We start from the raw sequence: 69,114 nt of genomic DNA on the forward strand, positions 1-69,114 counted from the left end.
CCCCTGCTCATGGCAGTGAGTAAACAACTTCTTTTATTAAAAATAGATCACAAACCTAGTAAGGGAGGCAGGTTGCCCCAAGGGAGGGCAGCTTCCTCCGTGAAACTCTGATAGTAATAGCTAATGCACACTCTGTTTGGTGCTTTATGAGTCTTTTCTTTTTTATTTCTTCTTTCTTTTTTTTTTTTTTTTTTTGAGACAGAGTCTCACTCTGTCACCCTGCCTAGAGTGCAGTAGTGTCATCACAGCTCACAGCACCCTCCAACTCCTGGGCTCAAGTGATCCTCCTGCCTCAGCCTCCCGAGTAGCTGGGACTACAGGCCCATGCCACCACGCCCAGCTAAGTTTTCTATTTTTAGTAGAGACAGGGTCTTGCTCTTGTCAGGCTGGTCTTGAACTCCTGAGCTCAAGCGATCCTCCTGCCTTGGCCTCCCAGAGTGCTAGGATTCCAGGCACGAGCCACTGTGACCAGTTGAGTATTTTCTTATTTAATCCTATAACAACCTTATGAGGTGGGTCCTATTCCTATCCCCACTTTATACAAAAGAAACTGAGGATCAGAGAGGTTAAATAACTTGCCCAAGGTCACGCAGGAAGAACACAAGAAAAGTCAGATTTCCAGAGCAAAGTGGGTGGGTGCCCTACAATTCCAGCAGAGATTTGTCAGGAGCCCAGACGACCACATTCTTGCTGCTCCATCCCCAGGCTTCCCTGCTCCTGGCATGCCGGGCTGTCTCTGCCTGATGCCTCCTGTGCCCCCGGTCTCCCAGCCCTTCCAGAACAAATGGCCCCACTGCCTCTGTCCCCCTCGTCCATGCCTCGCAGGCCGTTCGGGCTCTCCACTGAGATTGTTCTTTGTCCTGGAGGGCAGGAACTGGGCCTTAGTCATCTTGGTACCCGAAGCGCCTGGCACAGCTTCACGCCCCTGCAACTGTGAACCCCGGACCCCACACGCCCAGCAGCCGCCCCCTCTCTGCTCCGTCTGAGTTGTTTCTTCCCCCGGATGCCAGGCCCTGCCCAGCCCTGAATCTCACCAATCCGCCCCACTTTCTTGGTTTGTTTTTACTTTTTGTTATGCTGAATTTGGAACATATGCCGAAGTAGACAGAACAGTGCAACGCACCTCTGTAAACCATAACCCAGACCCAGTAACCCTCGACTCACAGCCAGGCCCCTGTCCCAGCTGCGGCCACATCTGCTGTCCCTTTCCATACCATTTTGAATAAAATCCCAGATGTCAGATGATTTTACCCATAAAATTTTCAGTGTGTATCTAAAAGATAAGGACTCTTTAATTAAATACACACACAAATGCATATTTGTGTGTATACACACACAAATGCATACACATTTATCATAGTAATATTGTTTTATGTGTTATAGTACATGTGTATGTACACTTGAAATAATATTACTGTTATCATCATACCCCAAGAGACACTCAGCAATAATTCTCCAATATAATTAAATATCCAGAAAGCGTTCAAAGTGCTAATTCCTCATAATGTCATAATTTTTACCAATCAAGATCCACATAGGGTCCACCCATTCCAATGAGCTGTCACAGTAGCTCAAAGTGCTAATTCCTCATAATGTCATAATTTTTACCAATCAAGATCCACATAGGGTCCACCCATTCCAATGAGCTGTCACAGTAGCCCACTTTGCACCCACAGGTCCACCCTCGTTCTTTCTGTTTTCCCATCCCATACAGTTGACCAGGACACTGGGTGGCAGTCCTGTAGGTCCCCTGGCAGTGCTGCCTCGGGATTTCCTGGAGGTTAGATCTAGATGCTCGATCAGATTCATCCGAATGCCACTCCTTCCTGGACGTCTTTCCTGGTTTGGAAGAGGGAGCCTCCCTTTCTGGTGTGACTGCAGTGCCCAGCCTCCTCTGTGTGCCCTGGGCATGTGTGCCTCCTGGCCAGTCCCAGCCCTGCCACCTGTTGCACACACAGTATGACCTCAGAAGGCGTGTGCAATGGACACATGTCACACCCCAAGACCACCCCTCAGCTGCCTGTGCCTTCAGTTTCCAGAGGAGAGTCTGGGCCCAAGCAACGGGGACAGGCCCTCCACCACCCCACCCTTGCATGTGGTACAGGTACCATCAGAGCTGCATCTGCCAAGGAAGGAGGGGCTAGAATGCCCACACCCCCAAAACAGTTTCCACTCATCTTCTGGGTTTTTACCTCCCCCATCCCCCTCCACCTTGACCTTGACCTCTCACAGTCTGCCAGCTTTTCTGTCTGAAGTCTCTCACCTACACCTGCAGGCATCACCTGAGCTGAGCCCAGGCCTCCTGGTCTCATTTACACAAATCTCCCACATCCAATTCAGAACCTATCCCGGAGGTCCCAGCAGCACCTCTTCCTGCCCTGCCACCCAGCGATACCTTCAGGTCATCACCAGGTAGATGTCCCACCTTCACTTCCAACTCAACACACAGTCTCTGAAACCACACCCTTATCCCATGGAAGCCACCCCAAACTCATCGGGGCAGCCATCCAAGACCCTCCCAGGCAACGTTTCCCGCCACTTCTTCCCTGCACAGACCCAGTCTGGGTTGGGACCCAGGCCCACCAGGTACTGGCTGTGTGACCCAGAGTAGGGGTCTGTGCTGCGTCAGCTGGGCTAAGCTGAGCTCCAGGCCCAGAATCCTGTCGCCTGCACGGTCTGGGCTGTAGGTCCCAATGGTGGCAGGAGAGGACACAGCAGCCGTGTTTGGGTCCTGAGGTCGGCGCAGGGCTCCAGCCCTGTGAGGCTCGTGCATGCTGATGGCGGTCTGTGGATTCTCCACCGATCTCCTTCCTTTTCAGCTTGTCCAGCTCCTGCACCAGGTGTGTGTTTACCTGCAGGATGAAGGGCACAGGCTTCTTCTGTAGGTCACCAGTGTCATCAAAGTTGGTGGCTTGGAGGTGGCTGCCTGTCTGTCCTCCGGAGTCCCCACACTTCCCCACTGGCTCAGTCCATCCCTGCTCTCCCCACTTCACAGGTGGCCTCCCGTCCCCACTGCCCGCAGTGTTTACTGTAGACCACAGCACTCACCGCCGCCCCCCCCATCATATAAGGTCAAATCCTGTATTCTGTGTCAGTCCTGGTTGTTCTGATTCTCTGTAACACCTTGGGCCACTAATCGAGCTTCACTTTCCTCATCTGTGAAATGGGGATAATTATAGTGTCAACCTCCTGTGGTTATGACGATTAATTGCGATAATAACAAGTATGAGGGCTTAGAGTAAGGCCTGGTACAGAGTGGCTCTCTGTGGGCCTGGGCTGCTAGCATTCTTATTCCTGAGAGAAGCCCCTTGCTATGGCTCCTCCCTGCCTTGACCAGTCACTTTCCTTTGCCTAGAGTGTCTCCACCCGTTCATCCTCCAGGAATCCACTGCTGGAAATTCCTTTCCTTAGAGATCGGGTGTTCCTCTCTGTTTATCGTTTCTGCCCCATTCATGACGTCATGCAATCAACGGACAAGTATCTCCTGGGCATCTACTATGTGTCAGCACTATGTTAGAGGTTGTGGATTGAACACAGTCCCCTGCCCCTTAGCGCAAACTCTAGTAAGGAAGATGGGCCTGTTAACCACTAAAATACAATGTGGCAAGTGCTTTGAACAAGGGAGTTATGAACACCCAAAACAGGGTCATCAGAAAGCTTCCTGGCAGAGATGCCCTTGAAGGATGAAGGATGAGTTAACTCTCAGGGGGACAAGATAGGAAAGGGCATTCAAAGCAGAAGGAGCAGCATGTGCAAAGGGCTGCAGGCTCGAGAGACCACGGCCAGTGTGGGAAGAGCAGGCCTTGCTCATCTCGGGAATGGTGCAACACGCAGCTGAAGGGGCCCAGGAGCCTGGCTCTGGCAGGCTTTGACTGCCGTGCTGAGACGCTTGTGAGCTAAGGGGAGCCCCTGATCCGGTGGTTGTGAACAGATCTCCCTCCGAGTGGGGCAATGTCTCCATTTCAGGGCTCTAGTGGTCCTTGGCATGAATGAGCCTCTTGCTTTTCTCTCTTCTTCTCTGCTTTCAAGCCCCAGGAAGCATGGAAGAGCTCAGTTCCCTGCAGCCCAGAGGGGAGAGAGGCAGGGAGGGCGGGAGGGAAGGAGGCCAGTGCAGGATCTGCAGGGCTGGGCAGTGCCTGGTCGGCTGGCGAGGGAGCTCTGCCCAGGGATGCAGAGGGCGCTTTGTGTGCAGATTGGGGGCACGCAAATAACCTTCTTGGGGTAACTTTGGGGCAGCAGAGAGCATTTGGGGGCTGCCAGGGAGTGTCAGAATTTAGTATTGGGATGCTGTGAGTGTGTGTGAGAGTGTGTGTGTAGGAAATCTCCAAGGGTCCGTGATGGTGTAGCTTTTTCAGGGGAGAGTGAGGACTCCCCAGAGGAGCATTTATCCCCGAGGAGACAAGGCCTGGGAGGGGACAGGCTGGCGTGTTCCCAGGATCCCCCTCACCTCCCACCCCCAGCCTCAGCCAAGCACACAGCACCTGCCCAGGGCTTAATGGCCTGTGACCGACAGGCCAGTGAGGAGGGATGACGTGGCCCCAGGGAAGATGTGGGCAGCCCGAAACCTGCTCGGGTGGCTGCTACAGCCCTTGGCCCCTCCCCACCCACCTCCCCTCCTGCCCTCGCCCCACCTGTCTGCGGGAGGCCCTGGTGGGGGCGCTGTCGGGCAGTCACGTGGTGGGCAGAGGCCACCTGCCAGTGCCACTGGAAGGGGTGGGCACTCTGAGCAGCCAGTCTTTGGCGGGAGGGAGGAAGCTGAAGAAAGCGCCAGCCTTCCTTGGAGACTCGTCCAGCCTGCTCCCTCCCCCAAGCAGCCAGAATGTCTCCACTCTGTCTCTCTGCCTCGACCTCCCCTTGCGTGGAGGCCTTCTTCTGGGAGGGCTTCCCGCCGGCTCCCCTTCAGCTGGCGGTGCCAGGCCCGAGGGGTACCTGGAGGCAAAGCCGCCCCCGTGGCCAGCCCGGCCGCGCCAGGTGGAGGGCTGCTCCAGGGCCAGAACAGCAGCCAAGGCCAGACAGGAACGCTGTCAGTCCTGACGCGGCGGGTGGCTGGAGGACGTCAGCGAGGAACGTAAGCAGCTCTTTCTCCTTCGGCGTGTGAACGGTTTGGTTTCAGCGCTGGCACTCTCAGAGCTTGGGCAAGGCCCGTGCCAGGCCCTGGCACCAGCCCCACTATTCAGGAAGGACTCAAGGTCACCAGAGGCAGGAGGCAGGTGGGGCCAAGGAGGGTGCCCAGGGAAAGCAGGCGGGGGGCGCGGTGGCAGGAGCCGTGTCCCTGGGGGCTGCTGCCCTGCGCAGAGGGAGGGATCGAGTTTCTAGGGGGGGACAGGGGGCCTGGCAGAGCCAGGGCCGGGCCGGTCAGGGAGGCGCCAGAAGGGAGCCAGCAAGGCAAGGCCAGAGCCCAGGCGCCGTGCCAGGCCTGCCCGAGCAGGCGCCCGAGTGCGAGCACGCCCATTCCGCCAGCATGTGGGGCCCTCGCCCCCAGCTCAGACTCGTTCTGTTCTGTCCCCAGACCGTGGGCCTTTCCTGAGGGCTGCTGGGTTCTCCACAGCAGCTCGCAAGGACACTTGAGTGGACTGGAGAGCATCTCCAGGTCTCCAAGTGGAGAAAGGGGACAAATTGTCCCCACGCCGCCAGCTGCCCTGCCCACTGGCGACCTTGCTCCCACCACCCACTCCCCGACTCACGCTGCCTCTCCGCTGCCTTCCCACACAATAGCACGAGTTACTCTCTGCCTGCGCTGCCAGCATTAATGCACCTTGTCACTAAGCTCCTCTTCCACATACTTCCAGGAGAGCTATTATGTAACCGACCACACATCAGCCCTCTGCAAGCCCGTGTCTCCCAGACAGCTGCAGGATTTCTTCCTCTCTGCCCGCCAGATTTCTCCCTTCCTTCTTGCCTCTCAGAAAATAGCCCCTGTACTAGGAACTTGGGAAACAATGACAAATGACACTCAAATCCCACCTGAGGCCATAGTCCTTACAAATCCTGAAAGGGACGGACCTTGGTTTATTCGTCCCTGTGTCCCCAGAAGTGAGCACAGTTCCTGCCACGCAGTAGGCCCTCCACACACTCTTCCTGAGTCGGGAGTAGGCATTCCAGCAAGCAGGAAGGGGCTGTGGAAGTTTCTCTTTCCTCCTCCTCCCGCCTGCCCTGGTCTTCCGCTGGCAGGTCCTGCCAAGTCCCTGTTCGCCGCCCCCCACTCAGGGCCCAGCCGCCCAGGGCTGACCAGTGCTGCTCGTCATCCACCTCTCGGGCCTCAGTGCCCGGGCGTGAGTGAGCCACCTGCCTGCTGACCACATTCCCAGTCCCCTGCGGGGCGAGTCAGGAGGAAACCTGGCTGGATGTCCACCACTCTTGCCTCACTTTCCGCCTCTTTTCAAGGGTCCCTTCCCCTGGCCTACATCAGGGATATGTTTAATGTATGTCTCACTGGGGGACATAGCCGAGTCTACACTAGGCCTTGTAGCCCAGCACAGCAGCCCGCAAGGCCCAGCTCCCTGACCTCGTTTCAGCCTCTCTCCCCTCGCTCACTTCCTCTTTGCCTCCCCTGCTAAACCCCCACCTAGGGGCTCTGCACTTGTTAGTCCTCCGGGCTAGAAAGCTCTTCCTCCAGGTATCTGTGGGCTCACCCTCTGGCCTGGCCCAAATCTTTGCTTAAATGTCACCTCTCACAAGGACTTTCCTCACCCCCCCACAGACACGCCCGGTCCCCTCTCCTGCTTTATCTTTCTCACGGATCACTGTCTGAGATGCCCATTTATTTATTACGTTGGTGGTCTGTCTCTCCGCTAGAATACCAGTGCTGCGAGGGCAGGCGTTTCTGTTTTGCTCACTGCTCTGCCCCCAGCAACTGACAAGTTCTTGGCACATTGGTCAGTCTCGGTAAACACTGGCTGAAGGAATCAAGGGGGATTTTTTTCTTAGTCTCTCTTCATCTCTCTCGTTTCCTTAGTCTCCCTTTGTGCTTCTGTAACTCCCCCGCCTGGGAGACACCCACCCCCTCCACCAGGATGCAAGCTAGCCTCCTGGCCACTCCAGACTTGCCTCTGAGCGTTCCATGGTTTTCCATAGGGAATAGCGATTCCCAGCCCTCCTGTACATTGGAATCATCTAGAGAGCTTTGCTAAAACATTTTAATTCAAGATCCTATCCTCAGAGATTCTTAGTCAATCCTCCGGGGTGAGGGCTGGGCTTTTTAAAAGACTCCCTTGGTGATTCAGTGTTTAACTGGGATTTTAGGAACCGGGAGTCCACACAGTGCCCTGGGTGGTGATGGCCCTTGGTGTCCCAAGTCCCACTGAGAACCCAGAGTAAGCATGAGCATCCCAAGATGCCAAATCTGGTTCCTCCCACTTGTGGAATTATGTGTGTGGGGAATATCCTTCAGCTCACCCAAAAGTTAACTGTTGACACACGCACACCCAAACTAGCTCTCAGAGTTGGCACAGTCCAAACCAAGACTTACACAAATGCTGATAACAGGTAACATAACTGGTTGCAGCAGGTGTCTTGCTAAGACATGGATATTAAGGGTGGGGATTCCACACCCATCTCATGGTGGCAGCTTTGACTGTCATGACCAGTTGTTGCCCAGGGGGGATGTAGGCCCTGTGGTGCCAGATTTCCTTCTTTGTTCTTCCCAAGAGAAATTAGGAATAATGAATTTTAAACGAAATAACCTATATTTTCACTTAAAAATCCTGATGATGCCAATAGGTTGCTAAGCTCAGTTATACAGTTCCCAAACTGCCACATTTTACAAGGCAGACCCCAGTCACAGTGGGGTCAGTATTTCATATTATCACTTTAGGGCAGTGTCAGTTCCTTCCCATCATTTTCAACACTCACACTGATAGGAAATGGCTATTTGCTCCATAGCTATACACTGTTTAAGGGCTGCTTCCTCGGCTCTGGCAAGAATCTCTGAACCTTTGAAATAAAGGCTTTGTCCCAGTGATGTGCTGGAGTTGGCTCACACTAGCCTGTGAAAGTCAATTGCGCCCATCTCGTCCCAGCTCCATGTTCTGTGACATCACGTTAGCAGCCTGAAATCAGCCACGGCAAGAGTATTCACCCGCATGAATCTACAAGCGTTATAGACCAGAACTTTTTTTCCCCTAGAGAGCCAGTTGTTAAATGCTTAGCAGCACAGCACTGCTATAAGGATTCAGATTTTGCCAAGGAGTGGTGGGGATGCAGAGGAAAAGAGAATAGTTTCATTTTTCTAGTTACTTAAGAATTCACATGAATGTGTGCAGTGGACATTTTGACAGCTCCTTCTCTGTAATACCCCTAGATACCCACTAAGAGGACTCAGAATAATGTTCATACAATAAGATGCCCAGATTTTGGCTCACACCTGCAATCCTAGCACTCTGGGAGGCTGAAGCGCGTGGATCGCTCAAGGTCAGTAGTTTCAAACCAGCCTGAGCAAGAGCGAGACCCTGTCTCTACTAAAAATAGAAAGAAATTAATTGGCCAACTTAACATCATAAACAACATAGAAAAAATTAGCTGGGCATGGTGGCGCATGCCTGTAGTCCCAGCTACTTGGGAGGCTGAGGCAGAATGATTGTTTGAGCCCAGGAGTTTGAGGTTGCTACGAGCTAAGGCTGACACCTCGGCACTGTAGCCCGGGCAACAGAATGAGACTTGGTCTGAAAAAAAAAGAAGATGCCCAGATTTTAAGAGTACTGTCTGATGAGCTTTTACTATGACATACATCATGTACCCACCGCAACAATCAAGATGAAGAGCATCTCCGTCCCTCCAGAATGTTCCTCCCACCCCTCTCCAGCCAGTCCTCCACCATAGGCAAGCACTGTTCTGATTTTTATCCTGATGATTAATTTTGTCTTGGACCTTTATGTAAATGGAATCACACAGCAGGTGCTCTTTTGTGTCTGGATTATTTCACTCAGAATAATGTTTTGGGACTCATCCACGTCCTCGCCCATACCAATAGTTTATTCATTTTTATCGCTCAGTAGTCTCCCTTGGAATGAACAGTCCTGATATAATCTTAATCCTGAAACTCACCCCACCTCTGGGTAAGGGCCCATTAAAATTTGATTTTTATTGATTGATCCTGGAAAAGAAAACTTCTTCCCACCTCTTGGGACAGTAGGTCACAAGAGATTTAGGTAGACTTGCCTTTCTCCACCAAGAGAATGATGGAGCTGAGGACAAACTATGCATTTGATCCTTTCTGTTTGGGGGCAGTATTGGATTCACTGTGGCATACCAAGTATCCCCAGAGTTCAAAGGCCCCCACTTCCCCTATTTTCTCTCATAAGTTTCATTCCAAAGCTGGGGGCCTCTCAGATCCAAAGTTGTCTTCCATGTTCCCCCCAGAAGGCTTAGCAATTCCTCATGCCAGTATACTACTTCTGATGACCTGCATGGTCACAGTTGTAATGTACCTTCTTTTAGTACAACACGGATAAGAGGTGTTTTCTGAATTGAGTGGCTCTATCTCAGCACAGTTCTCTGTTTCCCTAATTCAGAATGTACCCTGGGGCAGAAACTGCTGGGGCTGTCACCAGCTAGTAAGAAGCCCCTATTACTGTTTGGACAGAAGTGGTTCCATGCCCACAAGTTAAACATCTTGCCTTGTGCCGAAACAACTTGGGTTGTACAAATGAAGAACTATCCACAAAGAAGGGAGTGATGAGAGGTAGGGAAAATATTCAAAGCAATACACAGAGGAAATTCTGAAAGATGAATCTCTCCCCCAGAGGTTTTGGCAACATTTTAGCCTTTTGGGCAGCATGTATTGAGTGGTGGCTCTGCCACTTTGTCACATCCCTTAACCTTAGGTCTCTTATTGTATATCTGCAGGAATAGAGGCTCAGAGGCTTTCAGGGCCAGGATTCAGAGCCAGCCACCTTTGACTCCAATTCCCATGTTTCCTTCAGCAGGTAGGCTGTTTCTAGACGGCAACTGCAGTTTTACATCTGCTTCTTCTTGATACCCTAGGGGTCTAACTGGTTTAGACCTGGTCTAACTGGTCTATTTTTCTTTAATTTCTTTGCTTAGGAAAATTGTTCAATCTCTTAGATTACTGAACATTTACAGCATGTATGTCCCTGTATTTGGTGCTGTGGAAGATACAAAATAATACAAACCAATACAATGTAGCTGCCTTACATGGAACCACGATTTGAAAGAGCCAAATATAGCATACACAAAAAACGTCATATAGCATACAAAAGGTTACCATGTAAGACAGAGGACAAGGCTTAAAGGTGAACAGCCAAGTTCAGAAGGAAAAACAGACAGCTGGAGAAAAATGGGGAGGAAAAGCCTAGAGAAGGAAAAGATTTGTGTGAGGAAGTTTCAGAAAGAAGGAGAAGTAAACCATCCCCTCCCCAGCCCTACCCCCAAGCTAGAAACCTCTGACCTCTTCTGGGTGAAAAGTTTGAGTGGCACTGTGAACTTGACTGAGAAGACTAAATCAGGAACTAAATCAAAAGGAAGTCATCTAAAACGATCCTGGGGGAGGGTGGGAGGTTTGATGAAATTTGTGTTTCATGGAGAAACACAGCAAGCTGAAAGGGCTAGGTGGTTTTGCAGGTGATCCCTCCTGGACAAGGAAAGACTAGGGAGGCGAAGGCAAGGAAGGGAGAGAGGGGAACTGGCTTGTTTTCAGTGTGGGAAGTGTACAGTGTGTGTGTTGTCAGCAGTGGCAGAGGGGGAAGGTAGCTGTTTAGGGGGTAAGGCAGGAGGAAAGTCAGAAAGGACACTGGGAGAAACCTGAACTAACAGTAAAAGTGATCAGAAGGCAGATGTCTAAAAACATTGCTCACAATGACATGGCAACAGGGTAAGTACAGGCAGAGGGACCAGGTTTCCCCACTGCTGTGTCCCTGCAGACTCTAGGATCTGTTCAAACAGAAAGTTTTACTGAGAACTCCCACGCTAGCAGGGCACTGCTGTAGGTGTCGCGGGGGTAGGGCACTTTACACACACGGACGGGGCCCTTGCTCTAGCTCAGAGGGTTGTTGTGAGGATTATACTTGAGCTACCGCGTGTAAAGGGAATAGTAACTGCAATTTAAGGGCAAGTTATTATTACTCACTTCCATTAACTGCGGATGAACCATAGGCGCCCAGCGCAGTGCCTGCGTGTGCTCCTATCGAAGGACTGAGGAAAACCTTCACGATCTAGCGAGGGAGATACTCAGTTTCCTTACCGCAAAGCACACTTTACAAGCACGGCCCTAAGGGAGGAGCGCAAGGCCCCGCGGCGCGGGCGCGGCCGGGAGGGCACTCCTGGCGCTGGACACCGCGGGAGGCCCGGGTCACTGGGCTCCGGGCCGCAAAGGGGCGGGCCCAGAACTGCGGAGAAAACTCCCGAAGCCAGGGAGGGGGCTTGGAAGCGCCACAGACCACGCCGGGGACATTAGGCTGGCGGCGCCGCCGAGCCCCGCCACCCTCCGGAACTCCCGAGGTAGCGCCTGGGGCTCGGCGGCCTCCACAGCCCGCGAGCCCCCGGCCCGGACCAGCCGTGACCACCGGCCCCAGGCCCGCAGCCCAGCGTCCCGCCAGGCCCCAACCCCACCGGGCAGCCACGCCCGGGGCTCTCGGCCCGCCGCGCCGCGCTCTCGGCTCCCCCGCGCTCTCGAGTCGCGCGCTCTGGCCCCGCCCTCTGACGCCCCGGGGCGTGGCTTCCCCGTCACGTGACGGGGAGTGACCTCGCCGCCCGGCGCCATGGGGGCCTCGGACCCGGAAGTGGCGCCTTGGGCTCGCGGCGGGGCCGCGGGGATGGCGGGAGCCGGAGCTGGAGCCGGAGCTCGCGGCGGAGCGGCAGCGGGGGTCGAGGCCCGAGCTCGCGATCCGCCGCCCGCGCACCGCGCACACCCGCGCCACCCTCGGCCCGCGGCGCAGCCCTCGGCCCGCAGGATGGACAGCGCGAACGGGGGTCTGGGCTCCGGGGACAACGCCCCGACCACTGAGGCTCTCTTCGTGGCCCTGGGCGCGGGTGTGACGGCGCTCAGCCACCCGCTGCTCTACGTGAAGCTGCTCATCCAGGTGGGGGACTAGGGGCGCCGCAAGGGGATGGGAGGCTGCTATGAAGGTGACAGACTGGGATCTGGAGGAGAATTGGTGCGGAGGAGTCAATGGCGACGGATTTGGGAGAGGGGCGGGGACAGCGGGTTTGGGGGGCCGAAGGGAGCCGGAGGGGGACGAAGGGATCGGAGCCACAGATTTCGGAGAGGGTGGGAGGAACTCGCGATTTGGGGAGTTTGAGGGGGCGATGGGCTGGGGGCGATGGACTTGGGATAGGGCCGGGTGAGGGAAGAAGCGACAGAATTGGGGGAGGGGCGAGAAGTTTTGGTGAATGAGTGGGGACCAAGGTAAAGTGTTTAGAAGGTGAGGAGCACATATTTGGGGTAGAGGGGGACAGGTGCTCTGGATCTAACAGATGGATTTAAAGCGTCTTTGGGGGGACAAAAGATAGGCACCAGAGCCAAAAATTTAAGAAGGAAGGAAGGTCATCAGACTTGGGGCAGAAGGGACGGAGGTATTGGAGTTAATGGTGACGGAATTTGGTGGGAGAATGCTAAAGCAAAACATTTAGCAGAGGAGGGCTATCGGTTTACCGGAGATGGGGGCTCTGGATTTGATGGTGACGACAGATTTGGTGGGAGGAGGGGACGGGGTGACGCATTTGGGGGGAGGGAAACGGATAGGGCCACGCTTTGGGGGAGGGGAGCGGCAGCATTGTGTCTGGAGAGGGGAGCGAGGGGGAGGGTTTTAGGGGGAAGAGGATGACGCATTTGGAGGGGAAATGGAAGTCTTTCTGGGGTCGGGAGGTAGGGAGACAGGAATCACAGTGCTTGTGTAAGGAGAGGGATGAGAAGGGGCGTGGGAGTATTGGGATTAGGCAGAAGGGCCGTGGAGACATAAGGCGGCAGGATAGGTAGGGGCTAGCAGAAATTGAGATGGAGGTGGGGATGTCTCTAAAATGGAGGGACGCATGGGCTCTTGGCGTATTTGGTGGTAGCCAGCGATGCTGTACAGATGAAGTGTGCTGCTTGAGAGAGAGACTGGGCTGGAAGGGGTGTGTGCATGGAGGTGTGCGTTTGGCAGAACTCTGTGGGTGTGACTGAGATGGGCACGCTTTTGATGGGGGCCTTTAGGCCTGAACTGATACCTGAAGTGTAGGCTAGAGTTCTCCAGTTTAGAAGAGTGGGGAGTAGGAAAAGACTGAGATATGGAGACTTATCCACAATTTCTAGATTTGAGTTGAGGTAAGTGGGTGTCAGATTTTACCGTCCTTATAAATGAACTGAAAGAATGGGAAATAGAGTTGAAATGAGAGGCCCTTGAAAATGGGAGTAATTGAAATCTGGGCTCTGAGGAATGGGGCTAATAGGTTTTTAGGTTTGACCAGGAATATGACAAGGAATGAGGAGATTCAGTCAGGGGCGTCAGGGTGCCTGACTAGACTCTGATTGGAACTGAGACTGGAAAATGGCTGATGGGAGAAGGTGGAGACCAAGATTGGCCTTCAGTTGTGGTGAAGGCTGCTTTTCTTATAAGATTAAGGTTGTGTTTGTAGCAGTAGAGCCAGAAGATGTGGGAGAGAAATTGATGCTTTGGAACTGGTGGTGCCTGGGATGTAGAGGGTACTGGAGACTGATGAAGTGAGGCTGGGCGAAGGCTGGGATTTGGGGCGGCAGGTGGAGGGGTCTGTGGAATGGAGGATGCTGGAGCAAGGAAGGGGTGGGCTCAGTGTGAGGGAAGTGAGGAAGTGTCTTCATCATTTGGAAGATGGTGGATTTGGTTTATAGGTTTGAAAAGAAGATTGAAATAGGGTGGTTTGGAAAGGAATTTGAGGAATAAGGGTGACCAAAGGGTAGATGGTTGGGTGAGGATGGATGAGCCCAGTTGGGCTGACAGAGGTGGCCTGTCTGATTTGAACCCAGCTGGTGCTGAGTTTAATGTAGTTTGGGGTGGGATCTTTTTTTTTTTTTTTTTTTGAGACAGAGTCTCACTTTGTTGCCCAGGCTAGAGTGAGTGCCGTGGTGTCAGCCTGGCTCACAGCAACCTCAATCTCCTGGGCTCAGCGATCCTACTGTCTCAGCCTCCCGAGTAGCTGGGACTACAGGCAGCACCACCATGCCCGGCTAATTTTTTGTATATATATTTTTAGTTGGTCAATTAATTTCTTTCTATTTTTGGTAGAGACGGGGTCTCGCTCAGGCTGGTTTCGAACTCCTGACCTTGAGCAATCCGCCCGCCTCGGGCCTCCCAAAGTGCTAGGATTACAGGCGTGAGCCACCGCGCCCGGCCTGGGGTGGGATCTTAAATGAGTATAGTTTGAGAATCAGAAACAGTCAGATTACTGCGAGGGAGTGTGGCATGAGTAGAGTGACAGATTCGGTAATTGTCTAGATTAAGTGAGTAGGAATGTAGTGCCTTAGATTGGGGAGTGTGGGTGTCAGGTTTGGGAGTTGGAGACTTGAAGACAAGGGACTGGCCCTGCCTGGATCTGATAGAGGGCCAGAGCTGTGGTTAGGTCTGAGTTAACAGATTGGAGGATGAAATTGAGTGAGCATGACTTGGGAACAAATAATTAAAACCTAGAGGTGAGAGGAATGGGGCTGAGATATGGCCAGTGTGCCTTTGATAACTTGAGTATTGGTTAAGAAAATAGATTCAACAGATTTGGGAGCCATGGGGTTGTGGGGTGAAAGGACACAGATTTAAGGGGGAATCAGTAGGATTCCCAAATTATAGTGACTAGACTGAGTATGGCAGCAAAAGAGCAGTAGCTGAGACTTGGAGTGGAAGGTAGAAAGGGAAAATCACCTGTATTTAAGAGAACAAAATCAAAACAGAACTATACTCAGAGCCTTCAAGTTTTTAACCCAGAAGGGAAAAGGTCTAGAAGCAGAGGGCTGACTGCCTGGGTCAGCCGACTCACCCCTTTCCTCCTGCGGCTCCCCTCAGCCAGAACTTTTTTAAAAAAAAAACCCCATCATAGAGGAGTTTGTAAATTTATAATTAATAATGTTATGTCTCTCAGAATCATATCCACAAGACACAGAAAAGCACTAGAAGCATAATCCAGTGTATAAGTAGAGCTTGCTAACCTGTCATTTCTACTCCCTCCCACGGCTGCAGGCCCTGTCCTCTTCCATGTCCAAGGGAGCTGCTCTTCTGGTCACTGAACCCGGCTGGCCTGCTTGGACGACATAGGGCTGGGGTCCTGGCCCCCTGCCAAGGGAGGGTGGGGCCTTCTCCTCCCCACCTAGGCGCTGGTCTCCCAGACTCTCTGCCTCCTGCCCGGCAGCGGTCTGTCTCCACATTAATTGGCAGCGCAACAAATGGCCTCACCCTCAGCAGACACCCCGCCTCCGCACATTGATACGGATGGCTTGGTCTTCTCCCACTCGCGTGCTTAACAAATACTTTAGTTATAATGAGCATCTGGAAAGCAAGAACTATAATGGTCTTGTAGAAATCAGGGGGGTCATGTCACAGGGATACCGGATGATCGAGATGAGAACACGGCGGAGGACTTGCTTGAGGAGCGACTGTGACTGGAGCTGATGGTGTGCTCAGCCTGGGCATGGCAGGCATAGATGTGCAGGGGCCTGCGGGAGGCTTGCTAAGGAATTTGAGTTTGGGATGGACTCGAATGAGTGACGTAGGGCTGAGCTGTCTGAAGGTTGGGACTGAGATTTGGGTGTCATGTGTTTTGATCCTGCCACATTCGGAATTGAGATTAGAATGCAGTTTTTAGCCTGGAGGTGAGAATTAAGTGAGATTTATTCTGAGAAGAGAGTGGGGTTTGAGTACATAGAAATGGGGGTGTCTACACTGGACATATCTGGGATTTGACGGTAAGAATGTTGGGGAGTGGGTGTGACTTGGACTGCGGTTGGGGTAGTGTCTATGACTAGACATTTCTGTTCATTGGGAGATTACTCACTGCTATGTTATAGACACTGATGAGATCTCTGGTGTGTTTTGATGGGGAAAACATTAACAGGAACAGACTTAGAATTTGTGGGAGAAGAGCTAGAGGCCTGGGAAGGAGGAGCAGCAGTGGGACTGAATCACCAGTAGAGTTTTATCTTCCTTTATCTTTACTAATCTAAAGGTGGGTCATGAGCCGATGCCCCCCACCCTTGGGACCAACGTGCTGGGGAGGAAGGTCCTCTATCTGCCAAGCTTCTTCACCTACGGTGAGTGTGCTACCCAGGCAGGAATGCCTATACCGACAAAAAAGAGGTCCCCAGTGGGGAGCAGGGACCCCACCATGCAGCATGACACTCAGAGTGGAGCTGGCAGAGAGGAGGGGATTCAAGAGTGTGGCTGGAAGTGTCAGGATGTCGGGCAGGAACAGGTGAACAATACAACTTTGGTCTAGTTCCTCTGCCTGCAGCTGCCAGCCACCAACCCAGGCAGCAGGAGGGGACAGACAGGTGCCTGAGACAGGGGCCAATCCAGAATACTGGTCCCTGTCATCCCTTTGCCCCATGTTGTGCCTGGCAGTGGAGGTGGGGTGTTTCCTTTTGCCTGCTGAGCAGTCCCTGCTGTTACTAGCTGTTCTGCTATTCTGCCCCTCCTTCAGGAGGCCTGTGGGGCCCTCCCATGTTCTTTACTTCATCCCACCCCTTGTCCCAGGTCCCCTGCATTCCTCAGGCAGTGGTGCCGCTCGCTCTGGTGCCTCCATCTACTGGCTGTAGCATGGTGCGCAGGGGGTGCGCCACTGTGTGCCCCTGGCCAGCAATTTCCGCTCCAGCCTGCGGGTCTGCTCGGCTGCTTCACGCCCAGGCCCCTCACTCGAGCCCCCGTCTGTCCACCAGGAAGCCCGCCTTGCTGCCTCTGCTGCTCATCCCTGGCCCACAGGTGCCGGCTGGCAAAGGTCCTTTCGTGTCTTCCTGTCCCCCATTGCTGTCCCTCTTCCCATCCCCACCCTCAGCAGATGGGCTGTGATGGAGGCCTTCTTTACTTTTATTTATTTTTTTGTTTTCGTTTTTTAGAGATAGGGTCTTGCTCTGTCGCTCAGGCTGGAGTGCAATAGCGTCATCCTAGCTCACTGCAGCCTCAAACTCCTGGGCTCAAGCAATCTTCCCACCTCAGCCTCCCGAGTAGCTGTGACCACAGGCGCGCCCTGGCTCGCCTGGCTGCAGGCTTTCTTTAAATGTGCCCTTTTTCTCCACATTCATAGCCAGCGTACCATTCTAGGCTAGTCTCCTCTTGTTTAAGGCACCTCTGCTCTTACCCGTTTGGTTAGTCCAGAAGATTCTTTGAAAATCTTTCTGCTGAATAACTTAGAGCTTGGCCTCTATGTTACCTTTCCATGTCACACACTGTTGGCAGAAGCAGATGTCACATTTCTCTTCCAGTTTTGTCCCTGTGTTGAGTGCAGAGTCTAGGGCCAGGCAGAATGTGACATTTTAAAGCTGTCAGTGTAGAGCAGAGGAAAGTCACAGCAGTGGGAAGGCACCCCCACTGTTGTATGGTGGAGCCAGTGTCCAGAGATGACACTGGATTTGTGGCAGCCAGCGTGGAGAGCTACCAGCCCCCTCACTGTGGTTTCTCTGTGTTTGGCTCTAAGTGCTGTGTCAGAGATGGGTGATAGAACCCAGATCACCTCTATTCATGTCACACAGCCGTTCCCAAAGGTACCCAGGGTAGAGAGGCCTTGACTCCCATCCTACTGCCTCTTGTAAAGGTGAGCAGAGTTCTGAGGTGTCCCCAGCCCTATTTATCTAAATGTAGTTTCAATCCAGATGTGAGCAGATGTCCGTTGGGTGTTTCCAGACACCACACCTGATCTGGAGTCTGGCTGTCCAGTACTTTCTGGACAGTATCTCTCCATGTCATGGAAGAAAGCACCACAGCTGTCGTGACATTCTCCAGTGTAAAGGAAAGGACTCCCCAGAGGGTCTCCAGGCACTGCAGAAAGGCCCTGGAATGACGCAGCCCCTGGCCGGCCCTGGGGCCCTTTCGCCCACAGAGGCCTTTGTAGGCATTTCAGCACACGGTTCTCTGCTCTCCCTCGTTCAGTTCATCTCTATAATGGGAGAAGTAAGGGTCCTTACTCCAGTTTTACTGGCAGGCAAATCAGATAGAAAGAAGGTAAGTGGCTCTTCTGCTGCTGCTGTGGGGATGGAAACATCTGCCCCACGTGTGGAAGCCAGCTGGTGGCGAAGACAGCGTGCCACTCCACGTCCTACAACGCCAGTCTTCTGCGAGTGCCCTCGCGAGACGAGCTTGCTGAAATGGCCGCCTCTGGTCAAGGAAATTTTGAGTTGCTGGACCTTGCAGAATTTGCTAAAAAGCAGCCATGGTGGCGCTGTTTGGGCAGGAATCTGGGCCTTTGGCTGAAAAGTATAGCGTGGCAACCCAGCTGTTAATTGGAGACGTCACTGGATGGTGTACAGGGTTCATATTCCAGAAGGTTGGAAAGTTGGCTGCAACAGCTGTGGGAGGTGGATGTTTTCTTCTTCAGCTTGCAAACCATACTGGTTACATCAAAGTTGATTGGCAACAAGTAGAGAAGGACATGAAGAAAACCAAAGGGCAGCTGAAGATCCGTAAGAGCAACCAGATACCTATCGAGGTCAAGAGCAAAGCTGAGGAGGTGGTTTCATTTGTGAAGAAGAATGTTCTAGTGACTAGGGGAGGTTTTGGAGGCTTTCTGCTTGGCATGGCGTCCTAAGAAGGATGACTTCACTTCCATTGTTCCTGGTTTTTTACAGCCAGCAGCCTGTACACTCCATCATAGGACACTGAGTCTCTCATCTTCTCCCATGCCTTCCTCCCTGCCGTGGCAATTCTGAATGGCTTCTGTAGGCACTGTTGGTACAAGTTATTACAGCCCTACCATGGACTTAATGGTGGCAGAAGAGGCAATAGACGTTAGCTCTCCTTCCAGTACACTCCCCACTTGGCCAGTCTGTAGGTCAGCAAGAATGTTCCTTTTCCTCCTACATAAGATACTTATCAGAACATGTTGCAAGATGGTTCACCATGAAGGATGAGTGGATCCTTAAAGGTTGTCCCAAATTTTGATTTGGAAAAGAAATAAGCACGTAGCTTATTATGTGCTGTATGGAAAGGAACTGAATACGTTTGCCTTTAAGCATGGGGAAAAAAAAGAAAGTAAGTGTTTTGCTCAAGGTTACAGGCTGAGACTTTATCCTGAGAAGCTCCCTGGTCCTGACCAGGACCTCCCCTCCCCAAACAAACCTTCCTTCTGCCTGTTCACTCTGTGAAGTAGGGCACTTGCCATGTCACCCTGCGTCCCCTGCCCTACTACACCTCCTCTCTTTCCAGCCCACCCCATCTCCAGAAACCACATAGACAGGTAACAGGTGCTGGGCTGGGCTATGCTGGCTGGCAGACATGTTGCAGAGGAGCAAAAGGCACATTTGCTTGTTCCTGCCTCTGTGAGGTGCTAGAGAGCCAAAGTCAGGGGCTGGAGCATGTTGTCTGAAAATATTCTGCTAGCTTCCAGGTATGCAGGTTTATAAAAATACCCTGCCTTTTTTTTTTTTTTTTTTTTTTTTTTTTTTTTTGAGACAGAGTCTCGCTTTGTTGCCCAGGCTAGAGTGAGTGCCGTGGCGTCCTAGCTCACAGCAACCTCAAACTCCTGGGCTCGAGTGATCCTTCTGCCTCAGCCTCCCGGGTAGCTGGGACTACAGGCATGCGCCACCATGCCCGGCTAATTTTTTATATATATATCAGTTGGCCAATTAATTTCTTTCTATTTATAGTAGAGACGGGGTCTCGCTCTTGCTCAGGCTGGTTTTGAACTCCTGACCTTGAGCAATCCGCCCGCCTCGGCCTCCCAAGAGCTAGGATTACAGGCGTGAGCCACAGTGCCCGGCCTACCCTGCCTTTTTGAATAAATTTTAAAAGTTGATGTAGGGCCGGGCACGGTGGCTCACGCCCATAATCCTAGCACTCTAGGAGGCCGAGGTGGGCGGATCGCTCAAGGTCAGGAGTTTGAAACCAGCCTGAGCAAGAGCGAGACCCCGTCTCTACTATAAATAGAAACAAATTAATTGGTCAACTAATATATATAGAAAAAATGAGCCGGGCATGGTGGCACATGCCTGTAGTCCTAACTACTCGGGAGGCTGAAGCAGTAGTATCGCTTACACCCAGGAGTTTGAGGTTGCTGTGAGCTAGGCTGAGGCCACAGCACTCACTCTATCCTGGCCAACAAAGTGAGACTGTCTCAAAAAAAATAAATAAGTTGATGTAAAAGGCCGGGCGTGGTGGCTTACCCCTGTAATCCTAGCACTCTGGGAGGCTGGGGTGGAAGGATCACTCAAGGTCAGGAGTTTGAGACCAGCCTGAGCAAGAGTGAGACCCCATCTCTACTAAAAATAGAAAGAAATTAACTGGCCAACTAAAAATATATAGAAAAAATTAGCCAGGGCCGGGCCCAGTGGCTCACGCCTGTAATCCTAGCACTCTGGGAGGCCAAGGCGGGGGAGGATCACTTGAGGTCAGGAGTCCAGAACCAGCCTGAGCAAGAGCGAGACCCCATCTCTACTAAAAAAAATTAGAAAGAAATTAATTGGCCAACTAATACATATAGAAAAATTTAGCCAGGCATGGTGGTGAATGCCTGTAGTCCCAGCTACTCAGGAGACTAAGACAGAAGGATCGCTTGAGTCCAGGAGTTTGAGGCTGCTGTGAGCTAGGCTGATGCCACGGCACTCTAGCCTGGGGCAACAGAGTGAGACTCTGTCTCAAAAAAAAAAAAAAAGCTGATGTAAAACAATGAGATACCATCTTTAGAAAGTTAGGCTAGTGAAAAAGCACTAACTCATACGGGTAGGGTCTAGCTCCCCTGGCCATTTTAAGGTTTTTCTATAGAATTGTTCATTGGTGCTGCTTTTTTAGTTACTTCTTCACAGACTTGTTTTTCCTTTGACTAATAAATGCCAGCAGGTGCCAGCTGGTGTAATGGGTAGGGACTGACCTGGCTGTGGGCGTGTTCTGGGGACGTTCTTGAGCACGTCTCCTGGGAGCCCTTCCTTTCCTTTTGAGTCCTCCCTTAGGTTGCAGGCATCATTGTCTCTGGGCGCTCTCTCGAACGCTCGCGCGCTCTCTGTCTCGCTCTCTCTCTCTCTCTCTTTCTCTCTCTTTCCTTTTTTTCTTTTCCCAGATAAAAACATAATTTATAAGCAATAGAATTATTTTCTGGGTTACAGCACTTAAATTGTTGAGTTGAGAAATCATAGTTGAGTTTGCCAAGTAGAGTTTTAAAGCTAAAAAAAAGAAAATCTATGAATTTGTTTGTCAAAAATATGTTTTAAAGGTTTTACAGCAAGAAACAGGGGCTAGAAGACATTTGGGAATCGGGGCCTCACTGCCTCCAGGTCCGGGATGGTGTTCCCTCCCGTGCTTTAGGTGGCAGTTACTTGAAGGACAGGCTGCATCTGGTCTGGGTGTGTGTGTGACCCAGGAGTGGGGCCACTGGGCTGGACGTGACCCTGCCACTTCTGTTTGCTTGTAGCCAAGTACATTGTGCAAGTGGATGGTAAGATAGGGCTGTTCCGAGGCCTGAGCCCCCGGCTGATGTCCAACGCGCTCTCCACCGTGACCCGGGGCAGTATGAAGAAGGTAAGCTCGTGACGAAGCCAGGAGCAGTTGCCTGAGATTGCCCCACGCTGGCCACCCCCAGAGGCAGCACATGTGCCTGGTCCCGCCTCCCTTTCCTGAGCTGATGGAACCCCACTCTGGCACGTGGGAGGGCTCATGCCCCACAGTCCTCCCTCTTTCCCACAGCTATGACACCAACAGTGGCTTTCTTTTCCTCCAAATTCTGGGGCTGGGGTTACCTGAAGCAGGCCCAGCTTGTGGACACTGCAGGGAAAATATTAGGAGCGGGTTCCTGCCGTCAGTGTCCCTTAAGAGTTGTATTAAGAGGCACAGCTATACTCTGCTTTGGGCCCTCCTCTGCTTTTGGTTTCAGGTTTTCCCTCCAGATGAGATTGAGCAGGTTTCCAACAAGGATGACATGAAGACTTCGCTGAGGAAAGTAGTGAAGGAGGTGGGCATGGAGAGCTGGAGCGGGGCAGGTGCGGGGAGGGTCCGAATGTTCTCATCCCTGAGTTGGACAGTAATGGAGGTCACTGAACAGTAACGGAGTTGGGTCCTTGTGTGTGCGTGGATGGGGTGGCACTTGGAAGGAGCCCCAGCCTGGACACTGGGAGTCCCAGAGAGCCTTCTCAGCAGCCACTGGGCCTAGCCTGGGACCTGGCAGCACTTCCGGGTGGAGGGGATTAAGGGTGGGCAGCAAGGGGAGCCATCCTTGGTGGACCGCGCCCATGTGAGAGCTGAGGGATCTCGGTTTTCCCCAAAACAACTAGTCGCTCCCTGCAAGTGCCAGTTCCAGAGACAGGCCCGACCGAGTCCCCGCCCTCTGCTCTCTTCCAGACGTCCTACGAGATGATGATGCAGTGCGTGTCCCGCATGCTGGCGCATCCCCTGCACGGTGAGCCGCCCTGTGGGAGGCCGCACTTAAGCCACAGTCCAGTGTGGGTGGGAGGTGGGGCCCCCCCTTGCGGACTGTTGATAGGCAGGGGCAGCACGACTGGGAGGTGGCAGGGGTGGGGGGTATTCCCCTGGAACCCCGCTGAGGAGAGACTGGCCATGAGTCTTTTCCAAAGGGAGCTGGGACTTTCCAGGCCGAGAAGATGGAATGCTGTGGTCATGGGTGTGACAGGGAATCCCAGAGGCCTTCTTCCTCTCCTGCACTCTGACAGGCCACGTTGCCCAGTGGCCACTCTGCACTGCGCACCCTGTAGTTCAGGTGTTGTGGGCTTTGGCCACTATGTCACCTCTGTATGTCTTCTTTCTTCTCCAGTTATCTCAATGCGCTGCATGGTCCAGTTTGTGGGACGGGAGGCCAAGTACAGGTGAGTGATTCTTCCTGGCTGGCAGGAGTGGCCCTCTTACCCTTCAGGGTCTGCCAGGGCAGGCCATGCGGGGCTCAGTGGCCATGCCTTCTCTGCCCTGGTCCTCTGTGGGAGCCCAGCCTGCTCCTGGCCTCTGAGGGATATGCTGGTGGCTTCCGTGGCCTGTGTCTGGGCCACGTCCTCTGCTCCCTCTCTCGTCAGGGGCCGCCCTCGCTGGGCCTAGATGCGTTGCAGAGGGTGAGTAGGATTGGAGTCTGCTTGGCTTATGAATTCTGGCACCAGGGCTGATTCTGCCACTTAGAAGTCAGCTGAGGTCCCCTCCTGAACCCCCGAGGTTATGCCCTAATGATTTCTCCAGCTGTCATAGAACCTGGCTCATAGCTCCTTTCGTCCCTTTGTCCTCTGTGAAGCAGCTGCCCGCCCTGTGGGCTTACGGCTTATCCCCCTAATCGTACATCAGGCCTAGATTTCTGCGCGTGGCCCTGAGCGGGTGCTGGGGGCACATGTTTGACACAGCCCCTTCCCAGGGCACTTATGCCTTCCCTGCCCCTCTGAGGCCAGCGCAGGGCAGGAGGCGCGTCCTAGAGGCACGTGGCAGGAGAACACACCCAGGTCACCCTTCCTCTCTATGACTCTAATTTTCTGGGGTCAGCTGTTTTCTGCAGCTGTCCTGTGGGGCCTCCACCCCAGGAAGCTTGGCTGCCACAGTGCTGGTGCCTCATTTTGGGTTCACTAGTGGGGAAATTAGCACGTTCCCCCAGTCCGAAGTGTGAGGTTGGTAGATGGGACCCGGAGAGAATAATCTGGCTGAGAACCACAGTGGGCCCAGCCCCTGTTCTGAGAGTGGCCATGGACCTGGAAGGGCTGGCGTGCCCCTGGACCAGGGCCAGCCAGCGCTTTAGCGCCCACTGTCTTTGTGCATTCCCTCCGTTCAGGCCAGCTGATGTTTCTAGCCACTGTTCACAGAGGTTGAGATTGCGCCTCCTTGGCACTTCATACCTTAGACACCACAGCCTGTCCTCTGATGTCTAACAGGTGCAGTGGCCAGGGCACTAGTCCCCAGGCTCCCTGGGGCAGGTGCCTTTTCCCAGGCTGCTTCCAGGGCCCCCTGCTGCAGGGCCCTGCATTCCTTCCCTGCCCTCTGGGAAGGCGATTCCACTCACCACCGCCTCCTGCTCTCGGTCTTGGGTGGGCACACGGACTCCTCTGCCAGCAGGTTGTTTACCCAGAGATAAGCAGAGGCCAGGTAGGAGTTGGGCATGCTGCCTTTGCAGTGGTGGCCCAAGCTGGGAGGTTTGTTCCTACACTGCAGATCCCACAGAAGAGCAGCAGGCACCGCTAGGTCTTCCGCCCCGTGGGGGGTTGCCTTTCCCCAGTCCGTGAACTGTGTAAACTCGTCCTTACCCCAGACAAGAGCTCTCTGTTTTTCTACTTGGCTTCTTCTGGGTAACAGTCCTTCCCATCCTGGCCAGGCCTGGCTGGGTCTAAGCAGGGCTGGTCGACTCTGCTTGGTGACCCGGTGACCTTGTCTCCCTGTATTGCCTTCTTCACAGTGGCGTGCTGAGCTCCATTGGGAAGATTTTCAAAGAGGAGGGGCTGCTGGGATTCTTCGTGTACGTGAGTTTATGCACCCCATAACAGGCCACGGGGCATGGCTGCACTAACCAGTGTGTCCTCAACCTCTCAGGCCAAGCTGCTGACCCCAGACCAACCGCAGGGCTCCGCCCGCCTCAGTGGCTGCAGTCAGCTGCACAGAGCTCCGTAGCCCGGCTGAGCTACGGATCATCACAACCAAAGCTGCCCAGCTCTTTTCAGGTCGTGGCTCCCCTAAAAACAGAACGGTTTGTCCCGCACACTGGGAGATGGACTGGCCAGCCCCCTCCAGGCCCCATCCCTCTGCCCTGGGGCTGGGGCAGGGCATGGAGCTGGACTTCACGAGCGGGGCACTACATAGCCGCCCTTGGCTTACTGCTAGAAAATGACTGGAAATCTGTGTCTTGGATTGCAGGTTGAGTTCTGGCAGCTCATAGGCTGATTCCAGCCAGTGGATTCTGTTTGACATAGCATTTCTGACAAATTAATTGTCGACATTTAACATTTCAGATATTTCACACCAAAATCCATGTTTCTGGCTTCTCTTGAAAAGTCAGAAAATCTGGCCCTGCTGGGCTAGTGTTTCTGTAGAGCAGCCACTGGCTGGAGCCCAGGGGCTGCCCCTTTGGCCAAGCACAGTCTCCTGAGGGCCACAGACCCCCTGCACTCTTTGTTGTCCCACGTCCGGCTTGCCTCATCTATAAAGAGAGCTCATGCTGAAGAGACTGGTTTAGAAAGAAGAAATCTCAGAGGGGAAGAACCCAGAAGCCAGGCTTGACAAGTGTGTGGGTTTTTTTTTTTTTTTTTTTTTTTAAGGGTCTCGCTTTGTCACCCAGGCTGCAGTGCAGTGATATCATCATAGCTCACTACAACCTCCACTCCTGGGCTCAGGCGATCCTCCTGGCTCAGTCTCCCAAGTAGCTGGGACTATAGGTGTGTGCCACCACGCCCAGCTAAGTTTTTAAATTTTTTTTTTTTTTTTTTTTGTAGAAACGGGCTTGCTATGTTGCCCAGGCTGGTCTTGAACTCCTGACCTCAAGCAATCCTTCTGCCTCAGTTTCCCAAAGTGCTAGAATTATAGGTGTGAGCCACTGCACCTGATCAGTTGTGTGTGATTTTTGTTTTGCCTTTTTAAGGTCTAGACAGTGGCATACATGCTATTATTTACGTAGTATACTAGATATTGGGCCCCATACAAACAAGTCTTTATATTGTGGTTTTCTAATATGTCAAATGTTTTTATTTGTGATTCCTTGTTAAACCAGGAGACTACTCTGTGAAGGGGTGTGTGTGTGTGTGTGTGTGTGTGTATGTGTGTGTGTGTGTATGTATGCATATACAGGTTCTCAATAGGAGTTGATCTTGTTCCCCAGGGACAAACATCTTGTGGTTGTCACAACTGGCATCTAGTGGGTAGAGGCCAGGGATGTTGGTAAATATTCTAGACAAAGAACACGACAAAGAGTTATTCAGCACCAAATGTTGACATTGCCAAGATTGAGAAACTCTGATTTATGTACATACATATGTATATACGTGCATATGCATATACAAATACATATGAATAAATATTTGCCCATGTACCTGGGACATCAGATTTTGAAACACTACACGTCGCCACCTGTGGCATTTTTCACATTGTGTGGTTCTGTTCTGGTGTGTGAATAGGATTTCCACAAAGCAGATGCTTACCTGTTGGGTTCTCTTTCCCTGCGTCATCTTGGGCCAGGTGATACACATACATGTTACAATGCTCAGAACGCACCAAAGGGCATGGTGCAGAGTCAGTCTGAGCACAGGTGGAGGCAACAAGATTGGAAATTCACAGAGGTTCATTTTATTAGTATTCTTCATAGATGTGTTACATGTATCCTTTTGAACTTTTCAAACATTTTATAATAGATTTTTAAAAATTCAGAAATAATAATTCTGCTTCCCCTCCCAGGAGACAGCCATTTTCCTCCTGGAGAGCCTCCCGAGGGCCTGCACAGCTCAGCAAGCAGACACATTTGACAGCACGCCAGCAGCACATGGGGCCTGGCTCTTGCCCTCAACACTGTGTCTTAGGGACCTTCCTTACCAGCTTACAAGAGCTGTTAAAAATTAACTCTCCTTCCAAACGCTTGCATAGAATGTCTTCAGTGGAACACTCCAGGGGTGAAGAGAACAGATGCATGGAGCAGTGTGTTTTGTTAAAGTTGGTTAGGTAAAGAGCCAGGAGAAAATTACCAAAGTGTAGGCACTCTTTCATAACCTATAACTGAAAATCCCAGACTTGGCAATATTCATATCTTTTTTTTTTTTTTTTTTTTTCTGAGACCGTCTCACACTATTGCCCGGGCTAGAGTGCTGTGGCATCAGCCTAGCTCACAGCAACCTCAAACTCCTGGGCTCAAGCGATCCTTCTGCCTCAGCCTCCCAAGTAGCTGGGACTGCAGGCATGCGCCACCATGCCCAGCTAATTTTTTCTGTATATTTTTAGTTGGCCAATTAATTTCTTTCTATTTCTATTAGAGACGGGGTCTCACTCTTGCTCAGGCTGGTTTCCAACTCCTGACCTTGAGCGATCCTCCCGCCTCAGCCTCCCAGAGTGCTAGGATTACAGGCGTGAGCCACCACGCCCAGCCCAATATTCATATCTTGATGCCTGGCTTCTGTGGTTTGAAAACTGCTTGTGAGACCATTAACTAATTTGTAGCATACATGTAGCACCTCCCCCTGGGAAAGGGAACACCACTTCCCCAGCGTGCATAACCCCTGCAGGCTCCTTGCCTGACGCTGTGCTGCTGGATACATGGAGATTTTGAGCTTGGAACGTCCCGCCTGCCTCCTGGGTGTGGAGCCCCCAGGAACGGTGCCCCCTCCCTCCCCCTGCTCATATTCGCTCACCTTGTTTTTTAGCGGCTTAATCCCTCACCTCCTGGGCGATGTGGTATTCTTGTGGGGCTGTAACCTGCTGGCCCACTTCATCAATGCCTACCTGGTGGATGACAGCGTGAGTGACACCCCAGGGGGGCTGGGAAACGACCAGAATCCAGGTTCCCAGGTTGGTTGGAGCAAGGACTTGTCCTTCTTTCCGTGTACTGCTGATGCCCAGGGTCTGGGGCAGATTCGAGGACTCTGGGATTCTGAGCACTGGGTCCTGAGGGCAAGAGAGGACCTCTGGTTGTCCCTGGAGCCAGCTTTGTTTCAGGGGAGAATGGCCTCAAGAGATGAGATTGGTACCCAGACCTAGGAGGAATTTGGGGAATGCTTGTCTTGGGCAGCTTTGGATACAGACCCCAGCTTGCCGAGAGGCTACTTTGAGGCCGTGACCCAATTAGGGCTCAGGAAATCAGAAGATAGACCAATAACGACAATCCTTTGACTTTTGCGTCATGTCTTATGCTATTTAAAACCCTTTTGTGAACATTATGACCTTTGATCCTGACGGCACCCTAGCTGTGAAGCGAACAGGATAGGTATAATGTCCCGTATACAGAAATTGAGACCCAGAGACTAAATGGGCTCTAGAGTCCCTCAGCTGGATGCTACAGGGCTGGAACTAGGTCTTTCCCTACCCAGGATGAGGGTGCTTCCCCCCTTGAAGCACCTTGAGTGTTTTCAGATCAGCCAGGAAGTGTACCATCCGGGCTTTCCCTGCTGTTTCGTTAGCTGCCGTCTACACAGCCTGGCATGCACAGACCTCTCAGTGGGTCGGGTCAGGCACAGGAAGGCTTGGTCCTTTTATAAGGGGCTGGTTGAAGAAAGGTGTCTGGGTACCTGATAGGTTGGTGGGTTCTGCCTGAACCAAGCTGAGAGTCAGGGAGCAGCGTTCCCTGGCTGGGGGTTCCTAGTAGACACTTCAGCAGCGCTGACTGCCTAGCCGGGAGGATAGGTGAGGGGCCTGGGCCGGGAGTGGGGTTGCGGGCCACGCGCATTTGTGTCTGGGCCCCAGGCCAGCGACTCCGGGGCTGGGGTGTGTCTGGGCACGTGTCTGTGTGGTGAGGAATGCCCTGCTCCGGGGGAGAGCCTCTGCCCCCAGGGAGACCGGCATTTGGCTTGGGTAGGTGAGTCTTAACTGGCCTTTGCACGTAAGCACATCAGAGGCTCCATGGGAACCCATCCCATTTGCAGTCACAGTGGTACGTACCTGCAGCTCTGTCCCTTCTCAGGGGCCTGGGCTGGGTGAGCTGCTGTTGTCATGTGTGGAGCAAGGCTGGGACGACTGGGCTGTCTGGGGCGGGGAGGGGGCAGGGAGCGTGCCGCTGGCTGGCCGCTCCAGTCTCGGTGAGCCACCGTGCCTGTGTCCGCAGCACAGCGGCCAGCCGCCTCCCCGGAAGCATTTTCCCACGCTTTTCTGCGTGTGGCTCAAAGGCTGAGATGAGGCTGCCAGGACTCCTCAGCAGACAGCTGAGCACATCAGCCCTGGGCTCCAGGGTGTCCACCGGTGGGATGGCCAGCCACAGGAAGCTGAGGGACGGGTAGTCACCCTTCCTCACTAGGGGCTGTTTCCTAGGCAAAGTAGAATTTCAAGAGTTCGGGTGTGAAGGGGGAAAAACGTAATGAGGCGGGGTGGCAGTAAGCCCAAGGTTCCCTTGCCATGAGCCGCAGGCCAGGACTCTGTCTGTGGGTGTCAGGGTGGGCGTCTTTCCATCCGGGAAGCGCTCTCTGGGCCCTGACAACGGCCAAGCCCTGATGGTGTCAGGCAGACACAGCTGGGGCTGCACGGGCCAGCAGTGGCCGATGCCACTTACCTGCCTCTTCATGGACCCCCGTCAGTCCAGTGACCCACTTCTGCCTCCTGTGTCCTCTCTGGGCTCCGTGAGGCCGTGGAAGCAGCTGTGGCCCCGAAAGGGAGGGCGCGTGTGCGGTGTGCGTGTGAGGAGAGGAGCTGAGCAGGGAGGGTGTGGCGGGCGGGCGAGCCCGCGGGTCTGAAACCTGCGTCCTGCGGTGCCTGAGGCAAACCGCTCTTCCTTTCTGTCTCCTCAGTTCAGCCAGGCGCTGGCCATCCGGAGCTACACCAAATTTGTGATGGGGGTGAGTGCAGCCCGCTGCCCTTCCCGTTGCTCTGTGGGCCTAGGCGGCGCCCAGGAGGCCAGCCCTGGTGGTGGCTGGTAACCGGGGGTCGGTGTAGGGTGTCCCTGCTCCCTGGGCCTGGGTGGGGTCCCTCACGCTCAGGTCTCTCTGGGTTCCAGATTGCAGTGAGCATGCTGACCTACCCCTTCCTGCTGGTCGGCGATCTCATGGCTGTGAACAACTGCGGGTACGTGTGCACTGTCTACGAGCACCTGCTAAGGCTGCGGGAGGGACCCGCTGAGCCCTTCCAGCACTCTGCCCCTCCCACCTGCTCTGTGTGTGGGCTCGGCCTGCCAGGCACCCTGACTTCCTTTGGGAGTCACCAGCCCCCTTTGGGGCGAGGGCGAGTCCATGGTTTCGGGATGTAGGAGGGTGGCAGCTTCTAGCCGTTGCTTGGTGAGGGCTCCTCTCCCCCGGCTGACCTTTCTCCCCACGTTGTCCCAGTCCAACATGCGTCATTCTCCTTCCTCGGCAGGCTGCAGGCTGGGCTCCCCCCTTACTCCCCAGTGTTCAAATCCTGGATTCACTGCTGGAAGTACCTGAGTACGCAGGTAAGTGGGCTTGTCGGGAGGAGGCTTTTCCTGTTCTTCACCGAATCCGTCAGGTGAAATGGTTTTGTGCACTCTACGTTGTGTGGAAAGAGAGGGGTTTCATGGAATCTAATGTTGTGAGTAGGGTAGATAAAGAAAATGTAGCCACTTGGCATAAGGCATCTAAATTGAATTTTCAGGGCCGGTGCCATGGCTCATGCCTGTAATCCTAGCACTTTGGGAGGCCAAGGCAGGAGGATGGCTTGAGGCCAGGCATTTGAGGTTGCTGTGATGACACCACTGCGCTCTAACCCAGGCAGCATGGCAAGATCCTGTCTCAATAAAAAATTAAATTAACTAATTAAGGCTGGGTGTGGTGGCTCATGCCTGTATTCCTAGCACTCTGGGAGGCCGAGGCAGGAGGATTATATGAACTCAGGAGTTCAAGACCAGCCTGAGCAAGAGCAAGACCCCATCTCTACTAACAAATAGAAAGAAATTATCTGGACAACTAAAAATATATATAAGAAAAATTAGCCGGGCATGGTGGCGCATGCCTGTAGTCCCAGCTACTCGGGAGGCTGAGGCAGGAGGATAGCTTGAGCCCAGGAGTTTGAGGTTGCTGTGAGCTAGGCTGATGCCATGGCACTCTTGCCTGGGCAACAGAGTGAGACTCTGTTTCAAAAAAAAAAAGAAAATTAATTAAATTTTCTTCTCACCTTATTTCAGAAAGGATTTGAAGAGGCTAAATCTGGATTTATTTAAAAATTATACATCAACAAGATCTCCTTTTCTTCTCGAGTCTTAACGACTCTTAGGACAAGGATAAGGGAGCTCTGGCCCACGTGGTAGGTGGTACAGCCCAAGAATTTCTTAGCCTTCAAGTAATGTGGGCCGACAGTGCGAGGTCTCAGGCCAGTTCAGCTGACTTCCTGGGTGGTCAGGGGAGCTAGGGTGTTGGAGGCCGTCCTCTCCCTCCTGTAGGACGTCCCCGGGCCCAGCAGGTCTGGCCAGTGGAGCTGGGCCACGTGGGGACCTGGCAGCGATGCCAGCCTTGGGCTCTCGTGTTTTGCTCAAGCCACCTCTTGCTGGCTGGAGCTCTCGGGCCCAGTGGTCAGGGATGCCAGGGCAGGACCGTGCTTTCCCTGGCCTTGCGTTGCCTCGTAGTAAAATGAGGCAGTGGTCTGGGAGGCGCCAGCATGCTGCCTGGCCTCGAGGTTGAGAAGAGATGGGTGGGGGAAGCCGGGAGGAAGAGACGGGCGCAGTTCTCCCCAGCACCCCTGCTCGGTCTGTGTACATCATGTCCTCCTGTGTGTGCTGGAACAGCCCCAGGCCCCTTGGCTCTGAAACCAGAGAGCAGTGAGTCTCCTCTTTGGGAGTTTCTTACTGAGTAGCCCACAGGCGCTGGACACCCCGGGACATGAAATGAGCTGCTCCCTCTGCTTCAGGGGAACAGATTCTGACCTTGCTTTCTACCCCCGGCCCTGGGTCTTTGAGCCCCTGCCCTTCTTTGCTTACACTGGCCTTTCTCCCGGGGGCTGAGGAAGCATGGCCTCCCGTTCACTGCCCTGCTGTTCCTTCCAATCCAGGGCCAGCTCTTCCGAGGCTCCAGCCTGCTTTTCCGCCGAGTGTCATCAGGATCGTGCTTTGCCCTGGAGTAACCTGAACCATCTAAAAAAAACATGCTGTCTCAACCTGGCCACTATGGATGAGGCCTGATTTCCTTGGGCCACTGTAAGGCGACACCAACCCAGCAACACTAGATGTGCCCCAGCACAGCTGGGCTTCCGTTTCCATATTTGCCGTGTATCTGTCCAGATGTGGGGTTGGGCTGGGTGGGGCTGTGCCTGGTGGATTGGGTCAGCTGCCAGACCTGGGAAGGCGGGTGGGGTGGGGGATGGGGGCAGAATCCCCTTACTCCCATGTTTGCGGAGTCTGCCTTGTGCAGGGGGTGAGCGAATGGCTCGTGGAGGCCCAGGTCGGATGGGGAAAGGCTGATGGGTCAGGTCCCACCCCCCAACCCCTTGAGGCCGCCCCGCCCCCACCCTGCAGCTCAGCTGGGAGCGCCACTCTCCGCTTTGTAAATAGGACGTGACCCCCTTCGCGAGGCTGCCATCACGTCCAGGCCTGTGTGGGGAGGCTAACTCGAGGTTCTCCCTTCGTTTTTCTCAACACTATGTTTCTGATATGAAGGCAGCACCTCTTCTCAGTGGGAAATCATGTGACTACTCAGAATGTGTCCCCTCATCTAATGCTTCTGTGTTTCCTAATGACGCATCATGTGCAGGACCGGTTCCCTGTGCAGCTGTGAACACCCAGAGGTTAGGCAGATCAGTGTCTCTAGTCCTGCCCAGTTTAAAAGTTCATGGTAAGATTCAACCCTGTCTCCCTCTAATAAATGTCTTGGTGGTGATTTGGAGTTCTGTGGGGAGTCTCTTATTTTTGTGAACTTAAAAAACTGTCCGTCTGCAGGGTCTTTCTCAGCCCTTCTGTGCGTGTGAGAAGGGCTGTAAGCGACAGGGCTCAGGGCTGCCCAGCCTGGGGACAGTGGGGGCAGGGCTTGGTGTAGGTCAGTCTTGAGGGGAGATCTACAAGAGTCGTGTGGTGTGGTGGCCATACGGTTACAGCAGAAAGGGCAGACCTCACTTCTGCCCAGCACGGGGGTCTGTAAACAGACAAAACTTACAGATGTTTTGAGGTCTGGCTGGGTTCCCCCAAGTGTTTCTCTGCCTGCTCTAGCGGTCCTGGCTGTGAGAGTGGGGGTCAGTTGCCTTTGGTCACACTTCCCCCACAGGTGTGGCTGGGTCACCCTCAGAGGGAAGGCCCCCGAAATGCTTGAGCACAGCTGGTTCTTCCCAGTGGCCCAGTAACAGCTGACTCAGGGGCAGTTTCACTTTGCGTGTCCCCGTCTCCCAGAGCGCACAAGCACGCCCGCGTGGCTGCAGACGTGCATTGGTTGAGGCTACTAAGGTCTCGTGACTTTGCAGCCCACGTGTGCTTTTCTGGGGCGGCGCCTCAGACAGTTACAGCGGTGGGAAGGACAGCACGTGGCGGGCGGCCAGGACTGTGGGGAAGCAAGGCCGTGGGCGCCCAGGCCCGTCACGGGTCCGCCTCGCGCCCGCTAGCGAGGAACGCTATCCCACAGCACTGGCCACTGTCCTGAGGTAACCCTTCCTCCTTTTGCTCCACATGCATCCTGTTTGTGCACTGACTGCTTCCCGTGGCCCCGGATGTGGGGCGCCTGCGTCCCTGGAGCCCCTCAGACAGCCACATCCTCCCACACCTCTCAGGGCCAGCGCTGTCCCCAAGTAATTTCCTGGGACTTTGCAATTTGGGGTTCTCAACTTCATTTGCCAGGGTCTCTTCCACACCAGAAATGGCATGTACATCTCTTGATACGCTCCCGATTTTTGGTTGAGTGAAGTGCAGGTTTTTTATCTAACAAAAAAGCAAGTTTCCAGTCCATCATTTAAATGCATGTATATGTGTTAAATGCTGCCTGTTAGTGGGACCCTCCCGTCTTTGAGGGCTGAGTCTCTGTCTGTCTGTCTGCCCCCCGGCACTGGGCATGTTCCCTGTCAGTCCTGGAAACTAGAGTGCTGGGTCCGCATCTGAGGGGAGTGGGTGGGGTTGGGCAGGAGGGGAGATGGAAGCAGGAGTGTCCCGGTGGGGAGCCCGTCACCTTCCTCCCCTCCCGGGAAACCTCACTCTGACGGGTGAAGCTGGACGGGCCTCTGGAACCCCCTGGTGAATACTCAGGTACATACTCAAGAGAATTGAAAACTTAGGTTCACACAAAAACTGGTACATGAATGTTTATGGTAGCATTATTTATAGTAGCTCAAAAGCAGAAACCACCAAAATGTCCAATGATGAATGGGTAAACATATTCCATAGGGTGGAATGTTACTTGGTGATAAAAAGGAATAAAGTTTGGATCCATGCTATGGCAGGGATGAACCCTGAAAATAATGCCAAGTGGAGGAAGCAGTCATAAGAGACCACATACACAATTCGTCAGGAATCTATATGGAGGCTATAATACTGGCACTTTGGGAGGCCGAGGTGGGAGGATAGCTTGAGGCCAGAAGTTGAACACCAGCCTGGGCAACATAGTGAGACCCTGTCTCTTCATAAAGGAAAAAGTTAGCCGGGTGTGGTGGCACAAGCCTGTAGTCCCAGCCTCTTGGGAGGCTGAGGTGGGAGGATCGGTGGAGCCCAGGAGTGAGGTTGTGGTGAGCGGTGATCGTGCCACTGCACTCCAGCCTGGGCAACAGAGAGACCCTATCTCAAAAAAACCAACAATTTTAAATGGGATATTGAGAATAGACAAATCCACTTAGATAGAAAATAGATTAGTGGTTGCTTGGGGCTGGGGAGGTTGGAGAAGAATGGGGAGTGACTGCTAATGAGGAGGAGGCTTCTTTTTGGGATGATGAAAATGTTCTAAAATTGTGATGGTTATACAATCCAACCATTGAATTACATACTTTGGGGGTCATTTTGTTTGTTTGAGACAGGGTCTCACTCTTGCTCAGGCTAGAGTGCAGTGGTGTCATCATAGCTCACTGCAGCCTTGGACTCCTGGACTCAAGTGATCCTCCTGCCTCAGGCTCCTGAGTAGCTGGGACTATAGGCACACGCCACCATGCCCGGCTAATTTTTCTATTTTTAGTAGGGACAGGGTCTCACTCTTGCTCAGGCTGGTCTCAAACTCCTGACCTCAAACTATCCTCCTGCCTTGGCCTCCCAGAGTGCTAGGATTACAGGCGCGAACCACCATGCCCCACCAAGTTACATGCTTTAAATGGATGAATTTTATGTGAGTTATATCTTGATAGACCTACAAAAAAAAATGTATAAAGAAAGAAAAAGTAGGCCGGGCGCTGTGGCTCACGCCTGTAATCCTAGCTCTTGGGAGGCCGAGGCAGGCGGATTGCTCAAGGTCAGGAGTTCAAAACCAGCCTGAGCAAGAGCGAGACCCCGTCTCTACTATAAATAGAAAGAAATTAATTGGCCAAGTGATATATATATAAAAAAATTAGCCGGGCATGGTGGCGCATGCCTGTAGTCCCAGCTACCCGGGAGGCTGAGGCAGAAGGATCACTTGAGCCCAGGAGTTTGAGGTTGCTGTGAGCTAGGCTGACACCACGGCACTCACTCTAGCCTGGGCAACAAAGCGAGACTCTGTCTCAAAAAAAAAAAAAAAAAAAAAAAAAAGAAAGAAAAAGTGGCCGGACGCGGTGGCTCACGCCTGTAATCCTAGTACTCTGGGAGGCCGAGGCGGGCGGATTGCTCAAGGTCAGGAGTTCAAAACCAGCCTGAGCGAGACCCCGTCTCTACCATAAAAATAGAAAGAAATTAATTGGCCAACTAATATATATAATATAAAAAATCAGCCGGGCATGGTGGCTCGTGCCTGTAGTCCCAGCTACTCGGGAGGCTGAGGCAAGAGGATTGCTTGAGCCCAGGAGTTTGAGGTTGCTGTGAGCTAGGCTGACGCCACGGCACTCACTCTAGCCTAGGCAAGAAAGCGAGACTCTGTCTCAAAAAAAAAAAAAAAAAAAAGAAAGAAAAAGTGAGGAGTGATCTCCTTGGTAATAGATCAGCTCCCAGCCCAAGCCTGACTTGGATGGCGTCCTGTCTAACTGCTCCCCCTCCTGCTTTGGCCTAGAGACAGTTGCTATGCCCCTCGCCACCCCCAGCCACTGCTGTTGCTCCCCCTTCCCTTCCCCCCACACACTTGTGCTTTCCTGGTCCTCAGCACTTTGGGACAGTCCTGCTGTGCTCCCCCAGGGGGTGTTAGGGACTCCAGAGCCCTTTCTCGGACTCCTCCAAGCACCAGGGGTGGGCAGAGCCTTGCTGTGGTGCGTTTGTGACCTTGTGTCCCAGACAGACCTGGGTGGCAGCACACCACGCCTTGATCCTGGGCCCCAAACCCACCCAGGCCCCTCTGGTAACTCCTGAAGCTGGGAGAGTCAGCCCAGCACCCTTGGCCTTCCCTCAGTCCTTCCTCCTTACTACTGGCCACCTGTGGTCAAGGGGTGGGGGTGAGGGGCCACAGGAAGGAAAGGAAGGGTGGCCCAAAGAGAAGACACTAAATGGAGTGTTTGGGGGAGAAGGATGTGAGAGAAGGCACGGTTGTCACAGGTTGGTAAGGGGAAGAGTTGAGCCTCTTCTGAGCGGAGCCTCCTAACCAGCTGTCCTGCAGCTCCCGCCCGTCACCGGCACTGAGACTTGGGTACTCCCAGACAGGCTTTTATTCAAGAGTCAAGGGTTGCTTCCCTTCCCTCCTCCCAGACCCCCACCCATACGGCCCCACTTGGGTGGCGCTTGTCCTTCATCTACCCTGTATAACCCCCTCCCCAGCGACACAGGCACTCGGGGACAGCCCAGGCCAGGCAGGCAGTGAGCGCCCCAGAACCCCCGCTGCCTCAGCCCCAGGACGCGGGTGGGAGGGGCAGGAGGGCTGGCCCTGCAGTCTTCGGGGTCCGAGGAGGCCCGGCCTGAGCCTCCAGGATGCTGTGGGCGGACGGATGGACGGACGGACGAGGCTCATGCCCTGCAGCCTTTCCCTTCCAGAGGGCCTTTGCCACACAGCATCTTGTTTGAGGGGCTGGGGACAGGGTGGGGAAGGTGGCAGGAGGACAGCTGATCTCTTCACCCTGGGAAGGCAAGAGACACTTCTGGGGACAGCCCTGGACTCAGCTCGAAGAGGCCAGCACTGGGAAGGACACGGGCTCCTGGGAAGCCTGAGATTGTCTCAGGGAGAGCAGGCGGGGGGCACAGGAGCCCCACCGAGGACAGCCTGCGGCCAGCTGAGGGCTGGGCCTCCCCAGAGGCAGAGGCACTCCTGGGGCAGTCCCAGGGCCCGGCCCTGCGGAAGCCTCCTGCGGAAACGAGCGCTGCCTGGAATCTGGCCAGAAGCTGGGGGAAGGGGCTGCTGGGCCACGGGGCAGAACCTGCCCAGGAAGCGGCGGCCTCTCACTTGGAGAAAGACAATCCAGAGTGGGCACAAGGCCAGGGCCCCCACCACGCCTTGCCTTTGAGTGTGTCCCCTTCAGAAGATTCCAGCCAACACCAGGGGAGGCAATAGCAGTAGTCCCGGGAGAGGGTCCCATACGTGGCGAGGGCCCGAGCTCACCCCCGACTGGACGCCAGGCTTCTCAGGGCCCTCGGCAGCTGCGGGAAGAGAGAGGCTTTGCCTCAGCCTGAGGATGGCTGTGCCCGACCTCCCCCTGCCCCGCCATGCAAACGGTGGGCAGCAGCCAGGGGAAGCTCCTACTCAGGGCACATGCCACGCCAGGCTCAGACCACCTCCGCTGGGGGCAGCATGCGGACATGCTGGGCCAGGAGGGTAGGGCAGATGCTACAGGCCTTACCTGGCAAGGATGACTGCAGGGCCAGGGTACGCCCACCCATGGCATTAGCGGTGGCAGAGGTATTGGGGAAATTGGGCAGGGACTTGGAGGAGGTGTGCCCCATGTGGTTCAGTATGGCCTGCAGCTCACCTCGCTTGTCCTGGGCTGGAAAATCTGAGGCCAAGACCTCACTAGAAGGCAACTCGGCCTCAGCCTCAGCCTCAGCCTCAGCCTCTTCCTGGGCATAGGGTAGGGGGTCCCCTGTCCCTGTTGGGGACATCTTGGGGTGCAGAGATTTCTCTGGGCTCACGGAGGGTGCTCTGGTTTTGCTGGCCACGCTGTCTGCTGATTTGGGGATAGGAACATGGGTGGATTTGGGGAAGGTAGCGGGCTCCTCATCCAACCAGGGCAGGCCGTGAGTTGCTGAGACTGAAGGGACCTCTGTCTTTACAGAAGGCGGGGCCTCTGTTGCCACTGAGGAGGGGCCTTCCGTTTCTAAGGAAGTTGGGGCCGCGGTTCCTACAGCCGGCAGAGCCTTGGTTTCCAGGGAGCCTGAGACCTCTGTTGGCGCGGAAGAAGGAGTACCCATTTTCCTAGAGTCTGGGGCTTCAGGTGCCAGGGAGGATGGTGCCTCGGTGACCTGGCCGGGCAAGGCTGGAGCATCCTCTGAGCTTGCGACGGGTTCTGATAAGGTAGACAAGAACTGGCATCATGCTGCCAGCAGGACCCCATATTCCTCACCCCACTGCGGCCGAGGTGAGGCCACCAAATGGCCTACCAGGACACACGAACACACACACCTCTCCAGCGGATGTCCCTCATGGATAATAATATTACTTCTTGTTAATGACACAGTTGCTCCTCCGCCCACTTCCTTGTCCAAATGTCCTCTGCACGCGGACTTCCACTCTTGGGGGACTTCTCCAGCGCAGAGCTCGCCCTTGCCCTTGCCCGCCCACCGCACCGCAGGCCCCGCCCACCGCACCGCAGGCCCCGCCCATCGAAGCCCTGGCCACGCCCACTCCCCCCGGACCCTTCCTCCTGGCCACGCCCACCTGCCCGGCAGCCCCTGGACTCTCTGCTGCCCTCCATTGGAAGGGCTGGAGTCCGGTCGCTTGGAATGACAGGGCGCCACGGTGGCTTGTGCATGGAGGACAAAGTGAGCCGCCAAGGGCCCCAGTGGTGGCAACCGCCCGGCCGTCCCTGCCCAGTCGGCATCGCGTCCCTTCTCTGTGCCTCCCTCCCGGCGCCCACCCCCACTCACCACAGAGGGCGTTCTCGCAGCGGTAGTCCGGGGGACATTGGGAGCACGGAGTCCCCTCCTGGTAGGGCCTTTTCCCTTTCACGTTCCCCCTGCAGGAGGTGAGAAGGATGCTGGGGGAGAGGTCCCTCCCCACCCCCATACACACCCCTTATCTGAAGTGCCCCTGGGGGATCTGCTGCCTACCCGCCACCAACGTGCTGGGCCGCCCTAGGGCCACCCTAGGCTCCTGGCCCTGCCCACTCCCGCCTCCTCCCAGCACTTACGGGGGCTCGTAGTTGCACACCAGTAATTGAATGTTGGCCTCCTCCACACCCTGGAGCTTCTCACAGAAGTGGGAACCGCAGCCAATCCTTTCTGTCTTGGCCCAAACCACCTGAAGCAGGGCAAACCGAGCAGCTTAGCCCCGAACTGGGCAGCACGGCCCCTCCTGCTGTCCCTCTCTGTACCGGCCTTCTGTGGCTGGGGACAGGAAGCACCCCGTAGCCTATGATCCAAGTCCCTGACGTGCAGCTGCAGGACAACATTGTTATGTAGTTTTTCCTTCTTTTTTTTTGTTCTTCCACAAAGGAACTTCAGGACAAAACTGAATAGGGGAGGGAAGGGAGAGTTTGTCCAGAACAGTCTGCCCTCCCGTGACAACTGCACACGCCACTTCACCAGGCCCTTTACCTCTCAGATCCTTCTCTCCAGGGCTCTGATATATCCTCATGAATTTTTCCTGTGAGCTCTTCCTAGAGGCTCTTGCATTTTAAACAAGGGGCATATCCAAAGGAATGAATCTCAAAAGGTAGAATCTTAGATATCAGCAACAAGAAAAGTCCAAGAAAGGGGCCGGGTGTGATGGCTCACGCTTGTAATCCTAGCATTCTGGGAGGCTGAGGAGGGTGGATCACCCAAGATCAGGAGTTCGAAACCAGCCTGAGCAAGAGCAAGAGCTCATCTCTACTAAAAAATAGAAAGAAATTAACTGGCCAACTAAAAAAAAAATATATATATATAGTCAAAATTAGCCGGGCATGGTGGTGCATGCCTGTAGTCTCAGCTTCTCAGGAGGCTGAGGCAGGAGGATTGCTTGAGCCCAGGAGTCTGAGGTTACTGTGAACTAGGCTGACGCCACGGCACTGTAGCCCAGGCAACAAAGTAAGACTCTGTCTCAAAAAAAAAAAAAAAAAAAAAGTCCAAGAAAGGGAACAGGGAGCCATTGTGGAAATGGAACTTTCCCCAAATCACGGTAAGCAGGGACCTGCTCTGGCTGTTCCTGGGTGTGGGTCTCCTAGCTGCTAGAATGACTTCTGTCTTAAGTATAAAACATAAAAAGTCATGTGCTGCCATGGGGTGAGGCCGGCAGCCTCTCCCTGCTATTTCTAGGCCCAGTCTGCTCAGGGATCACTGCTCAAATCAGCTGAGGGTCCACCAGATACCGCGGTTGAGCATCTTACAGGTAGAAATGACCCCAGAGTGCAAATGGGTGGGGACACAGGGAGGTGGCCGCGGCGGGGGTGCAGGGGGAAGAGGGCAGGGAGGGTGCCAGACCTTCCCAACTTCCTGACATGGGTGGGTGCTGTTGGGATTTCCTTCCCTAAAGATTACGAGTAAAAATACCACACAAAAGAGGTATTGAAAAACGGAATTGGTGGGTGTGGGCGGGAAGATAATGGGCTTCTTTCTCTTTTGTTTGTCATGTTATCGTTTGTATTGTATTTGCTGTCAAATAAGCATTTGGGGGGAGAAGGAGTAGGGAACCTGTGGCCTCCAGATCCCCGAGTGTTCTGTAAAATTTGGATTTGGTCAAAAGGCCACACTCAAGGATCTGAAGGCCACATGTGGCCCCACCAGCAAAAAGTGACTGTGAGGGACAGGAAGTGCTGTCAGAAGCCTCCTGGAATCCTTCATTCGGGGACACTTTGCTCTTATTTTACACATAGTTTTTAAAAGCAAAAGAAAAACAAAATTGTCAATTTGCTTTATCAGTTCCTGGCAGGTTGGAAGCAGCAGATTAGACACCACGGCAGACGACAAAAGAGTGGCAGTGAGGGAAGAGACAGAGCTGGGGGCATCTGCTGTAGGACAAACGGCTCTGCGTGACTGAGGCCAGGACGCAGGCCCAGTGCCACCTAACCTGGGTCTCTTCAGTATCAGAAGGCCAGGAAGGGCGGCCTAGGTTTTCAAAAGATGGTAGAGAAGCCGGGTGGTCAGAGGCGGAGACGGCGCAGGAACCGCAGGGGGAAGGCGGGTTTATGAAGGACCTAAGGGCGCCGCCTTCCCCAAGTGACGCTGCCTGCGGAGAAGGGAGAGGTCCCCCGCCCGGCCGCACCTGCGTGTAGTGGCCGCACATGTGGCCCGGGCTGCAGGCGGCGGCGCTGAGGTTGTAGTGCTCGCGCTCCTGGTGCCACTCCTCCATGGCCAGCGGCACGTCCATGCCCTCGTCCGTGATGGCGAACAGGTTCTCGCCGCGCCGCCCGCGCTCCTTGTTGTGGCCCCATATGCACTGCTGGGCGTAGGCCTTGGCGAAGGCGGCCAGCTCCTCGTCCCATCTCTGCAGGACAGCGGGAGGGAGGGGAGGTCGCCTCAGGCTCGGTGGAGGCAGGAGAGGGAGGCCGGATGCCCACAGATTCGGTGGGATGTGCGCAGAAGGTCGAGGCCGTCCCTGGGCCTCTGGAAGCTGGAGACTCTCCTCCCCTGCCCCCACTTCCCCTCAGCCAGTGACTCTTGGCCATGACCGGGAACAGGTCCCTGCTCTGGGAGGGCTGCTGTGGGCAGGTGGCAGGATGCCACTGCAGGCCTTGGCGTGGACCACACTTGGGACCATTCACCAGCTGTGCCATTTTGGACAGATTGCTTAACTTCTTCTTTTTCTTTCTTTTTCTTTTTTGCTATTACACACAAACATAAGTGAGGAGATTCTAGAAGGTGTGATTTATTTACAAAAAAATCTAGTAAAGTGGACAGGCGCAGTGGCTCACGCCTGTAATCCTAGCACTCTGAGAGGCCAAGGCGGGAGGATGGATCAAGGTCAGGAGTTCAAGACTAGCCTGAGCAAGAGCAAGACCCCGTCTCTACTAGAAATAGAAAGAAATTAATTGGCCAACTAAAAATATATAGAAAAAATTAGCTGGGCATGGTGGCGCATGCCTGTAGTCCCAGCTACTCGGGAGGCTGAGGCAGGAGGATCGCTTGAGCCCAGGAGTTTGAGGTTGCTGTGAGCTAGGCTGACGCCACGGCACTCTAGTCCGGGCAACAGAGTAAGACTCTGTTTCAAAAAAAACAAAACAAAACAAACAAATCCAGTAAAGTGATTCAAAACTGGAAGTAATTCTACAAGTACATTAATTAAAGATATGTACAAGAATAAAATTTCACACTATATGAATCCAGGACATATTTATCAAAAAGAACAAGGGCTACAATTTATGCCTCAAGTAAAAGAACTTAAAACAAAAAAATCTAAATTAACCTTAAATTTTCGTGAAGCCACAAGGAACAGAAAAAGATCTGTGGTACTAAAACATTCCAAGTATCTCTGATCACTCAAGCTACTTGAGAACAAATTCTTTGTTATAATCTAATTTTTAAGCCTAAGAAGAGCCAATGCAACTTAAAAACATTAGTTTTAATTTGTAATTATTTGAACAAGTTGAATATATCTGCCAGATTTTTCTGATACCTAAGAAGGAAAACACAGAATGCATCCTTTTCTATGAAAATTATGTTTCAAATTTTTTCATTTTTCACTAGATGCCACTGAAAGGGACATCGAAGTTCCCCTCAGTGGACTGAACTGGACACACGATCACTTCATTTGCACTGGTGTGGCCAAGTAGTGTCTGGAGTGCCTGAGACAAGGGAAAGTGGGGAGGAGGTCTGAAAGTCAAAAAACGACTGTTTTCCCCTCCCCCTCCCCCACTGAAGGCAGAATTCCTTAAAAACCAGCTCTGACTCATCTTGATGGGCAACTTCTGCTGTAAATGAAAATTCTTTCAAAATGGATTGCTGAAAATGTGTTTCCAAAAAGAAAACTCAGTGCATGAAAAGTTCCCTTATCCCACCTTAGAAAGCCCAAGATGTCTTCAGGAGCCCCGGTCACTGGCGGTACGGGCTGGGCCGGGCCTAAGGGAGGCACGGCAGGCAGTGCGGCCACGCGGATGGACTCGGGCACAGGGGAAATGGCCTTGCCTGCCCTTGGCAAGCTCTGGCTGCACTCCTGAAGCCAAGGACGGCGGCCACGATGGAGCGGAGTCTATTGACATCGGAACACTAAGCATTTTCTAGTTCGTGAAATCGGAACTGACAAGCACAACCACCCGCGACAGGCCCTCCTACACCACACACCCTCCAGGGTCACACCCCGTTACCGGACGGCACTGAGACCGGCCTCTGCACAGCCCTGGGTCTGTGGGTCACCAGGGGAAAGGCACGCAAGGGAGCACACGCATTTCTGCCTTCGGGAGCCCCACCGCGTCCCCCGCTGCAATCTCTCTCCCCTAGACATTTCAGAACTTGGGGTGGGGGCTGGGGAAATGCGCAGCAAGCCACTCCCTGCCGCTGCCCCCCACACCCCGATCTTCCATCTTCTCCTCCGTGGCCTCGGAACAGCAACCTGCACATTTAACCTGTTAGAACTGCCCCGGGGCACTGGGAGACTGAGTGGGGTGGCGCTAGTGGCAGCTTTGGTGACGGTCTTCCATGTAAAGGGCGGCAGCGGGGCCCCTGCCTCGAGGCTGCCAGCGAGATGCTGAGGGGCGGGTGCTCTGCCCAGCCATTTCCCGCCCCCAGCAGAGCCAGCGCTGTCCTCTCCCTCGCGGCTCCCACGCGCCCTGGGACAGCCTGGGCTGTGCCTCTGCCCCTCCAGGCAGTCCTCCCAAGGGAGGACACCCAGCTCTCAGCGTCGTAGGCCCTTCGCTGAGGGGCCTATTTTGGAAGCCTTGGCGACTCCATAGCTATCAGATCCCAAAACAATTCTCCAGTGGGGACCTCAGGTGAGACGGGGGAGGGGCATTTTGCGATCCGGAGCCTCTGAGATTCTGTGTCCCTGGCTGGGAGGACGGGCTGCGTGTGGGTGGGAAGAGGGAGTAACAAGGCATCCACCGCGAGGGCTGAGGAGACAGGCCTGGATCCCATTAAACTTTGTCCCTGGCTTCTCCGGGAAGCGATGGCCTGGCGGCAATCTTGCTCCACCCTCTGGGGGCCCAGCCAGCCGCCAGAGCCAGACGGCCCATATTGCGCCAAAAGCTTGGGTGACCCTGAGGGGAGGGCGCTGTGCGGCCACACCCGCTCGCCACCCACTCTTGGCTTCTAGAAGCAGCTGCCTGGCTTGGGGCGGGGAGCGCCCGGCTGGGATAGCCCCACTGCTGTGACCTCAAGTGAGTCCCTTTCCCTCTCTGGACACCTTTGTCCCAAATCTCTGGTCCCCAAGGTCCTCTCAACTCTCGTGGGAGACAGGGGTGGGGTGCCGGGGACCAGGATGAGGGTGTCTGAATGACCCCCGGGGCTGCCGGCTACACTGCAAGCTCCTTCAGGCTAGGGCAGCGAGGTACCCCCGCGTCCGGCATGGTGCTGGTGCGTAGTAGGTGCCCAGTAGAGACGTGTCAGCTATTGAAGCCTGACACAGGGCTCTGCCTAACTCAGTGTCCCTGGAGAGCCTGGCTGCGATCTGCACGGACTCGATGCCTGACGTCCCGCCATTAGAGAGCCAAGGCTTTGGGTCTTCAGGCTTTCCGGGGTCATTTGGTGCCCGCCGCGAGCTGCGCGAGCCCGGCACTCCCCCACCTGGGCCATCGGTCACCATAGGGAAGCAAGTCCATTCATTCCTTCCTTCATTCAACAGTCCTGGGCACCGTGCCAGCCCTGGGCAACAGCAAGAACAGAGATGCCCAAGTTCACGTTGTCATAAAGTCAGCTGGGCCACCATGTGACCAGTGACAGACATGCAACTGTGCTGTGGGGCCCCAAGAGGGCCCAGCCGAGGGAGGAGAGGGAGGCACTGCGCTAAGTGTCAAAGGGTGCGGCATGAGCCCGGTGGGGGCGAGCTGAGAAGCGGGCATGTGGCTGGGGCAAGAGCTGACCAGGTCGCCGCAGAATGAAGGGGAGCAGGAGAGGAGGCCGCGAGGCGGGCAGGGCGCAGGACGCACAGGGCCTTCCCTTGGGAGCTGGAGCTTCATCCCGAGGCAGTAGGGAGCAGCGGGAGCCATTGAAGGATTCTGAGCAGGGTCTGGCCAAGTGTAGGATCATTCATTCTCATGGCGGAGGCAGGGGCTGGGGAGCAGGAAGGGGCTATCCTAGGAGTCCCGGGTGCAAACGTGCAAGACTGACCCATGGGTTGTGCCAAAGACAGTTGGGGGCAGCGGGGCAGGAGACTATAAGGTTCAAGGAAGATGGAACCTTCTGGGAGGTAAGACTGGTGGTGATCAGATGTGGAGGCTGAGGGAGAGGGCAGAGTCCAGGATAGCCCCCACCTGCCCCACCCTGATCCCCTCCCTGTTGTGCTAATCAGACACTTATTGAGCACTTACTGTGTGCCAGGCACTGTTCTAAGTGTTTTACACATATTCACTCATCTAATCCTACAGCCACCATAGCTAAAGAGAGATGTTCCCGTGTTATCGTCCCCATTTTACAGATGAGGAGACTGAGGCACAGAGAGGTTAAGTAACTTGGCCAAGATCACATAGCTAATAAGCCAAGATTTGAACCCGGGCCGTCTGGCTCCAGAGTCTCTGCACTTGTCACCACTGAGGCTGAACTTGAGTCCTGTCCCCAATGTATCCAGCCTGCTCACCAGCCTCATCTCCGCCTCCTCCTCCCCATGTCACCTGCCATTAGGCAGCAGCATAAATATCCCCAGTATCCAAACTGCTTCCCAGAGAGCCGCCCCAGCCCTAGATGCAGCCCTGTCTGAGAAGCAGCTCCCAGCCTGTGCAGCAAGACTGTAGGGCATTAGTGATCTACAGATGGGGAAACTGAGGCCTAGGCCTCAGTCGGGAGCTGGTGGTAGAGCTGCATCTGGGGCTCCTGATTTGCTGTCTGCTTTTCCTGGTTGCTAAGGCCGATGGGGCCACAAATGGCGGTGCTGGGGGGGGGGTGCAGAACCCTTCCTAGTCTTTCCCTGCGCACCTGCCCAGCCGGTGTCTCTGGGAGGGGAGGGGAGGGGAGGGGCCCTCCAAGAGTTGCTGAGCCCCAGCAGACAGAGCCGAGGTTGGAACCCAGGTCCTGCCCAGCCTGCTGCTGCGCCCCCAGGAGCAACTTCGCTCTCAGGACACTTCCCACCAACTGCCAAGGCCACCTGAGAGGTGGCTGGAGGGGACAGACTAGTTCAGCCCTTACAGAGGGCAGGAAAGCGGTGCATTTCTCCCTGATCTCCTTTGATCCTGAGTGTGGACATCCTGCCCCAACCTGCCATCGAGTGGCTCTCCCTCCCTGACGGAAGTAACCAGCCCCAATGTGGCTTCTGTCATCTGTCCGCACACGTGTGTGTGTGTGTGTGTGTTTGCTACATCTGCATGCGTCTCTCACCGGCACATACACAGTATTTTACATGTTTTCAAACTTAATGTAAAGATACCCTGCTGTGTGTATTTTTTGAGATTTCCTTCCCCCTTCGATATTGTATCTGTGAGGTTCAATCCGTCTTGATGTATATGTAGCTCTAATTATGACCTCATTTTACAGATGAGAAACAGGGTCAGCAAGGACTTGCCTCAGATCACAGGTCTTGTGGGTGACTGAGACAATTCGAACGGTGTGATTCAGACCCTTCTCTGCTTCTGGATGGTGCTCTGGCCCCACCTCCTTTTACCTGCCTCCCCCCCAGGCGCCCCCCCCACGGACCCATCGACCCACCGGCCCATCCTGCTGCCCTGCTTCCTCTTCTCACCTCCTTGGAAGGCATCTGAAAGGCTGTTTTCACAAAGTATTAAAGGCTGATGCCCATGGCACTCTAGCCTGGGCAACAGAATGAGACCCTGTCTTAAAAAAACAACAAAACAAAACAAAAACAGAACTTGCCCTGTTGCCCCCTCCCAGGGCACATGCATTTTGGGAAGCGCTGGGGAAGGGTCATTGGAGTGGGAAGCTGGGACTTCCAGGTCTGGTTCTACTAGCTGTGTGACCCCAAGCAAGTTCCTCTGAGCCTCAGTTTCCTCCTCTGTATAATGGGGCTGCCTATAGGGTCCTGTGAATTATATAATGCCAGGGACTCAGGCAGTGACCAGAGAGATGAGCCTCTGAGATTCTGAAACAGCTACAGCACCACTGGGGAGTGGAGGGGCGGTGGGGGGGTTGGGGGGTGCAAGTGGGGAGAGGGATTGGTGGCAGGCCCTGCCCTGCACCCCTTCAATCCCAGCGGGGGGGCCCCAGCCACACTCACCATTTGCAGCATGTCTGAGGCAGGCGGGGACACCTGGGAGCGGTAGAGGTTGTGCAGCTCTACCATCTCACGCTTCTCATCGTCCTTGAGGGCTCCAGCGGGGCCCGTGGTGGCCACCAGCAGTAGCAGCGGCAGCGGCAGAAGCACCAGGACGCTGCAGGCGCCGCGCATGGTGGCCAGCCCTCTCTGCTTCTCTGGTCCAGGGGTCTGGCAGCTGGATTTAAAGTCCTTCCCACACAAGCACCACCCTGGCCGGGGTGGGGCGGCAGGGGCTGTGTCTGCAGGCCCAGCCTGGCTCACACAATGTCTCGGGGAGGGCTGGGTGCCTTGGGTCCAGACCAGAGTTGAGTCCACTCCCCTTGGAGTCCTTGGCAAAAGCCTCCTCTCTCTCGGTAACAGGGGCTCAGGCCAAGAGCTGTGTGAGTTCCACAGACCCTCCTGAGTTGTGGACAGATACTTAAGGGGCCAAATCGCAGCAACCTCTGCAGAGCCACGGCTGGTTGTACCCAGATCACACCCAGTGGGCGTTGAGGACAGATAAGAGGAAAGAAAACACATAGACCCCAGCCACAGAGGACTGAGCAATGTGAGGACGCTTTTGGAAGGTGAGAATTTGGTAAAAGGTTGGACCAACCTCAGTCTGAATCCTGTTTCTGTCCCTTCCTATTTGTGTTTTGGGCAGCTTTCTCAGCTGAATGAATCACTGACAATAATAGTACCTATCTCATAGGGCTGGAGGGAAGATTAAATGAGATATAACGTAAGTAAGCGTCTACTACGCTGCCTGGCGCATAGAAGCCCCTCAGTAACAGCAGACAGCCAACCCCCCACGTGGCCTGGCCCTTGGCTGGCTCCCAGCCCCGTGGGGAGGCACAGTCCTTGTTTATGGGAGGAGGGACCGAGGCATTTCCCACTCTAGCTGTATTCTGGAATCGGACTTTTCACTGTAGACGGAATTTTGGCTTCCACGTGCCCTCTCTGAGTGCATGTGCTTGACGTGCTTGTTTGAAAGTGGGATGCTGGGACCCCTCCTGCTCTGTGTTTGTAGAAATATAAAGTGTCTGTTTTTGAAATCAAGAGAGTAGAAAAGCTGAAGAGTGAGCGAGCTGAGGATGTAGCAGGGCCTCCGAGGGGAGAGTATTGGAAGGGAAATAGGCTGAGCAGCTATGCATTTGCATTATAATGGCCAGGACCTAGGCCTTGGCCTTTATGAAACGGGAAGTTGGAACCAATATTCTTGAGTACAGCTGGGATCTTGAAGCCCACACACTCAATGAATTGGGAGCTAGAGAAAGCCTTCCCACTGGCTTTGGAAGGTGGGGAGAAAACCTGTCCTTAATCAGGTCTCCAGGTAAAAATAGAAACAAAAACAACAAGTTGGAGTCCACAAAAAAACTATTAGAACTAATAAACTCAGCAAAGTTGCAGGCTACAAAAACAACACAGAGAAATCAGTTGTTTCTATATACTGATCATCAATAATCCCAAAAGGAAATTAAGAAAACAATTCCATTTGCAATAGCAACAAGAAAATAAAATTCTTAGCAATACATTTAACCAAGGAGGCAAAAAGATTTGTACACTGAAAACTATAAAATGTTGCTGAAATTAAAGACACAACTAAATGGAAAGACATCCCATATTCATGGATTACAAAACTTGATATTGTTAAGGAGTTGATATTGCCCAAAGCAATCTACAGATTCAATGTAATCCCTATTGAAATCTCAATGATAATTGTTTGTAGAAACAGAAAAATCCATCCTAAAATTCATATGACATCTCAAGGCACTCCAAATAGTCAAAACAATTTGAAAAATAACAGAATTGGAAGTCTCATAATTTCTGATTTCAAAACTTAACCATAAAGCTACAGTAATTAAAATAGTATGGCACTGGTATAACGGCAGACATGTAGACTAACAGAATAGAATAGAGAGCCCAGAAACACGCCCTTACATATATGGTCAAATGATTTCAGACAAGGGTAACAGGACCATCCAATCTGGGAAAGGACCATCTTTTCAACAAGACCGGGAAAACTGGATATCCACATGTAAAAGAATGAAGTTGGACCCTATATTCCATATTTAAAAAATAACTCAGCCAGACACGGTGGCTCATGCCTGTAATCCTAGCACTCTGGGAGGCCGAGGCGGGCGGATTGCTCTGAGCTCAGGAGTTCGAAACCAGCCTGAGCAAGAGCGAGACCCCCTCTCTACTATAAATAGAAAGAAAATTGGCCAACTAATATATAGAGAAAAAATTAGCCGGGCATGGTGGCACATGCCTGTAGTCCCAGCTACTCGGGAGGCTGAGGCAGGAGGATGGCTTGAGTCCAGGAGTTTGAGGTTGCTGTGAGCCAGGCTGACGCCACGGCACTCACTCTAGCCTGGGCAATAAAGTGAGACTCTATCTCAAAGATAAATAAATAAATAAAAATTAACTCAAAATAGGCAGGGACGGTGGCTCATGCCTGTAATCCCAGCACTTTGGGAGACCAAGGCAGGTGGACTGCTTGAGGCCAGGAGTTAGAGGCTGCCATGAACTATGATTGGGCCACTGCACTCCAGCCTGGGCAACAGAGTGAGGCCCTGTCTCAAAAAAGAAAGCTAAAAAATAACTCAAAATGGACCAAAGACCTAAACATAAAAGCTAAAGCTACAAAACTCTCAGGAGAAAATGTAGGGGCTTCGTGATATTGTATGTGGCAAGCATTTTTTGTTTGTTTGTCTGTTTGTTGGATAATTTTTAATAAAGTGCAGCTTATATCACCAGCATTAAAGGATGGTCGTACGCACAGAAGAAAGCAAACCTTTTTGGCTAAGGGGTAGGGAAATTTAAAAAAGCATGGCAAACAGGAAACACGTGGGTGGGGGTGGGGAAACGGCCTGACCGGTGAGCAGGGACAAGGGTCTGACAGGGCAAGCCCACCCCCACTTCCTATGGCAGCACCCTCAATGACCCTTAAAACCGAGGGCCATAAATTACACGGATTCAGATTTCTTTCATTCTAAACTTAAATTTTGTCCCAGCACCAATTTAACAAGCAGCACAGGGCTCTCCAGTCCAACGGCACACGGACACACACGCTTTGCAAGCACCCGTGTGCCTGGCACGCGCCAGGCAGTAGGAGGGGACAGCCTTGAAGCCCGCCAGAGCTGCCCCCATGTCTGCCTCCTGGTCAGAGGAAGGACTTCCTCTCCAAGGAAGAGGAACACTTCCTCTTCAATCCTCGTGCAAACATGGTGTCCTGGGGAGATTTCTGGGGTGAGGACCCTTCCACTCCTGGACTGCAGGGTGCTCCCACGAAGTGCTCCAACTGCACGGAGCCTCACAGGCACAGCCCCCACATCAGGCCGCTGGGACCTGGGCTGGGCCGTGTGCCCTGCAGGGATGCCGGCCCTGGGGAGCAGAGGAAGGGCGCCAGGATGTCCCGGACGCTTCTCCGCAACTTTCTGTGGACCAGGCAGGCAGCACGCCGGAGGCCCCCTGCCCTTGGGACTCCGGCATGGGCATCATGGGCATCGCCGCCCGCTGGCCCCCTCGGCCCCGGGCACCCGGCAGACTCCCAGCTCCGAGGAGAGCGCCCGCCACGCACCGCCCGCCACGCAGGGACGAGGGGAGGTGGCCGAGCCCAGGGCGTTGATGGAGCCAGAGCTGGGCGACCTGGCGCCCCAGGCCCCACCGGCCGGGCAGCATTTTTTGGTTATGACACCAAAAGCATATACAACAAAAATAAATTCGACTTCATTAAAATTAAGAACTTTTGTGTCTCAAAGGACACAATCAGTAGCCTGCAAAGGCAATCCATGGAAGGGGAGAAGATATTTTGCAAATCATACATCTGCTAAGAGATTAATATCTAGATAACATCTTAAAAAATTCTACAACTCAACAACAAAAAACAAACAACTTGATTAAAAAATAGGTACAGGACTTAAATAGACACTTCCCCAAAGAAGATATACAGGTGGCTAATAAGCAAATGAAAAGATGCTCAACATCACTAATCATTAGGGAAATGCAAATCAAAACCATAATGAAGGTCAGGGCGGTGGCTCACACCTGTAACCCTAGCACTCTGGGAGGTCGAGGTGGGAGGATTGCTTGAGGTCAGGAGTTCAGAGACCATCCTTAGGAAGAGTGAAACCCTGTCTCTACTAAAAATAGAAAAAATTAGCCAGATGACTAAAAATAGAAAAATTAGCTGGGCATGGTGGCACATGCCTGTAGTCCCAGATACTCAGGAGGCTGAGGCAGGAGGATTGCTTGAGCCCAGGAGTTTGAGGTTGCTGTGAGCTAGGCTGATGCCCTGGCACTCTAGCCCAGGCAACAGGGAGAGACTCTGTCTCAAAAAAAAAACCAAAAAACAAAAAACAAAAAAACACAATGAAATACCACTTCACACCCAGCAGCTGTTATTAAAAACAAACAGAAAATAGCAAGTGTTGGCAAGGACATCAAGAAACGTCCTGTCCAGGGTGAGTTTCTACCTCACACCTTGAGCTGCCAGCGCAGGCTCCAGCCACCCTCCTGAACCGGAATTACTGGGTAAATAATTATCTTACTTGTTTTCATTAATCTTTCTTAAATGTATGTATAGTTCATGTTTGTTTCAATGTTTCATATTAGAAGTGTTTTGGTCTTTATTTAGAAGTTTGGTGATGTGTTTGTTACCAGAAATACACCATAGCAACTTAACTTGTTTATGTTAACTAGCCTATGGTAACATTGGTTTAGTTTCCCTTAAAGTCGCAGTTTCCAAGAACAGATCTGCCAGGTTAAGTGAGAACTTACTGTATGCATTATTATTACCTTTATTACAGGTAAAAGAGTTTGCATGGCCTTAAGTCACAGCAGAGAAAAAGTACAACAACCTGGCTTGGCTTTTTCCCTGGGGAGGAGCTGCCTCAGCCTGGGGGAGCTCTTAGTTAGAGAGGAAGACACACGCCGGCTGAGAGACGGGGCGCTGGTGTGCCTGGTGCTGGGACGGAGCTGCGGAGGCCTGGGAGGGACGGGTGGCAGGAGCTAGAGGCCCGGTTTGTCTCCTCATGTGACAGCCCAGCCCACACCAGGACACGGATGCTCAGAGAGAAAGTGATCTCCCTAGCGTTGGTGGGGGAGGGTCTGGAACAGTGGCAAAGGCTGGGACCAGAGCCAGGGACCTGCCCATAGGCCAGGAGGGAGGTTACAGCCATAGGTGGAGGAGAGAGGGAAATGGAGGCGAAGGTAGGGGAGGGTGGGAGGGAGCGAGACGACAGCATCAGGCAGAGGGAGGAGGGCTGTGGTTTACAGCAACTGCGAAGTGTCCATGAACCTGGAGTTGGGAGAAAATATACTTTCTCTTGAATTATTATTTTTGTATATTTTAAATCAAATTTCACTTTGAACAGCCGTATAACTCCATCACAAAAATTAAGCCAAAGAGGAAAAAAAAATTCCACTTCTAGTATTTGCTGTTAGCCTTTGAGCAGGTGCTACTCAAAGTGTGGTCCACAGCCCAGTGCTTGTCTGCCAGACGCCGGCGGCTGCTCCTCAGCTCAGCAGATGCACAACGAGAGAGAGTGGTTAGAGATTCTTTCACAATTGAACATGGCTTTTTCCTGTCTGTTAAGTGTGTGATTAACATATTGGGACTTGAATTTTGTCTATCTGTTTTTCATTTCAGTTTTCTAGCAATGTATTTTTTAACTTTATTATTTATTTATTTATTTATTTTGGAGATAGAGTCTCGTTTTGTTGCCCAGGCTAGAGTGAGTGCCATGGTGTCAGCCTAGCTCACAGCAACCTCAAACTCCTGGGCTCAAGAAATCCTCCTGCCTCAGCCTCCCGAGTAGCTGGGACTACAGGCACGCGCCACCATGCCCGGCTAATTTTTTCTCTATATATTAGTTGGCCAATTAATTTCTTTCTATTTATAGTAGAGACGGGGTCTTGCTCTTGCTCAGGCTGGTTTCGAACTCCTGAGCTTGGAGCAATCCACCTGCCTCAGCCTCCCAAAGTGCTTAACTTTATTTTGATATAATTATAGACTCACAGGGAGTCACAAACATCGTACATAAAGTCCCATGAACGCTTTCCTCAGTGGGGACATCTCGTATGATGGCAGTGCAACATTGAAACCAGGAAATGGACACTGAACCTGATGCTAACCGAATCACAGATCTCATTTGCCTTTCACTGTGTGTGTGGCGGGGAGAAAAGTTCTGTGCAATTTGATCTCACGTGGAGGTTTGTGTAATCACCACCACAAACAAGATACAGAACTGTTCCGTCACCATAAGGCAATGAATGCCCTCATGCTGCCCCTTTGTAACTGATCGCCCCCCCACCATATCCCTGCCCCTGGCAACCACTACTGTGTTCTTCACTGCTGTAGTTTTATCATTTCAAGACTGTTGCATAAATGGAATCATATAGCGTCTGATCTTTTGAGATTGGCTTTCTCACTAAGTGTGAACACCCTGGAGACCCACCCAGGCTGTTGGGTGTATCAGACAGCTCACTCCTTTATGTTGCTAAACAGTATTCCATGGTGCACACGTGCCACGGTTGGTTTAAGCATTCACTGGTTGAAAGACATTTGGGTTGTTTCTAGTTTTCGGTTATTGCGAATGAAGCTGCTATGAACAGTTGTGAGCAGATTTTTGTGAGAACGTAAGTCTTCATTTCTCTGAGCTAAATGCCAAGAATGTGATCGCTGGGTCATAGGGTAAGTGCATGTTTAGTTTTATGATAACTGCCAAACTACTTTCCAGCTGCAATGTATGACAGATCTAGTTCCTCCACATCCTTGCCAGCATTTGTCGTTATCTCTATTTTTTATTTTAGTCATTGCTGTGGGTTGAATTATTTATCCCAAAAATATATCTCCAAGTCCTAAATCCCGGTACTTGTCAACGTGACATATTTGGTACTACACTTGATCTTGGCCAAAAGGCCAAGAAGCGATTCGACGTGACATATTTGGAAAGAGTGTCTTTGCAGATGTAATCAAGTTAAGGTAACATCATACTGGATTGATGTGGGCCCTAAACCCAACAACTAGTGTCCCTGTAAGAAGGCTGTGTGACGACAAGGGGACACACAGGGAAGAAGGACATGGGACAACCGAGGCAGGGATGGGAGCGATACAGATGCAAGGCTCCTGGCGGCCTCAAGAAGCCGGAAGAGGCAAGGAATTATTCTTCCCTGGGGCCCTCGGAGGGTCACGGTCCTGCTGACACCTTCATTTCAGACCTCTGGCCTCTAGAACTGCGAAAGAATAAGTTTCTATTGCTCCAGGCCACCCAGTTTGTGATAACTGGTTATGGCAGCCTAGGAAACTGAAACAGCCATTCTCACAGGTGTGTAGTAATTGCTCATTATGGTTTCATTTTTTGTTGTTGTTTTTTTGGAGACAGAGTCTCACTGTGTTGCCTGGGCTAGAGTGCCGTGGCGTCAGCCTAGCTCACAGCAACCTCAAACTCCTGGGCTCAAGTGATTCTCCTGCCTCAGTCTCCTGAGTATCTGGGACTACAGGCATGAGCCACCACACCCAGCTAGTTTTTCTATTTTTAGTAGAGACAGGGTCTTGCTCTTGCTCAGGCTGGTCTCGAACTCCTGACCTCAAGTGATCTTCCCACCTTGGCCTCCCAGAGTGCTAGGATTACAGGTGTGAGCCACTGTGCCCAGCCTCATTATGGTTTTAATTTAGTTGAATATCTTTTCATGTGCTTATTTGCCATGATATGTTTATCCATATATCCTCTTTGGTAGAGTATCCGTTCATGTCTTTTGTCCACTTCTAATTATATTTTTTCTGTTGAGTTGTGAGAGTTGTTTACATATTTTAGATACAAGTCTTTTGATGGATATGTGTTTCATCATTTATTTTTATAATATTTTACAAAAATTTCCATTTGGGATGGACTGAAAATTTTACAAAAACAACTTGTCAGTCACCACTGCTGGTTTGAGACGCACAATCTTAGCATCTTTTCTTTTTCCTTAATGAAATAATAGCACATGCACAGTGTTGACTTTTTTCCCCAGATAATTTATCATAAATAATTTCTCCAACTTGCTTCATATGTTTATAACTACCACTTTCAGTGTCTGCAAACCTTCCACAGAGAGCTGCTGTAGTTGACTCAGCCAAGTCCTGTTAGACATTCGGTTTCTACCCATTTCGGGGTCTCAGAGACAACTCTGAACCCCTCACCTTGGGCACAGGCCCTTTTCTTACATTTTGGATATAATTTCCTTACTTCCTATTCTCACCATCGTAGTTCACTTTGCTCCTTTATTAGAATTTAGGCCCCCAGGTCGGGCCACATTGCTGGCAGGTCACATTCTGTGCTCTCATGGAAACCAAAGGTCACTGGCACTCAATCTAAACCGCCCGAGCAACCTTGCTTTCCCATCCCAGACACGTGATGGCACAACAAACAATAGTGGAGTTGCTAAGACATTTTACTCTTGTGTTATCACAGTGAATTCCAAACCAAGGGTAGCAGTCAGTGGGAAAAACACAGAAATCATTTTAAAGGACAGACCAGTGCCTTGGATAGCATCAGAAAACAATGCCCAAGGTGCACGGATGGAAGCCGGTCTGCACAAGCTGCTGAAAACAGGTGGCTCTGACCCAGGGGATCACAGAGAAGAAAATGCCAGCCCCTAGTTCTCGCACCATTTGATCAGAGCCTCTCCCCCTGCACCAGCGTGGAGGCTGAGGCAGTCCATCTTGGATGCTACCGTGTTTCCCTGAAAATAAGACCTACCCATAAAATAAGCCCTAGCAGGATGGCTAAGCGTTTGCGCAATATGAGCCCTACCCTGAAAATAAGACCTAGCGATGGGCGTGGCTACGCAGAGTATCTGCACAACCCGTGCATTTTGTGGCTAGTGGTAAAGAAGACGAGCAGCCCTTCTCATCTGTCCCATCGTGACAGCTACTATCCCAGAGGTGACCGGAAAGGTGAGGGCAGCCCCGCCAAGGTCGGCTCCCCCCGTCAGGTCCCGGCCATCCTGTGCGTGCTGCAAACTGAGGCTTTGAGGGGAAAATAACACATCCCCTGAAAATAAGCCCTAGGATGCCTTCTTGAGGAAAAATAAATATAAGACCCTGTCTTATTTTCAGGGAAACACGGTAGCTGATCGGCTGTGTCAGCTTCTGATTAACCAAGTTCTGGAATGCCTCTACAATTCCCAGTGTATCTATTGCTGCTTGTGTCAGAGCACGTACTGACCATAAACCCTGCCCTTAAGCAAATCCCTACACATTCCCTCTGAAGCATGGATAACCTTTCCCTATAGTACATAGAGACATCATAGCTCACTGCAGCCTCAAACTCCAAGGCTCAAGAGATCCTCCTGCCTCAGCCTCCTGAGTAGCTTGGACTACAGGTGCACACCACCATGGACACCTAATTTTTCTATTTTTTTTTTTTTTTTTCTGGAGAGATGAGGTCTCAGTATATTGGTGCCCAGGCTGGCCTCAAACTCCTGGCCTTTAAGTGGTCCTGCTGCCTCAGCCTCCCAAAGTGCTGGGATTATAAGCATGAGCCACTGTGCCTGGCTTCATTTTTTTTTTTTTTTTAATTTTTGCATGATGCCACTATACTCCAGCCTGGGTGACAGAGCAAGACCATCTCTAAAAAAATAAGAAATAAAGATGGGCATCATATAAGCCTGGGGTGAGAAGACTTTCCCTAACAGGCAAGTCAAGCAATTTAACTTGGTTTAGTTTTTTTAATTAAAGAAAAATTCAAATGGTTTGACTCGTTTAAAAATAAGAATGGTGGGCTTAGAACTTGACTCAATCAGTACAACTCATATACTAAAAACATGCTTCCCTTTCCCGTGTGGTCAGGGGAGATGGGGAGGTGGAGGAGACAGGCCGGGAGACAGAGCAGCGCAGTCCTCAGACTGGGAAGCACAGACAGAGAGGCTGGGAGGAGACAGACAGAAGGACAGGGAGGCAGGCTGGGCCAGAGGAGGGAGAGAGGAATCATCAAGAGAGTTCAGGGCAGAATCAAGTCGGTCCCATCCAGGCTGTAACCCTGACTGTCAGTCCCCAGCTGGGCAAATCATTTCCCCTCTAACCTCACTTCGTCATTTATAAAATCAGAGTATTGCTGGGGTGATTCAATAAAATGAATGGCAAACACTTAGCACCTGGTAAACGGGAGCTGTTTGGAATAGGTGGAAAGAGGCAGGGGGTTTGCAGAAAGGAATCTGACAGCTCCTGGTCTGGGGTTCAGGGCTTCTGGAATAGAGATGTCTTTTGGGCTCTGGGGACAGGACAGTCGTAACTAGGTCCAGGCTCTTGGCCGCCTGGGGGGGGGGGCAGAGGCTCCCTCTCTGCACTGAAGTGCCGAATCAGCCAATGCCCAAAGCCCCTTGGTCGCAGCCGGGCTGGGTGCCTGACGCAGACATCCAGGGACTCCTAAGCTGCTGGGTAGCTTGCTTCCTTCCTGACAGACAAAGTCCTGCCCCAGCACAGCTGTCCCAGGCCTCACTGGGACTCTAACAGGACAGAGTGATCAGCTGCCCTTTCCAAGGAGTGTGCCGCTGGGCTCGGTTCTGGAGCTGGGGTGGGGGAGACTGTGGTCAGAAGGGGGGTATGGCCGACCGAGCAGGGGGGACGTGAGAGAGGTGTATGCGATCGGCAGGAGGCCAGCCTGTGCAGCTGTTTGTGCTGACGCTGTGTCACAGCTGTCTGGAGGGCAGGTAACCATGGCGTTATGGTTGCATGTATCCCCCAAAAGTTCATGTGGAGACTTGATCCCCAGTGCATCAGTGTTGAGAGGTAGGGCCTTCGGGAAGTGATTGGGTCATGAGGGCTCTGCCCTTATGAATGAATTAATCCAGTCACAGATTAATTTTTTTTTTTTGAGACAGTGTCTCACTCTGTCACCCAGGCTGAAATACAGTGGCCTGATCATAGCTCACTGGAACGTCAAAACCCTGCCTCAGCCTCCCCAGTAGCTGAGACTACAGGTGTGCAACACCACACCCAGCTAATATTAAAACATTTTTTGCAGAGATGGGGTCTCACTATGTTGCCCAGGCTGGTCTTGAATTCCTGGCCTCAAACAATCCTCCTGCCATGACCTCCCAAACTGCTGGGATTATAGGTGTGAGCCACCGTGCTCAGCCAGATTTATGGATTAATGGGTTAATGGATTATCACAGGACTAGATTAGTTATTACAAAAGTGGGTGTATTATTAAAAGCTAGTTTGGCATGCTCTGGCCCGCGCACCTTGTGATGCTTTGTGCCACCTTGGGACTCTGCAGAGAGCACCCTCAGCAGGAAGGCTCTCACCAGATGCAGCAACCTTGACCTTGAACTTCCCACCCTCAGAACTGTAAGAAATAAATTTTTCTTTATAAATCGCCCTGTCTCAAGTATTCAGTACTAGCCACGGACATCACACAAAGACACATGGCAATGGGGACCAGAGAAGAGTGTCTGTGAGGGCCCAGGATAGTGACTGTGACGTGGGAGCAGCCAAATGGCACCCTGGGACTGTGAGGGTGCCAGGACAGGGGAGGGTCAGGTTCCCCACAGAGCCTCCTTCCACCAGCCTCCCGGGCAAGAAACCAAAGCCATTTTGCTCTCCTGCCTGTCCTGTGCTCAGTACACATCACAGTGCCCCTCAAACCAGCCCACCTTTGAAAGTGTTTTCATTATGAACTACTGCAGGCGTAGAAAAGTATCGATAGTGATATAAACAGTGCCCACGTACCCACACCTGGCTTAGGAGATAAAACACGGAAGCTCCCAGCATCTTCTCTCTGATCCCGAAACACACTCGCCTTCCCAGGGGCAACCACTGTCCGCACTTGTTGTTTGACAGTTGCATGATTTCACTGCACTTTTACTAGCCATCCCATATCCATACACAACATGTAATGTCGTTTTCCATGTCTTAAAAACACCTGCCCAACAGAACTCTCCGTGATGGTGGAAATGTTCTGTATCTGAACTGTACTGTGCAACGCGGCAGCCGCTGACTGCGTGTGGCTTTTGAGCACCAGAAATGTGGCCAGTGTGACTGAGGAACTGTATTGTTTAGTTTTAGTTAATTTAAGTTTAATTGACCACATGTGGCTAGTGGCTACCACATTGAATAGCACAGCCTGGATCCTCCCAAATCTTGTTTTCTCTTTTTTTTTTTTTTTGAGATTTGATGATGTCAAGGCATGTAGATCTACACTGCCCGTGTTCCCTGCTGTGCAATACTCCATTGCATGAATATACGGGCATCTGCTTATCCATTTCCTATTGGTGGACATTAGGGCGCTTTTTTTTTTTTGTACTACAAATGATGCTGCAGCCATCCTTGTATGTATCTCCATGTGTTTCTCCTAACTTCTTCAATTCCAGTGCCCACTGTAGTGGACAGTCCCAAGCCCCCAAGCCCAGGTTCCTTGATGGCCTCCGAGGTGCCTGCCTGGCCCTGGCCCTTCCCCTCCACATGCCCCCTCCTCTGCTGGCATCGGTCAGCCCGCCCGCCGGCCGGATGCCGCCACACCACCTTCATGCTCTGTCCTCCTCAGGAACCCAGAATGACCCCCATGGCCTGGCCTCCGTTCCTCACTTGGCCCAGGCCCCAGATCTGGCCCTGCCTTAGACGCCTCCCTGCGTTCTCCAGCGTCCTCCAGCACGCTGTCCCTGCCGCTGTGCCTTCATTCTCAACGTAAAGTGCCCACGCCACCCTCGTGCTGGAATGTCTCCTCTTCCCGCCCCGCCCCACACTGAAGTCCCTGACGACCCTCCCGCTCAGGCCTGGCCTTCTCCGGGCGGCCTTTCATTCTGCAGCGTTCACTCAGGAAACACAAAGAGCATGCCAGTCAGTCCCAGCCTGGCCTGGCGCTAGGCCACGCCGGAGCAGGGCGGGCGCGGAGTCTGCCCCATGGAGCCCGCAGCCTGGCCTTCGGCGGTGCCCCGGTCCGCCCCGTCCCCAGCTCTCGGCGTTTCCTTTGCAGCTCAGCCTGGGCGAAGCTTCCGCATCCAGGGAGGTGGGGGATTACCAGGGCCGAGGGGCTGGGGGGGCTGGCTGGCTTCCAGGTGGCCTGACAGGGCCTGGAGGGAGGCGACCCACCCTGCTGCGGGCCTGGCCCTGGCCTCACAGGATCCCTGCCCGAGAGGCCCCTGGTAAGAGACTGACTCGCGTAAACAGCAATGTCAGCGCGTAGCTTTACACTCGCTCCTGGACACACCACGTGGGAAGCTAGCTGCTGTGGTCTGAATGTCTGCGTCCTTCCCGAATTCCTCTGTCGAAACCCAGTCCCCAAGGTGATGGCATCAGGAGGGGCCTTTGGGGGTGACTGTGCCCTGCGGTGGGGCCCTCCTGCGGACTCGTGCCCTCACACACAGACCGCAGACAGCGCCGCCCCGGCCGGACACAGTGTGGCCACGGCTGTCTGTGGGCCAGGAGGGGCCCCACCATCAGCGAGTCTGCCCGCACCTTGAGCTTGACTTCCCAGCCTCCACAGCTGCGGGAAATAAGTTTCTGCCATTTACAAGCTACCGGGCTATGGCACCTGGTCATAGCAGCCCAAATAGACAAGATTTGTTAGGTTGGTGAGCAGGAAGCCAGAGGAAAGTTCCGCTTGTTATCGAATCGGAGACTTGGTGACGGCGATCGGGCGTCACTGGCCCGTGGAACCACCGATGCCACACGAGTGGGCCGGGCAAGGGCCAGCACGCTCATGCCAAGCACCTGGGGGCTCTGTCGCCCGCCCAGATGGCTGTCCCTCTCCTGGGCTTCCGTTGGTGGACACCCTCTCGCTCCTCTCATGGGCACTCTTGTTAAGATTTCTTTGTGTTCTGGCTCCATTCTGGTCACAGCCGAGTCTGGGAATCATTTAAGGTGACTTTGTTCGTCTCCATTCTGATTCATTTTATATATATATATTTTTTTGAGACAGAGTCTCACTTTGTTGCCCAGGCTAGAGTGAGAGCTGTGGCATCAGCCTAGCTCACAGCAACCTCAAACTCCTGGGCTCAAGAAATCCTCCTGCCTCAGCCTCCCAAGTAGCTGGGACTATAGGCATGCGCCACCATGCCCGGCTAATTTTTTCTATATATATTAGTTGGCCAATTAATTTCTTTCTATTTTTAGTAGAGACGGGGGTCTCGCTCTTGCTCAGGTAGGTTTTGAACTCCTGACCTTGAGCAATCCGCCTGCCTCGGCCTCCCAGAGAGCTAGGATTACAGACGTGAGCCACCGCACTCAGCCCATTTTGTATTGTTTTATGGTTTAATTCTTAGACAGCATCTTACTTCCCAATGTTTAGTTCTTAAAATTCACCTTACACATAACCCTGTCTCTTGAACAAGACTGTAAGACCGCAGCAGGCCAGGACCGTGCTCCTTTCTGTAGCCCAGGCCTGAAGGCGGACATGTGGACGACCCGACACACGCAGCCCTCAGTGCTTTGCCCAGCTCTGGACCCGGAGACTGCAGGCAGGTCGCTGGGCGCCCAGGTTCTGGCGGGCTGGCAGCCGAGACATGTCTTCTGCACCAGGACGGTTCTCCCAGAGGCCTTGACACTCGGCGGGGACCACCCGTCCTTGCCGTTTGGTCTCGAGCTGCCTGAGGGGAGCAGTGGCCCCAGGGGACACGAGGGGCCCAGCCCCTAGAGGGAAGCAGGCCTGGGTTCAACGGAATGAGCTTTGTCCTCGTCCCTCAACCAGGCCAGACAGGCCAGGGAGCGCATTCAAGGCCAGGAGTCAGCAAGGAGGGAGAGAGCTGAGCGTGGCGAGGGGCTGTGAGGAGCTGGGACGTCGCTGGGGTGATTTTCACAGAGGGCTCAGGATGGAACTGGGCTCAGGGGAGCCGAGGAGAGAGGCATGGAGGGGGCAGGCAGCAGACAGATAGTATTTCCACAAACATCAGAGCACCGGGCGAATGCTCCTCTGCATCAAGCCACTGGCTCCAGGCCTCAGCCTCCTCACCTGTTCATAAAAACGGAGGGGTGGTCAGAGAATCTCTGGGTCTGGTCCAGCTCTGCCTTGGTGATGTCAAGGATGGCTCTTGAGGATGGAGGAGGGCCTGGCGTGGTGGCTCATGCCTGTAATCCTAGCACTCTGGGAGGCCGAGACGGGCGGATTGTTCAAGATCAGGAGTTCAAAACCAGCCTGAGCAAGAGCGAGACCCCGTCTCTACTACAAATAGAAAGAAATTAATTGGCCAACTAAAAATATACAGAAAAAATTAGCCGGGCATGGTGGCGCATGCCTGTAGTCCCAGCTACTCGGGAGGCTGAGGCAGGAGAATCGCTTGAGCCCAGGAGTTTGAGGTTGCTGTGAGCGAGGCTGACGCCACGGCACTCTAGCCCAGGCAACAGAGGGAGACTCTGTCTCAAAAAAAAAAATAAAAAATGGAGGAGGCCTGTCCACAGAGGAAGGCAGAAGCAAACCCTTGTGTGTATGTGTGTGGGGGAGACAGGCTGATGACAAGAGGGAAAGGGACAACAGCCATGCACTGAGTCCCCACTCTGTGCTGGGGCAGAGCGGGGCACTTCAGCCAGGTCCTGAGTATCTCTGCTGATTTTTGGATGAGGAAACCAAGGACCAGAGGGGTGGGCAGACCTCTCCACAGTCACCCTCCTATAGGCCAGAGCTGGGATTTGTACTGAGCCCTCTGGTCCCCAAGTCCCCAGCCCCCCACTTCGGTAGGCGGGCTCCTGAGGGGCGAGGTGGCCCTGTGTGTGGGCACGTGCCTGAGTGGCTGGAAAGGAAGGGGTTATTGAGTTTTCTTTTAGATCAATGTTGTATTTCTTACATTTACTAGGCTTTTGCTAACTTGGTTTTCAGTACTTTTTCTTAGTGGGGGTGAAAAATAAGATTTTTTTAAAGCAAGAAGAGATGGAAAATGGCAGGCAGTTAAGAAAATACTGGGTCCTGACTGGGATAGAGTGAGGAAAGAGGAAGTTGACTCGAGGTCAGGAAGGAAAGGAGAAAGTACCTCAGTTGTTTACCTGGTGAGGAGACTTCTCGGTCCTAAACGAGCAAAGATGGGGGTTTTATGGCAAGTACTAAAAGGGTTGTGTAAATCAATACTTTTTAAATATGGTAAAATGTTAACATTTGTTAAATCTGAGTGTTGGGTACAGATACTGTTAGAATTGAGAATGTGCCCAGATTATACAGAATCATGGCCCAGCATGGTGGCTCACGTCTGTAATCCCAGTACTTTGGGAGGCTAAGGCAGGAGAGTCACTTGAGTCTGGGCAACATGGCGAGACCCCATCTTTACCAAAAAAAAAAAAAAAAAAAAAAAAGTTAGCCAGGTGTGGTGGCACATGCCTATAATCCCAGCTACTCAAGAGGCTGAGGCAGGAGGATCTCCTGAGCCCACGAGTTTGAGGTTACAGTGAGCTACGATTGTGCCACTGCACTTCAGCCTGGGTGACAGAGCAATACTCTTATCAGTAAATAATAATAATAAAATACATAAATAAAAGAAATGGCATGATAAATACATGAACACATGAAAGAAAAATATGAAAGAAAGGAACATGCATATTATTGACGAAAACCAAGTTCAGAAGAAAATGTAATCCAAGGAACAGGAAAAAAAAACAAAAACTCCCTGTAGTATTCTGAGCTACAGAAAAATTTAGTGACAATATGAATTCAAGAAAGTAAGTACTTGAAGATGAAATAGAGTGAAATAAAGGAAACAAACTGAGGGCACTTTTACAACACAAATACATGACAAATAGCAAGAAACTGAATAGATGGGGCTGAAAAGCAAATAGGTACACAGAGTCCTGCCTGGGCATCCCAGGGGATTGGGTCCAGGACCCCTCGTAGACACAAAATCCAAGCATGCGCAGACCAAAGTCTCGCAGTCAGCCCTGTAGAACCTGAGTATGTTAAAAGTTGGCCCTCTGTACCCACAAGTTTTGCATACCGCTAATACTGTATTCTTGAGCTGTGTTTGGTTGCAAATATGGAACCCACAGATATAGAGGGGCAATTGTATTTGTTGGGGAAAAAACGCATTTCAGTGGACCTGTGCAGTTCAAACCTGCACGGCTCGAGAGTGGACAGCAGAGGGAAGGCCTGAGATGATCATGGTGAATGAGGAGAAAAAAGACAAGTATTTAAAAAAGACAATAGCTATAAAAGATCAAGGCAACAAAACCAAAGAACAACTATGGAATCTAACCCAACACATAGAAAAAGTATTCAAAAAGAAAATCCAAAGCACCTTCCCTAGAATGAAGAATGCAATTGCAGCTCTAGGGAGCACACTTTGTTCAAGGAAAAACTGATAAAGACTAAGAAAGATAGAGTTCCTCAGGCATATAGATTAAAAGAAAGAAAAGGCAAAGGGCAATGTCTCTAATGGGGAATCTTTGGCTTCAGTCTTGTCCCTACCAATGGTCTATGCCAGATGACAATAGAGAAATGTCTCCAAATTCTGTGCAAAAGAAAGTGTGATGCAAGAATATTCTACTCAGCCAAGGTGTACTGAAGTACAAAGACTACAGAAAGATTCTCAAAAACAGAAACTACAGCATTCATGAGCCATCCTTGAATCATTTTTTTTTATTTCAGCATATTATGGGGGTACAAATGTTAAGGTTACGTATATTGCCCATGCCCCCCGCCCCCACTTGAATCATTCTTAATGATGCAATTCTGCCAAGAGTTTAAAAACAATAACTAAGGAATGGTGAAAGCAGTGGTGGCGACCCACAGAAGGAGCTGAAGTATAAAAGGCAGGCCAACTGTGAGAATTAGGGTTTCAGAGCAGAGAGAAATGCATGGACGTTGACAGTATCAGTACAGAGATAATTAACAGAAATTGAAGTGGGAGAAAGAGTAAGCTATTTCCTCATCCTCAGAGCCTTGAACCATGTCATCTAAAAAGGAAACCTTATTAGGAACAATTCTCATTTCTGTTTTTTTTTTTTTTTTTTTGAGACAGAGTCTTGCTTTGTTGCCCAGGCTAGAGTGAGTGCAGTGACGTCAGCCTAGCTCACAGCAACCTCAAACTCCTGGGCTCAAGCGATCCTCCTGGCTCAGCCTCCCGAGTAGCTGGGACTACAGGCATGCGCCACCATGCCCGGATAATTTTTTCTATATATATTAGTTGGCCAATTAATTTCTTTCTATTTATAGTAGAGACAGGGTCTTGCTCTTGCTCAGGCTGGTTTCGAACTCCTGACCTCGAGCAATCCACCCGCCTCGGCCTCTCAGAAAGCTAGGATTACAGGCATGAGCCACTGGGCCTGGCCCAATTCTAATTTCTTAATGTTTTTCATCATCTTAACTTCAGAGAGATCTTTGAGGAACTAATATTTTTTTGTGTAAAAGAAACATCTATTCAGTTTTTTTTCTTCTGTTACATTCATGTAAAATTAGATTTAGAACTTTTATTTTTCCAATAGCACTACTGGTCCCATCTTAATGAAAGCATTTCTATCTAGCCTTCCTATTAGAAATATCCTTGAGATGCCTACAACACTGTTAGTAGTTATCCCTGGGTGGAGGTTTTCATAAGATCACCCAAAATGTCTTCAGTCTTTATAATAATGTATCATTTTTACAAAAGTAATAAAGTCATTATTCTGAAAAAATAAGATTGGTGAAATATCTGTCTTCAGCATGGTGTCTAGAGGCTGCTCAGTTTGATATATTTAAAAAGCCTAAAGGACATGTGTCATGTTGGAGGAATGTGCAATAATAAAAATGGAATTCAAACTAAGCAAAAAAGGACATTGACATTCAAAAATGTTGTCATGGGGCCGGGTGTGGTGGCTCACGCCTGTAATCCTAGCACTCTGAGAGGCCGAGAGGGGCAGATGGCTCAAGGTCAGGAGTTCGAAACCAGCCTGAGCAAGAGCGAGACCCCGTCTCTACTAAAAATAGAAAGAAATTAATTGGCCAACTAAAAATACATAGAAAAATGGTGGCACATGCCTGTAGTCCCAGCTACTCGGAAGGCTGAGGCAGGAGAATTGCTTTGAGCCCAGGAGTTTGAGGTTGCTGTGAGCTAGGCTGACGCCACGGTAGCCCAGGCAACAAAGTAAGACACTGTCTCAAAAAAAAAAATTGTTATCATAGGATAGGAATTATAACTTCTAATTAAAACAGCCTCAATGCAAGTTGATCTATAGACTCAATGCAATCTCAATCAAAATCCCAGCAAGTTCTTTTGTGGATGTTGAAAAATCAATTTTAAACTTTATATGGAGAGGCAAAAGACTCAGAATATCCAACTCAATATTAAAGAAGTCTTGACACTACCGGACTTCAAGACTTACTATAAAGCTATCAAGACAGCATGGTATTGACAAAAGAATAAACAAATAGATGTAGCAAACACAATGGAGATCCCAGAAATAAACCCACATAAATATAGTCAACTGATGTTTAACAAAGAAGCAAAGAAAGTCTTTTCAACAATAATGCTAGAACAATTGGATACTGACATGCAAAAAAGTGAATCTATATATAGGCCTCATACCCTGCACAAAAATTAACTCATAATGGAGCTAAATGTAAATGTAAAATGTAAAACCATAAAACTCCTAGAAGATAACACAGGAGAAAACCTAGATGACCTTGGGTATGGAAATGACTTTTTAGATACAATATCAAAGGCATGATCCAAGAAAAAAAAAAACACAATTCATAAGCTGGACTTCATTAAAATTAAAAGCTTCAGCTCTGCATGAAACAATGTCAAGAGAATGGGAAGACAAACCATAGACTGGGAGAAAATATTTACAAAAGACACACACGATAAAGGATGTCATGCAAAACATACAAAGAATTCTTAAAACTCAACAATAAAAAAACAAACAACCCAATTTAAAAATGAGCAAAAATTCTGAACAGAAAACTCATTGAAGAAGATATACAGATGGCAATAAGATGTTCAATATCATGTGAAATTAGAGAATTATAAATTATAACAACATTAAGGGCCAGGCACGGTGGTGACTCATGCCTGTAATCCTAGCACTCTGGGAGGCCAAGGCGGGAGGATTGCTTGAGCCCAGTTTGAGATTGCTGACACCACAGCACTCACTCTAGCCTGGGCAACAAAGTAAGGTTCTGTCTCAAAAAAAAAAAATTAAAAAAAATATATATATAACAAGATATCACTGCACACCTGTTAGAATGGCCAAAATCCAAAACATTGACATGACCAAATGCTGGCAAGGATGTGGAGCAACAGGAACTCTCACTGATTGCTGGTGGGATTGCAAAATGGTACAGCCGCTTTAGAAGACAATTCAATGGTTTTATACAAAACTAAACATCCTCTTACCATATGCTCCAATAAGTGTACTCCTTGGTGTTTACCCAAGTTAACTGAAAACTTATGTCCACACAAAAACCTGCACATAGATACTTTTAGCAGCTTTATTCATAGCTGCCAAAACTTGGAAACAACCAAGCAAGGAAGATGTCCTTCAGTAGGTGAAGAGATCAATTCTGGTACATCCAGATGATGGAATATTATTCAGTACTATAAAGAAATGAACTATTAAGCCATGAAAGGCATGGAGGAACCTCACATGCTTATTACTTAAGTGAAAGAAGCCAGTCTGAAAAGGTTACACACTGTATGATTCCAACTATATAAAATTCTGGTAAAGGCAAACTGATGGAGACAGTAAAAAGGTTGGTGGTTGCCAGGGGTTAGTGGGGGGAAGGGATGAATAGGTAGAACATAGAGGATTTTTAGGGCAGTGAAAGCTACTCTGTATGAGACTATGATGATAGACACTTTTTTTTTTTTTGAGACAGAGTCTTTCTCTGTTGCCCAGGCTAGAGTGAGTGCTGTGGTGTCAGCCTCGCTCACAGCAACCTCAAACTCCTGGGCTCAAGCAGTCCTTCTGCCTCAGCCTACCGAGTAGCTGGGACTACAGGCATGCGCCACCATGCCCAGCTAATTTTTTCTATTTTTGGTAGAGATGGCGTCTCACTCTTGCTCAGGCTGGTCTCGAACTCCTGAGTTCAAACGATCCACCTGCCTCGGCCTCCCAGAGTGCTAGGATTACAGGCGTGAGCCACCGCGCCCTGCTAAAACACACATTTTTATACATTTTTCCAAACCCGTAGAATGTACACCACCAAGAGTGAAGTGAACCTAATACAGACTTTGGCCGATCGTGACGTGTCGTTCGTGGATTGTAACAAACGCCCCACCCTGGCGCAGGATGTTGACGTGGGGAGGCTGTGCATGTGTGGCAGAGGGCATATGGGGACTCGCTGTACTTTCCGCTCAATTTTGCTGTACCTAAAACTGCTGTAAAAAATAAGATTAAAAGGCCGGGCGCGGTGGCTCACGCCTGTAATCCTAGCTCTCTGGGAGGCCGAGGCGGGTGGATTGCTCAAGGTCGGGAGTTCGAAACCAGCCTGAGCAAGAGCGAGACCCCGTCTCTACTATAAATAGAAAGAAACTAATTGGCCAACTAATATATATAGAAAAAATTAGCCGGGCATGGTGGCGCATGCCTGTAGTCCCAGCTACTTGGGAGGCTGAGACAGAAGGATCGCTTGAGCCCAGGAGTTTGAGGTTGCTGTGAGCTAGGCTGATGCCATGGCACTCACTCTAGCCTAGGCAACAAAGCGAAACTCTGTCTCAAAAAAAAAAAAAAAAAAAAAAGATTAAAACAAACAACAAAAACCCCAGCCTGGACATTGCCAGGAACAAGAACGGCCCGGCAGAAGTGGGGCACGACAGATGAGGGGAAGCGAAGGTGAGGAGTGGAATGAGGCTGGAACGGAGGCCGGGATTCCTCCTGTGGGCAGTGGAGTCACTGAGGAGCAAGGAAATGAGGTGACCAGACTCGTGCTTTAGGAAGATCATCGTGGCAGCTAAGTGGATGGTGAATTGGGATGGGGGGATGCACAATGAGAAAAATGAGAAACAAATTTGGGGATTATTGGCAGTTTATTGGCACTATTATTAGAGTGAAACAGCAAGGTCCTAACTGAGACAGCAGCAATGGGGCTGGACACCCAATAGAGAGGCAGAATTCTCCAGAGCTTGGTCTTGATCAGGAG

General features: G+C 52.0%; 2 protein-coding genes and 1 pseudogene across 5 annotated transcripts; 2 read left to right on the forward strand and 1 right to left on the reverse strand.

Moving 5' to 3' along the window:
• The first annotated feature begins 11,343 nt into the window (after positions 1-11,343).
• Positions 11,344-32,509, forward strand: MTCH1 (mitochondrial carrier 1). Of its 2 annotated transcripts, none has more exons than XM_012746854.2 (12): positions 11,344-12,035; positions 16,120-16,204; positions 21,505-21,611; positions 21,964-22,041; positions 22,428-22,485; positions 22,858-22,909; positions 24,463-24,522; positions 27,404-27,497; positions 29,474-29,521; positions 29,680-29,747; positions 30,036-30,111; positions 31,680-32,509. In XM_012746854.2, the coding sequence occupies exons 1-12, from the start codon at positions 11,715-11,717 to the stop codon at positions 31,749-31,751; spliced, it is 1,119 nt and encodes a 372-aa protein (XP_012602308.2). In that variant the 5' UTR covers positions 11,344-11,714; the 3' UTR covers positions 31,752-32,509. The 2 variants fall into 2 exon arrangements, with proteins under 2 accessions (XP_012602308.2, XP_012602307.2); XM_012746853.3 differs by having other exon boundaries at positions 11,691-12,035; positions 27,404-27,548.
• On the forward strand, positions 16,212-19,510 carry LOC109730776 (FUN14 domain-containing protein 2 pseudogene; annotated as a pseudogene).
• Positions 32,510-36,332: 3,823 nt separating the features above from the next.
• Positions 36,333-47,305, reverse strand: PI16 (peptidase inhibitor 16). Of its 3 annotated transcripts, none has more exons than XM_012746851.3 (7): positions 47,078-47,305; positions 41,030-41,251; positions 38,979-39,088; positions 38,716-38,804; positions 37,602-38,135; positions 37,134-37,272; positions 36,333-36,755 (listed from the first exon to the last, which is right to left on the reverse strand). In XM_012746851.3, exons 1-6 carry the CDS (start codon positions 47,246-47,248, stop codon positions 37,151-37,153), a joined length of 1,248 nt encoding a protein of 415 aa, XP_012602305.2. In that variant the 5' UTR covers positions 47,249-47,305; the 3' UTR covers positions 36,333-36,755; positions 37,134-37,150. The 3 variants fall into 3 exon arrangements, with proteins under 3 accessions (XP_012602305.2, XP_012602306.2, XP_012602304.2); XM_012746852.3 differs by having other exon boundaries at positions 38,037-38,135; positions 47,078-47,304; XM_012746850.3 differs by having other exon boundaries at positions 37,473-38,135; positions 47,078-47,304.
• Positions 47,306-69,114: the final 21,809 nt, after the last annotated feature.

Source organism: Microcebus murinus, chromosome 5 (assembly GCF_040939455.1).
Source record: "Microcebus murinus isolate Inina chromosome 5, M.murinus_Inina_mat1.0, whole genome shotgun sequence".
Lineage (NCBI taxonomy): Eukaryota > Metazoa > Chordata > Mammalia > Primates > Cheirogaleidae > Microcebus > Microcebus murinus.

What these genes read in the sequence shown, in the direction of transcription:
- MTCH1 (XM_012746853.3), top strand. Translation starts at nt 11,715, where the DNA reads ATGGGGGCCTCGGACCCGGAAGTGGCGCCTTGGGCTCGCGGCGGGGCC. An exon ending in GGGCTGCTGGGATTCTTCGT is followed by an intron (nt 24,523 to 27,403) that starts GTACGTGAGTTT and finishes CTTGTTTTTTAG; the next exon opens with CGGCTTAATCCCTCACCTCC. An exon ending in ACACCAAATTTGTGATGGGG is followed by an intron (nt 29,522 to 29,679) that starts GTGAGTGCAGCC and finishes TCTGGGTTCCAG; the next exon opens with ATTGCAGTGAGCATGCTGAC.
- PI16 (XM_012746850.3), bottom strand. Translation starts at nt 47,248, where the DNA reads ATGCGCGGCGCCTGCAGCGTCCTGGTGCTTCTGCCGCTGCCGCTGCTA. An exon ending in TGTGCGGCCACTACACGCAG is followed by an intron (nt 39,089 to 41,029) that starts GTGCGGCCGGGC and finishes GCCCTGCTTCAG; the next exon opens with GTGGTTTGGGCCAAGACAGA. An exon ending in CTGCGAGAACGCCCTCTGTG is followed by an intron (nt 38,136 to 38,715) that starts GTGAGTGGGGGT and finishes CTACCTTATCAG; the next exon opens with AACCCGTCGCAAGCTCAGAG.